The following is a 72,089-nucleotide window of genomic DNA, read 5'->3' on the forward strand; positions in this document are numbered from 1 at the left end:
GGACCATAGCACAAGGTCGTACTAGTGCTCAATGCCTTATACGATGGCAAAAACAGAAACGATATATAGCTTGACGAAATGCCCTATTATGAAGCAAACCCACGGATGCCCAGTGTGGCTGAGATACCTTGAGGCCACTAAGGTACACAATGAGTTCTCAAAGGATTGGGGTGAGGAGTTGAGTAAGATATTGGTGGAGGAAAGACACAAGGAGAAAGTCGTCCTTCAAGAGCTAGAAACACCCAAGCTTACAAAAGCTGGGCGCCAAAAATGCAAATAAAGCCTTGGCAGAAGCAGAACGTGAGGCTAGAAAGATCATGGCTAAAACCAAAAGTGAAAATGAGGACAAACCAAACTTGATCTCAGTACCTGACCACTTCAAAACCTATATTGTTGGCGACGGAAAGTGGTCCACGACGACGACTGACGGCAACAAGGGTGAAGGAGGATGGGTTGTCTACATCATACGATGGCCCGACAGAAGTCAAGGAAGTGGATATTGTGGGACCAGGGGAGGAAGCTTGACACATATACATTGCTAAGGACTTGACTTCGGCTGAAGAAGATGAGCTCATTGCTCTCCTTAAGGAATTTAAGGATTGTTTCGCCTGGAATTACAAAGATGAAGGGGATACCACCTGAGATAGTACAGCATACGATTCCAATCATGGAAGGGTCAAGACCAACCAGGCAAAAACCATACCAGATGAATCCTAAGTATGCGGCAATTGTAAAGGAGGAAATAGACAAGCTCATTGCTATGGATTTCATCTATGAAATCAAACATACGGATTGGTTGTCACCAATCGTGATAGTGCCAAAAAATAATGGAAAACTTAGGGTATCTGTTGATCTTAAAAAGGTCAATCCAGCCACTAGGAAAAAGGTCAATCCAACCACTAGGGTATCTGTTGATCTTAAAAAGGTCAATCCAGCTACTAGGAAAGACCATTATCCCCACTACCTTATACAGAACATGTTTTGGAAAGAGTGGCTAGGAAAGAAGCTTACAGCTTCTTGGATAGATTTTTCGATTACAATCAGGTGTCCATAGTACCAGAGGACCAACACAAGACAACTTTCAATACAATGTGGGGGACATTTGCATACAAGGTTATACCGTTCCGCCTCACCAACGCCCCAGCAACCTTTGTGTACAGCCTTCAAGGGCTACTTACAAAAGTGGTTGGAGGTATTCATTAATAATCTGTGTGCACACTCTTGATGGGCAAACCATCTATCCTGCTTGAGGAAAGTGTTCGAGCGATGTCGATTATATCATATATCCCTGAACCCTTTGAAGTGTCAGTTTTGGATCAATCATGGTGTGATATTGGGACACATTATCTCAAAGAATGGTATATCCACGAATGATAGCAAGGTCAAGCTGATATTGGAGCTACCACCGCCTACCAACTACAAGGGTGTGCAAAGATTTATGGACCATGTGGGGTATTATCACCGCTTCATAATTTTCTATGCTGAAATAGTCAGACCCTTGTACAAGCTCCTCATTGTCTTTGAATGGACTGAGGAATGCCAAGAAGCATATGATCAACTAAAGCAAGCATTGACTAGCGCGCCAATTCTACGACCCCCCAATTGGGACCTAATATTTCACATGCATATCGATGCATCAAATTTTGCTATTGGTTGTGTACTATCCCAGCCTGGTGAGTTCAAATTGGACTATCCAGTCTGCTTCGCTAGTTGTCAGCTAAATGATACTACGGAGGTGAACTACACCACCGCAAAGAGGGAAGGATTGGCATGGTTTACACCATCAAGAAATATCGACATTACCTCTTGGCCAACAAATTCATATTTTTCGTGGACCATCAAGCCTTATTATACCTAGTGAATAAACCTTGCACCACGGGGAGAATCACATGATGGTTGCTATTATTGTTGGAATTCAACTTTACAATCACGGTAAGAAAGGGAACACAGCATGTGTTAGCTGATCACAACCAGCAACTGGTGTTGATGATGATCTCCATGCTTGTTTGTTCAAGTTGGACATGATGGTACCCGAATGGAGTGAGGAAATCTCCGATTATCTAGCTTATGGTTTCCCGCAGGAAATACATTTGAACAAAGATAAAATGTGGTGGCTTATCAAGCTTGCTACACCTTATCAATTGATTGCGTGAGAACTATATAAACTAGGAAAAGATAATGTGCTCAAAAGATGCGTTAGAGAAGATGAGTTCGTCCTCACCATATTGGAAGAGACTCATTCAGGGATAGCAGGCGGGCATTTTGCTGGAGAAATCATAGCTCAAAAAGTGCTTCAAGCAAGACATTGGTGCCCTACATTATTCGGAGACACCATAGAATTTGTCAAAAGATGCGAAGAATGTCAACGTTTTGCTATTCCACAACAAAAGGACAAGATGCTGCTCACCCCTATTATTGTAAGACAACCATTCGAGAAATGGGGGATAGATTTTTTGGGACCTATTAGTCCAGCGACACATCCATCCCAAGCCCGATACGTGATCATGGCCACGGACTATTTCACAAAATGGGCAGAAGCCAAAGCCTCAAAGAGAGCTGATGCACAAACAACAGCAAAATTTTTATATAAGCAAATTATCTCGAGGTTCGGCTGCCCATTAGAATTAGTTAGTGATCGTGGCTCACATTTTATTACTGAGGTGATTGATCATTTACTTGCGGGATTCTTAGTAGTCCATCGAAAATCATCACCTTATTACCCACAGGTCAATGGTCAAGCAGAGAGTACAAACAAAATTTTGTATACTATCTTGAAAAAAACCTTGGAAGCAAGTCGAACAGGCTGGGAACATAAGCTGACAGCAGCCTTATGGGCGTATCGAACATCATATAAGATAGCGATGGGATACACTCCCTTCCATCTAACTTATGGTGTTGAAGCAGTTATGCCCATGGAATACTTAGTCCCAAGCTTAAGGATTGTGGTACAAGAATATCTAACGGAGAATGCATTAGCTGAAAGGCTAATCAACTTAGAGAAGCTTGATGAGACCAACTTGATAGCATCACATGGACTCATGGTCAAAAAACTACACAGGAAACATTGGTTCGACAAAAACCTTAAGCAAAAAGAATTGGAAACAGGGGACCTTGTCCTCATGTATGGTGTCGGAAGCACCAAGAAAAAGAAACTCAAATACGGAGGCCTGGGACCATTCCGAGTATCGAAGATCACACCTCAGGGGTCTGTTCGAATCGAGACAATTGAAGGCATCCAGATAGAGGGTTATGTCAATGGAAGTAAACTTAAAAAATATTTTGGACCACTGACTAAGAGATGCTCTTGCAAGAACATCTCTTAAAACAACAAAAACAGCTTGCAAAGGAAAAAAATCCAGCAGGCTCAAGAAGAAGCTAAGGCTAGGGAGGCCAAAGCCAGAGGCCGAAGCCAAACAATTACTGCACAATAGACTGATACATGTCAACATGGCTTCTGTGACTCTCTTGGATGAAGAGGAACTAAACATTGAGCTACCACGACTCAAGGTTGGACTTACTACAGCTAAAGGCCATGCAACAAGCATTGCATTAATGGATACGGGGTCAAGTCATAACTTGATCTCATATGAAACCTGGATAGCATTAGATAGACCACACCTTGAACCCACTGATGCGCAAGTACGTAGTGTTCACTTGATAACCATAAAAGCCAAGGAATTTTTAAATATTAACATTTTCATCAAAAATAATTTCTTGGTCGGGAAGGTGTTTGTCATGCCTACAGGTTCCATGGAAGAAGAAATTATTCTAGGACGATCCTGGATATGTGTAAGTAAATGCACATATCCAATGGGAAGAACGAATAGCATTGTTAAGCACAGGCAACAAGGTCATGTCCATACCCTTATGGAACTCAACAAACAGAGAGAAACACATCATAAATGATGAACAGACAACGAGTTCAGTGGCAACACCACAGAAAATAGAACCAGCATCCGTCTTACGAAGCTTGCACACACAATACCCAACATCTAAGGGTACACAGATTCAACTTAAAGATCAACCAGACAAAAAGGACACCATGAAGTGGGTGCCCAAGATTCAACTTAAAGACTGATACCTTCTCATTTTTTCTGTGGTACACAGAAGTGGGTGCCCAAGATTCAACTTAAAGATCAACCAGACAAAAAGGACACCATGAATGAGAAGGGGACCACAAGAAGAATCTATAAAAAATTCAAAAGTCAGACCTTGCTAACACAAACCGATTGGCAGGACCCCAAGCATCCCAAAGGACTTCAAAGGTTCCATAAGCAATGGATCTGAAAGGACTTGCTTTCATTAGGGCAGCCGCCTTGTCCGACGGCTGCATTATAAAATCAAATTTCTTTCCTTTTTTTGTCATTTTGCATCATGTGCCTTGTATGATCGATTGTGCATCGCTTCCGAGTGCATCTCTCGAACCCACCATCTCATTTCTACCTTTTCGACTATCTCTTTCGAGGTGGGAGCTTGATCCTCTTCTTTTCGTTTTCTTTTTGTTTTTGTATTTTTTCCAAAGATTCATTACATCTTGTGTATAAACACTATAATTAGTATAAACAATGACTTCGTAGCATCTTCACATGTGCATCTTTCAATCACTAACCTCATAAACAAAAAATCATAATCAACGATTCACACTACATCCTGCAGTTTCACGAAAACCCAGGTTTGTGTTTCACGGAACTGTAGTTTCACAGAAACTCGACTTTTCATGTTTGCATTTTCACATAAGACTTTTCACGTCTGCGTTTTCACGTAAGACTTTTCACGTCTTGCCTTTTCACATAAGACTTTCACGACTAACCTTTTCACGTAAACCTTTTCACATCTTGCCTTTTCATGGGCAGACTTTTCACGTCTGTATTTTCACGGGCAAAATTTTCACATCTACGTTTTCACGTAAGATTTTTCACGTCTTGCCTTTTCACGTAAGACATTTCACGACTAACCTTTTCACGTAAACCTTTTCACGTCTTGCCTTTTCACGTGTAAACTTTTCACATCTGCATTTTCACGGGCAAACTTTTCACGTCTGTGTTTTCACATAAGACTTTTCACGTCTTGCCTTTTCACGTAAGACTTTTCATGTAAACATTTTCCCATCTACCTTTTCACGGCCATACTTTTCACGTCTGCTTTTTCACGCCTAACTTTTTCACGACCTCACTCTACCCATGCACCTCCATGCCATTGCTCCTACACTAACAAGCTTCTCAATCCAAGTAACCTATTACCCATTAAAATTTTAAAAAAGAAAAGAAAAGATGATATCAACCCCACCAGCGATAGACTGATCCGAGGTGTATGTACAAATGTCAGCCATGATGTCAGAAGCACTCGAGACCCCAGTGGCAACTCAAGCCAGCAACGCCACTGGATCCCCAGCAAGTCACAGAAAGAGTCTAGCACAGCGCGCGAAGATGAACTTTTTGGGCCCTTATGCCCAAACCTTCCATGGGGCCATCATCAGCAAAGAAAGTATGTGAAGAAAGGGTTTATATGCCCGAGTTCTTTGCCATGAGCTTCGCTCATTCTTTTGGTAGAAAATAAAGACAGGTTTGCGAATGTGTGTAGATATCATGCTCTTAATCATATAACAATTAAGAACAAGTATACGATGCTCCACCATTGACGAGTTATTTGATCAACTCAATGATGCAAAGTATTTTTCTAAGATTGATCTTAGATCAAGGTATCATCAGGTCAAGATTAGGAAAATGGATATTTCCAAGACATGTTTTGGACATTGCGAGATCCTAGTCATGTCGTTTGGCTTGACGAATGCTCCAGCAACATTTATGATGCTTATGGACAAGGTTCTACATCCATATTTGAAAAATTTGTAATAGTTTTTCTTGTTATATACTTATATATAGTAAGTCGAAAGACACTTAGAGAATTTGTGCTCAATGTTCAAACTCCTATGGAAAATAAGCTATTTGGAAAGAATTCCAAGTGTAAATGTTTTACTAATAAGGAGATCCACTATTTAAGCCATATTGTCTTCAATCACACGGGGATGGTATGCGGATGGATCCTAACAAGATGGATGCCATTGTCAAATGGAATGAACCTAGAAGTCTCGAAGAACTATAGATTTTTCTAAGCATATCATCGCGGTTCTATCGACATTATGTTAAGGAATATGCAAAGATCGCATTCCCCTTAACCGATGAGTTGAGGAAAAATGATAAAACTATTCATTGTGGGAGGATCCTCAATAAAGAAGTTTTGAGAACCTCGAGGTGGCCATTGCAAAAAACGGCACCAAAATTGAGCATTGTGGACCCCAATGAACCATTTGTTTTAGAGACAGACGCTAGTGTGAGGAAGTTTTATTGCAAAGGGGATGCCTTGTTGCATTTGAAAGCAAGAAGCTTGAGTGTGCCCAACATAACTACTCAGCTTACAAGCAAGAGTTACTTTCTATTATTCATGCTCTAAAAAGTGGCAAAATTATTTGTATGGTGCTATGTTTGAGGTCTGGATCGATCATGAAAGTCTCCAATGACTTTCAAGTCATAGTGAGTTAAATGGTAGAAAAGCTCGGTGGTTGGGCAGAGATCCTATAGGAGTTTGACCTTACACTCCATTACCAAAGAGATAAATGGTAGAAAAGCTCGGTGGTTGGGCAGAGATCCTATGGGAGTTTGACCTTACACTCCATTACCAAAGAGATAAATTTAACGTAGTAGTGGATGCACTGAGCCACATGATGCGGATGGTGAACGAGTTGAGTTTCACCACCTTTAAGAGTGACCTCTTGGAGTCACTATGTGGATTATGTGAGCATGATTCATCTTTTTCAGAGGTATGACATGTACACGGCTGCACTTATATATAGTAGTAGCCACCTCCCTCATCAGAAAGGATTACTAGTCCAGAGAGATTAGTCAAGGTTTCCTACAGGAAAAGGAGCGAGTGTTAGTCTGAAGCGACTAGACGAGTTTCTTGGGTTGTGAAGTTAGAGACTTTAAAGGCAGGAAAGTGTGAAAAGATTTCACCTAGATACTATGGACCCTTTAAAATCCTTAAGAAGGTTGGTGGATTAGCATACAAACTTGAGTTGCCGAAGAGCTCTTGAGTTCATCCTGTTTTTCATGTCAGTAGACTACAAAAAACCATTAACCATAAGGAGAAAGTAGTTTCTTCAAGCGTTTTGGTGGAGTTGATAGAACCACCATCTATTCCACATGAACTTGAGAGGATTCTAAAATTTAGAGATCAAGACACGAGGCAAGCTGTGTACCAAGAGGCACTTGTTAAGTGGAAATATCATGAACGATGAAGCATCCTCGTGGGAGCGCTTGAGTACCCTAACCAAGAGTTCGTTCTTGCAAACGAAAACTCTTCTTAAGGGGGGAGTAATGTTACGTAGCTCATAGTAGCTCGACCAGCCTCCGAGACCATCCACTGGAGTGTGGCTGGCAAGCAAGCCAAGGTTTAGGGGAGAGGTCACCTAGGCGTAGCCCCACGAGCGGTCGGACATGTGTGGGTAGGAGGCAGGCCATTATATATGTTCGGCGATAGAATCCCTATCCTCATTCCCTCTATGGCTGGGTGGTGAATAAGATCTCCTTCTCCTCTGTGCTTGACACGTCGTTGCTATGCTAGTGTAACATTTTCTTTTCTATCCATGCATTCTTGCAGGGTGCCACCATTGGTTTTCCTGGCTCTTCCCTTTCTATGCATGCTAAAATTACATGTACATCAATGGTTTCTAAATTTCGATTTTGTGCTTCTCCTTTTTTGCTGTTTCTAGAATCCTATCCCCATCCTGATTTTGGATCATGATTGGGTGTGGATTCTATTTCCTAGATCCTTTTTGGTTCCTGATGTGCTTGTCCTAGTTGTGTTCTTTCCCATTCTGACACCCTTCCATGATATAGCTTTAGCCTGTATTCATTCACCAACCTTTTTCATTTCACTCCATCGAGGCTTGCTAATTCAAAAGTTCCTATCCCCATTTTCTTGATGATCTTGTATGGGCCTGTCCATCTCATTTTGAGTTTTCTTGGGTGAATTGCTTTCAGGATCTTCTTCATGGATTCTGCTTGTCCATTGGCATGTGGGTAATAGACTGTTGATTTTTTTATGTATTACCATGTGCTGCTCTGTTAGCCTCTTAATTACCTCATTCAAGAAATGGCTTCCTTAGTCATCATCACTGATTATCTCAATTGGGCATTTGAATCTTGTCATGATTGTTTTGTATGGAAATTTTACTACTGATAATGCCTTACAGTCTTTTAGAGCTTTTTCTTCCACCCACTTTGTGCAATAATCTGTGGAAACCAATTTGTACTTGTTTCCTATCCTTTGAGCTGTTGGCTTTTTCTTCCACCCACTTTGTGCAATAATCTGTGGAAACCAATTTGTACTTGTTTCCTATCCTTTGAGCTGTTGGCTTTTTCTTCCACCCACTTTGTGCAATAATCTGTGGAAACCAATTTGTACTTGTTTCCTATCCTTTGAGCTGCTGGCTTAAACGAGCCTACAAATCCAGAGCCCATTTTTAGAATGGCTCGAATGGTGGTATAGGGTTGTGAGTCATTTTGTCTGAATCATTTGGTTTCCCCAATCTTTTGGCACATGTCACACTCTTTTGCAAATGTGTGGCCATCTTTTAATGTTGTTGACCACCATAGTCCTTCTTGGAACACTTTCCTTCTTGTGATTTCTTTGGAAAAAAAGCCTCCATTGATTCCTTGATGTGCCTCTGCCAACACAGCTTACTGTTCATGTTCAGAAATGCATCTTCTCATAATCTGGTCTATGCCCGTTTTATATGCTTCGGTCATGCTGTGGTGGCAGGGAACCCAAGAAGTGGCTAAGCTATCTGCACCTAGTCGGGCTCGCTTACAATGCTTCTCATCACCGAAGTATCGGGATGAGCCCTATCTTGCCACCACCACGAATGACTTGCTCCAAAGAATCGTTTTTTCTCTGATCTCTTGACATGTACTCCAGAAAAGACAAGTCGGAGGGAAATTGCAGCATCTCAACATACCAACTTGGTTTTTCCCCATCTATGATGAATATCTGGAAAATCATCATCATCATCTATTGGCCACTGTGGATGTATGGGGTAAATGGGGAATAACTTGTGTTAAAGCAAATGGAACACCATTACCACAAGATACTCCCCTGCATATGTTTTTTGTTGTTAACCCCATGGAGGTATCTAATCTTCAAGAAGAACTGATAGGGTATACTTTTGCGCTATCGAGCTTGGAAAATGAAAGCAAACAAGAAATGATTCAGGGAATACAAGAACAAAACAACCATCTACCATACACCAATGAAAAAACATACGATGTGTTCACTTGTGAGACTGATGAGATCATAAGTCCCCACCCTTGAGATCACAAATTGAATTAACAAGTACGAGGGGTCGAGTATTATACAATGCTCTGCTAGACACCAAGGCTGGCCATAATCTCCTATCTTTTAGTGCATGGAATCAATTGGGGAGGCCTACTCTAACCCGGTCTAATCTCAAGATAAAAGGGGTAAACATGCAGATGTCCTACAATATTGGTGTTTTGACAACTATTATCTATTATGCTAATGGTCATATGGATGGCTCCTTTTGGGTAATTCCTGTGCAGGAGAACTTTCTAAGAATGTCATACTAGGCCGGACATGGATGATAGCAACATAATGCAAGATCGATTGGGCAACAAATAGCGTAACAACGGTAACCCCTTCTTGCTCTACATCTTCTCACTACACGCACTATCCACTGTAGACGCTCACCCTCTTGGAGGTCCCCACGGAGTTAGCCTCTCAACAGCCACATTCCAAACTAACTCCTAACTCAATAACATTTAACCCCTTGCACACACACAAGCCAGGGCAAACACCTTCAACGAAAACTATTTGGCAACCACGCCAAAAAACGGTGCTCCAAAGGGTTCCCAAAAACCACGCCGAAACACAGGAAAAACCCTCGTAGCAACAAACGGCCAAAAAGATATAAATCTTCAAGCCATTGGGTTCCCAAGAATCTTCTTCAGGCACAAGAATATTATGAAGGCAATTGCTGGATATGGATTCCGAAAAGTACATTGCCAAACACCCAAGTGCCAAGAGCAAAGCAAGCAGCAGCAGTGCAAGGGAAAACTACAAGAAAATCTTCAAGCCACTGGGTACCCCAAAAACTTCTTCAAGCAAAAGGTTATTATAAAGGTAACCCTTGGATATGGCTCCCAAAGAATTCCTTGCATAAACCCCAAAACACAACAGCAATTCAAGGGCCAGTCATCCTCCCACAAGAGAAAGACAAACAGGTTGTTCATGAGACCCCTCCCACTCCTACCACCTCAACAACCCTTTTCGCCCCTTCTACCTATGAATGCGGGGAATCTTCTTGCAAATCTGTGGCAATATTAGGCCAGTCCTCGACTACTATCTCCACCAGGTCTTCATATGCAAAGATCTTAACCCCACAAGAATCTAATGATAAGATGACAGATATAATCTCAAGTGTTTTGCCAATAGACAAAATCAACAAACCCGTCGGGGACGTGGAGACTGTGCCTAGCTCTGAGGAATTTGACGTAGTGTTCCAGCAAGTAAATCAAGCAAAAGACTTCCTCGAGCGCAAAATCAAAGCGTCTGCAAATTGGTTCACTAGTTGGACATCACCTGCGCTTCAAAACCTCCAACACTCTCAACAACTTATGGAAGTCTAAGAGACTATGCCAATGCGAGAGTCAAGGGAAGATTTCATTAGCGTATGCTCAACAAAAAATAACTTGACCCTATGAGCATACATGGATCCCAAGACATACGCCAATGAAAGCAGCAAAAGAAGAGCAAGAATCGTCAAGCAAATTCAACAGTTGTCATCTTCTTCAACTCATCAAATCGACTAAGGAATCTAACCAAATCAACAACCCCTACCATCAAGAAAAGTTCTCTCAAGCTACAAGTGGAGTTGTTTGGTGAGAATTCAATAGTCTAAGTCGCCTCACCAACCAAAATGTGTTGGGGGCATAAGAGTCAAGAGTCGGGTATCTAAGCCATGAAATGAGCTTATGATTAAGTCCCAGTGCTTCATGTCTATTAAACTTTGTGTTATGAGTCGTAGCTAATAGAACCTTATGCTCAAGCTGGAGAGTTGAGTCTACCTAAATGTGTCGCTCATGCTGGATAAGATGGGCATAAGAGTCGAAGTCTACATATGTTAAGGTCGGCGGAGTGGCGAAGAGTCCTTCACTCACGCACAATTGCATTGTAAGGAGAGTGGAGAAACCTCGACATCAAAAGCCCTTTTCGAAGTAATGGCAGCTATTGGACCATTTTTGGTGATCTATATGCTACATTTACTTCGAAGAGAACCCATCATAGCTCTTCTTTTGCACAGCATGCTGTTTATCAATGATGCATATGCATATTAGGGTGTCCCACCCTTGGACACATGCAATAGGCACTACCTTTTGTTCAACGCATGCACACACAAGCCTTCTCCAATTCATCAGAGATCAAGCTACACTCTAACATTAGACCCTCATCATCCACTCATATATTGGCTGCACTAACTTGATAAATCTATAGCCATAAACATATATATATGAGAATAAGAGCAAAGTCAAAGGCACTTTTTTCCCACAAGGTTTTTCCCCTTTGACAAATCCAGGTTTAAGACCTCCAAATCCAATAATACATCGTAATTGTTTTATCTTTTATACTATTTCTATCTCTTCAATAAAGCAGGACACTCAAAATCATGTAATATCTGGCTATCATATGAGCCCCATCACTCTCACTGATCCTAGCCCCACTCTTCCAAATCAATTCAACAGGATCATTATCCACTACAGGAACCCATTCACCACAAGGAGGCAATTTGGAAACCAACAATGATACAACACTTCAAGATCGACATAACATTGACCTTGAACAATCTCCAGCCATATCACACACACTTATCTAAACTACACTATTCAGCATCAAATCAACAGGATCCCTATCATCTCCAGCATAAAAGAAAGATTTAACCCAATAACAAGTCGTGTTTATATCTTCTTCCTAAATCGATGATGGCACAAGAGAAACGATGGATGCGAAAAATAAGTTTTGCAGCGGATTACCCAAGCTTTGACGTCAGCCGGCTACACCACATCAACGCCCCAATCCCAACACTTCAATACCGACATGGCGTGATACCGAGGACGGCATCACAAATAGGAAGGGGGCAATGTTAACCACTCCAATCACCGGCAAGTCTCCAACCAGAATTAAAAGGGAAAGCGGTAAAATTATGCAACAAATGCTCCCATGTATATATTTTCATTTGATTCCCCGAATCCGCCATAATTTTTGGTCGGCAATTGTAATAACTTTTCCCGTCATGGGAACACTGCCAAATGTATGTTAGGCATGTTCACTGCATTCCGAGGCCAATATAGCAAGCCGTGAGTGCCAGAAAGTGCCCAGCTCCATAGTATGGGCACCTGGGCCAATTTTCATGGCCACTATAAAGCCTACTTTGTAATGTGGAAGCTAATAATTTGTGGATTTAGCCAAAAAAACGTGAGAGCTTTTCTGGGTAATCTGCTTGTGTGTGTGTGTGTGTGTGTGTGTGTGAGAGAGGGGGAGGTGAGAGGTGTGTTGAAGGATTACAAAGGAGCTCTCCTTCGTGTATTGGCTTGCCGACAGCTTCTTCTACGCACACGGCAATCACTACACTCGTGGGCGAAGAGGTGAGTGACACGCCTTTAGCCTTCCTGCATAAGGGGGTGAAGCAAGAAGGAGAGAAGGTTAACATATCTCCCGCATCCGCTCCGCCTGCATAAGGGGAGAGGGGAGGGAGATGGGTTAACAAGTGGAGAGGCAGTATTTGAAATTAAGCAGGGAGGAAGTCGTTAGCGCGGCAGGGCAGCCAAACCCGGCAAGAGAGAGAGAGAGAGAGAGAGAGAGAGAGAGAGAGAGGGGGGGTGGGGGGGGAGAGGAGAGGGAGGCTAGCAAGCCTGAACCAAAACAAATCATACTGGTGAAGAGAGAGAGAGAGAGAGAGAGAGAGAGAGAGAGAGAGAACTATCCAGCAAGACAAATCAAGGGGAGAGAACTCGCAAGGCAGAAACGCAGGCAGAGAGAGAGAGAGAGAGAGAGAGAGAGAGATTCTTATAATAACTTAGCAACAAATTAAAAAACCGAGTGTGTGTGTGTGTGTGAGAGAGAGAGAGAGAGAGAGAGAGAGGATATACACTAGAGAGAGAGAGAGAGAGAGAGAGAGAGAGGGGGGGCTGCCACCTGAGTAAGGCATCCTAGGCTAATAGTGGGGATGCAGCACCATGTATTTTGTAGCTTGAATGTCAAAGTGCATATTGAGAGTAGGTACGCAGCTAATTCAACAGACATACAGGTACCATGCGAGAAACCTAACAAGAAGTTAATGAGCCGAGAGGTAATTAGAGGCCTGCTTGGAAGTGGGTACTTCAGAGAATGGGAGCTAACCAAAATGGTTACACTGATAGTACACCATCATGAGCAAAATGTGATGGTAGCAGGAAAGTCGGCTGGAATAAGCAAACCAGAGGGAGGTTGCAAACCTTGTGAAGCAAGTCGATGACAATAATCAAGCTACATTCAACAGAGTTTAGGAAGCAAGTAAAGCCGGTTAGAATAAGCAAATGTGTGAAGGAGCTCACGTATGGATAGCTAAAATTGGCGAGCAAAACCACCCAGCTATGGGCATACCAAAAAGGCACAAAGGGCTTGGAAGTTGGCAGTTATTTAGATGACGCCTACGTGGCAACGATGGTATTTCTTAGTCAACAGGTTGACGGTCAACGGCTAATCGGGGAGGTAAAAATGCGAGCCGAAAGATAAATATGTTCACCAGAAAAGCCCATCGGAATATTCCTTCCTGTCGAAATATTCCCACCACAAAAAGTGGCAGGTCGGAGGCCGGATGGTGGACGGTAGTAAATAAACGAGCGGCCGGCTGTCAATGGTCACTGGTCGGCGGCCGCCGCGACGGTCAACGATCGGTGGCCGGCTGTCAATGGTCAGTGGTCGGCGGTCAATAAGCAGCGGCGGTCATTGCCACATGGGGCGGTAGCCGAAATCTGAGGCGGCCACATGGGGTGGTAGCCGGCGGGCGGTGGGCAGCCATGTGGGCTGCCACTCAATACACATGGGACAGCCAATCACCCACATGTGGCCCATGATTTAGCCACACCTTGAGCACGTATATAAAGGGGTGCTCTCTCCAAGCTTTAGACACGCAAAAAAAACACAATCACCCTTCAGCACGCCGCACGGGGAGGAGAAGGAGCAACGCCATCTATTTGAAAGTTTTTGAAGCTATATATTGCATTATTTATTTTCTTTTTGTCTTGAGCAACATCTCTTGTCTTGTGTATCCTCATAATCCACCACGCTTTCATTTTCACATTTGGGCAGACATTCTTCAAAAAATAAGACAATTACAGGAAATGGGCTAAGATTTATAGAGCCACTCTTACGAGCCCATATTTCTCCTTGACATTACATTGCACTTTGGCTTGGGCCTCATCCTATTCACGTTAATTATTCCCGCACATGCTTCGTTTGTTGTTAAATTCTCCATTAGTAGCTCATACATCTGATCGATGAGGTTGAGTGCTTGAATCGAAGATAAAGATTTTATCTTTGCAATGAATGAACCCACATGTTGATCGGGCTCCATTTGTACCATTTTTGGAGAATAAGTAATAGAGGTCTGTTTTAACAGTTTCACCTGTTTAGGTCTGTGGCAATATTGCTTGTTCAATCTTGCACTAAACAGGACTGTCTAAAGCCTAAGGTATACTCTACTCCCCAGGTGAAGCTTTAGCTTCCTTACGAGACTGGTTGGCTTCAACTTCCATTGCTTGAGATTGAGTGTTCTCTATGGCTATTGAGCTCTGTTGTTTAGCTGAGGGACAATTGCTAGCAAAGTGTCCATAAGCATTGCACTTGAAACATGCCCCAAAGAATGTCCCAATTCTCAGTGGAATCACACCTTTAATCCTGCTCCCACATTGATAACCATATTATCTGGTGGGGGATTTGTGTTATCATAATATATGCAGACTTTATTGGAAGCTTTATCTAAGATCCTATTCGTTGGTACAAACATAGGGGTGCCCAATCTACAAGCAAGATCTCTGGGGCTTAGGCCACAACCAAAACAGGGAGGTTAACAAACTCAACCCAAATAGGAGTGAATTGTTTTAACAATTTCTACAGAATCAAAAGTAGGGCCCCAAGGTTGAAGACAAACTGGAGAGTTATAAAACTTCAAGGGGGCTTTGGAGTTGCTTTTAGGGATCATAGTGAGATCATTAAATCTAATAGTAAAGAAACTCTTAGCAAGATAATGCATATAGTCCATAGACCCAGAAGCTCAAAATACAACAGGGCACTAAAGCTAGTTAACAAGCTCAGGTTTAGTAGAAATTCTACCCATAAACCCAAAGACAAGTGAAGAAATAGCAAGCTCAATAAGTTGTTTCTTGAGTAAAACAGGGGGGAACTGAAAAGTACATGCATTAGCAACATCCACAGATTGAGGTAAACATTCCTTTGATGAGGAAAATGCTTGATCACCAATAGTAGGGTCTACTATAGAACCAGCTATACAAGAGTTTGAATAAAAAACCTTTTAGAAGGCTATGGTTTAGTTCTGGCAAGCTCTTAACTCTCCTGTGCAAGTTCCTTCTCCAATGTTGCCTTCCTTTCCCTTAGCTTCATTGCTCAGCTCCTTGGCCAATTGTATTGCCTCCATTGGGTGGTGCACATCGCTCTTTTACTTGCACATATGAAATTTTCTAATATTAATTAGAATACCTAAGTGGGCTAAATATTATATATTTCTAAAATCTATGCAACATGGCATCCTTAATTCTTTCTTGTAAGAGAACTTTGGGAATGTTAGCTTCTTATGCTGAAAAGAAGGCCGACTTGGTTTTAGATTAGTTTTATAGCTCTACCTCTTTTGGTAGAGTTACAACAAAGGAGCTCATGTTTTCTTGATGTCATAAAAGAACTATCCTCAACTTGACCTTTCATGGAAAAGTACTCTGAGAATTCAACCCCACATGTCTTACATAGGCGCCTATAAGGTTGCTTTGGAAAGTAGTGGAGCTTCCCATATCACACAAAACTCCCCATAGAAAATCAACAACATTTCTATGTGGAGGTCGGGGTGGTGTCCTCCATATTGATAGAAACTCTCCAAACCAGGTGTGCATGTTGCTTAGCTTACACACCACCTCCACATAGATTTCTTTAAATGGGAAAAAGTCAAGAAAGAGAAATTTGAAAAACACTACTCGATTAAAAACAGATTGCAAATGGTAAGGGGTTTGATATGGAACCCCACCAAACTTGTTGGCTATGGGGTTGCCATCTAATCTCTTGTAGTAGTGTTCTATTACAAACTTATTTCAATTCCCTCAATGATCAACCACATTTTTTAGAGCATTTTGTCATGATTGTCTTGGAGTGTGTGCGGTCCTTGATTTTGCTTAGAGTCTGACCACATACTCCTACATGCAAAGTTGAAGGAGGGGAATGAGCATGGGAAGGGGGTGGCCCTATAGCTTTTTCTTGGAAGGAGGACCACTTAATGCTCAAGATCCACCATCGCTGGGGGGGAGGGGGGGCACTCATCAAGGAAGCTACCACCCTTGAATGTACTTTTCCACAACAAACTATTGTAAAGGGGTATTACATTCCATCATGGTCGCCATGTGTAAAGGGCTATTACACACACACACCCTTTAATTATGAAGAAACACACACAGAGACACACACACATAGAAATATAGGGAGAGAGAGAAAGAGATAGAAAGACACACAGAGCCATACATCCCAAGTCATTGATTGTTTATATTAATTGAACACACATAGAAATATAGACAGAGATAGCAAGAGATGGAAAGACACACAGAGCCATACATCCCAAGTCAATGATTGTATATATTAATTGAACACTTGTTGAGTACAATGCTTGGAGCCTCCTCTTTTATAGGAGAAACTCACACCCCTTCATATCTCGTGCATGCCCACCCTATGGGTCAAAGTGTGGCACACTTTGTCTGCCACATGTATCCAATGGTAAAAACCATGTAATCTATGTAACTAAGCAGCGAAGTGTTTCTTTGTGGCATCGCCGGTTAGGATATATGTCTAAAAAGGGAATGGAAATATTGTCTCATTTTGGTTATGTTCCTGGATTTAGTTTTTCAGATTTTGATGTGTGTGAACATTGTCTTTATGGAAAACAGACTCAATCACCACACAAAAAGGGTAGTACTTGTAAAAGTGAGCCTCTTCCACTATTACATAATGATGTGCATGGACCTATGCCTACATTGTCTTTGGGTGGTGCTAGCTATTTTGTCACTTTCATAGATGACTACTCATGGAGGGTGTGGGTGTATCCTCTCAATAGAAAGGATGATGTTCTTTATGTGTTTTAGAAATTTGTGACAGTAGTGGAAAATTAGTTTGGCAAGAAGGTCAAGTGCTTGTGTTCAGACAACGGTGGGGAGTATGTGTCAAAATCCTTTTGAGAATTTTGTGATTCTAAAGGTATTAAAAGAGAGTTGACTGTTCCATATAACCCTCCACATAATGGTGTTGTTGAGAGGATGAATCATATTACAATTCAAGAAAAAGTACGAAGCATGTTGTCTAATGTTGGTTTGTCTAATCAATTTTGGATAGAACCAATTACTATGGCTGTCCATTTGATCGTTCTCCAAATAAGGCAATAGAAGAGAAGGTACCTGAAGTGCTTTGGTCAAGAAAGCCACCTTCGTACTGGCATCTAAAAGTCTTTGGTTGTGAGGCATTCTACCATGTCCCTGAGGAGTTTAGGGACAAGTTGGCTCCCAAGTCAAAGAAATGCATTTTTCTTGGCTATAATGATTCTAGGGAGATGGGATATCGTTTGTGGGGTCCTGAAGCCATAAAGATTGCTCATAGCAATGACATATACTTCAATGAAGAGAAGATGCATAAGAGCCCTTTGCATGATATGGAGATCAAGAAGGTTATCATTAAGGAGGATGGACATGTACATGAGGGTGCTAATGCACAGCATGGACAACAAGCATCTATTGTTCAAGGACAAAATCAACCCATGGTTGATGGAAATGGAAAGGAACAACAGGCTATCAAGGTTTAGCTAATTTTGAGGAGGTCTACAAGGGCTTCTAAACCTCTTGATTGTTATGTTCCATCTCTAAATTATGTCAGGTTGACAAATTGTGAGGAGTCGTCTTGCTATAAGGAAACTATGTTGAGAGATGACAAGCTTAAGTGGGAATGAGCTATGCAATCAGAAATGGACTCGCTGCATAAGAATGCTACTTGGGATGCCAAAGAGTAAGCAAGCGCTACCTTGCAAATGGGTATACAAGATGAAGATCATGCTAAGTGATGGCAAGCCAAAGTATAAATCATGGTTGGTTGCTAAGGGATTTAAGTAACAGCAAGGTGTTGACTTTGATGAAATATTCTCTCCAGTTGTCAAGATGACCACTTTGCAGTGTCTACTTGGGTTGGTTGCCAAGAAGGACATGGATCTTATCCAAATGGATGTCAAGACAACGTTCTTGCATGGTGATCTTCATGAAGATATTTATATGCAGCAACCAAAAGGGTTTGTGGATAAAGGCAAGGAGCACTTGGTGTGTAATCTAAAGAAAAGCCTTTATGGTCTTAAACAAGCACCAAGGGAGTGGTATCACAAGTTCCATGCTTTTATGCTCTCTCAAGGTTATTGTAGGAGCGATGTTGACAATTGACTCTATACCAAGCAAGCAATGATGAAATTTCAGCCCTGAAGTTAAAGTTGAGTGAGAGCTTTGACATGAAGGATTTGGGGGAAGCAAGCCATATTCTTGGTATCGTATTGTTTGAGATAGGAGTAAGCAATTGCTTTATTTGTCTAAAACAAAGTACATTCAGAAAGTGCTCAAAAGGTTCAATATGGAGAGAGGGAAAGCATTGACTACTCCATTGCCTCCATATATGAAGTTGAGCTTGAATGACTAACCTAAATTTGATGAAATGGAGAAGGCTGAAATGGCAAAAGTGCCCTATTCATCTGCTATGGGGAGTTTGATGTATGCAATTATTTCTATGCGCCCAGATATTGCTTTTGTAGTGGGACTTCTTAGTAGATTCATGTCAAACTCTCGCAAGAAGCATTGGGAGGCAATCAAAGGGGTCATGAGCCACTTGAATGGTACAAAGGACATGTGCATATGCTTTGGAAGGCAAGAAACAAGTGTAGTTGACTACACAAATGTAGATTATGTGGGTGATATGGACAAGAGAAAGTTCACATCAGGCTACGTCTTCATTTTCACTGGTGGTGCAGTTTCATGGAGATCTTGATTGCAAGATTGCACAGTAACTGTTGAGATGCCATTGTTACACTGTGACAGTCAGAGTGTTATTCAGTTAGCCAAGAACCCAGTGTTTCATGCGAAGACAAAGCACATTGTTGTAAAATTTCACTTCATTCAAGAGGTGCATGAGGATAAGCGCATGCAGCTTGTCAAGGTCACACAGATGATAACCTTGGTAATCTACTAATAAAGGACCTACCATCGGAGCACTTTGCACATTGTCATGCACTTATGGGTGTGGGATAGATGGTTTTGTCTATTTCATAGATGTATGTACATATATACATAGGCATCTCAGACTTAAAGACACATTGTCCTTTAAGTGAGAGTTTGTGGGGGTGTAAAGCCCAATGTGCTAGTCCAGCCATACGAGGTGGCTGGACACTAACACTGACCTATTTGTTGTGCTATATAATAATGACTCACAAACCCTAGCCAACATTGTGGCAAGGAGTCCATACATCTTATGTCTCTCTTCTCCTTCTTCATCTCCATCTTTGTGCACACACACACACGCTCTATGGTCCTTACCAAAATCTAAGCTATTGTTTTCAGCATAGGTCAAACTTAATTTCTGTGGTGTAAAGCAATGCCCGGATGTAAAGGCTAACGCATCATGATTTGCATATGAGGGACAAGCAACCCAACCTGTGAATACCCTTGATGAAGAGCCTAGCAACTTCCCTTTTGCCCTGAACACGGTCCTTAAGGCATTTCCACACCTAACGATGGATTGTCGAAAGAGGGGCTACCATCGTTCGGCTGCTGCTGCAGCTTCTTTGGAATCATAAGACTGGTCGATCTTTTTGAAAGCTTGAACAAGCTGCAGAATCTTCTCTTGCCGCTTGTGGAGAAATCATCCAGGCAAGCCCGCTCCAGCAAGCAAGGCTCGTGAGAAGGAAGAAGCTTTGGTATAGGACCCAAACACTTACCCTGAACATGAAGACATTGAAGCAATTGAAGATCGTGGACAATCTCCTATGTGCTAGGGTTTATGACAACAGACTCCATGGATGCAGAGATTTTGGAGAGAAGAGAGACACGCAGAAGAGAAGAGAGAGACGATGCTACACAGGTTTCGAGAGAAGAGAGACACACAGGAAAGAAGAGAGAGAGAGAGAGAGAGAGAGACGATGCTACACAGTTTTCGAGAGAAGGGAGACACACAAGAAAGAAGAGAGCTTGAAAAGCACCTGAGCTTGAAAAGCGCCGTTTTATTTGATAAGCATCTTAAATTTATGCTTTTAAAAAACTAGTGTAGCCTTGAGGAGAGAGAGAGAGAGAGAGAGAGAGAGAGAGAGAGAACATATCGTCATCCATTAGGCGTCGCGACCGCCTCTCATGGGAGCCATTGATCCCATCCCTTGCACCCTGTGGGAGATAAAGGGGAGGATCGTCATCGATATCTCAAAGATGATGATTCTGTCAATTTCTTTGATCAATCATCTGTGTACAGAACGTGGGTATTATTGATTCTTTGTAGGTATTTTGGATTGGTAGTGTACGATTGTGGTGACACTGCTCATATGGCCCCTATGGATGTAGTTAATATGATACTCTTGTTGTCTTTGGATGAAACGACATGTCAATTATTTTATGAGAAAGCTCTTTCCACTACCAGGTGTGCCTGTAATAATGTGCAGTCTGTTTTGTTGTCTTATTAGATGGTTGTAAATGGTTAATTGTTCAGGTGTTAATTCATAATTTTGGACCTCATATAACTCTTGTAGTATTATGATCTTTGTTGACCGAGGATTTGTTTGTAGTTGTTGTGAGTGGGTTCTCACAAGTCAATAAAACTTTTTGTCGGATCAGGTTTACCATGTAACCCATGTCGTCTTGTGTGTACTCTATTACATACATTTCAAGGTCCTCATCATTTGCTATCAGATCTTGTAGTTGACTCTCCACAAAGTATGACTATAATGTGTTTTCTATTGAGAGTAGCTCTGATTCGCTTCTAAACTTTGTTGTTCGCAGCAGCAGCATGTTGAATAAGAATCATCTATGACTTGATTTACTCGCTAAGTTTAACCATCTGATTGAGGACACACATGTTTGCCAAGCGTAAGCAACCCAAGAATCACCCCTATATACAAACCAACTGAAACAAACATTGGAGACCCCAAGCATACGTCAATATCCACCAAACGTATTAATATTTATAATGGCATCACCCATGATATTAACATAATTTGGCATGACGCAAAGATAACCCAAGTGTCCCCGAAATATCTAATAGGATAGAATAATATTTTTAAGTGGGCTTAAAATATATTCCCATAATAACATCCCCTCTTGCTTGAGTTTGCAATTATCCTCAATTGCCAGTTTGTTGAAAAGAACAGAGGATCTCACGAAAAGCACGAAAATATTTCTCAGGCACCCATCTTGCATCTTCACGAGGATGATTTTTTAAAGTTATTAAATATTTGCTATATTGGTTTCTTGTTCGAGTTGGTGTATTTTGATGGTCAATGATAGTATCTAGGAGTAAAATTTCTTGGTCTCTTTCAATAAGAGGTGGTTCTTCATATACTGGATGAGTGGGAAGTGGTCCTTTGAAATGTTTTAATAAGTTAACATGAAATGAATTATGAATCTGCCGATGAAAAGGTAATTTAAGTTTATATGCAACATCATTAATTTTGTGGATCACTCTAAAAGGTTCATAAAATCTTGGTGTAAGCTTAACAGTTGGGAATTTTTCAACACTTTTAAGTCGGCGCTTTTCAATTTTCAAAAGTACATAGTCTCCAAGTTCAAAAGATATAGCTTTACGTTTATGATTTACTTGTTTAACATACTTTTCTTGAGAGCATGAGCAATAGAATGTTTTACATCATTCAGAATGGTAGTAAAATCAATGGTGAATTGATCAGCAGCTTTGATTTTGTGAGAAAGTCTAGTTGTGCTGGAATAGGCAAAAGTTTTCCATACACAGTTTTGAAAGGTGCTCGACTAGTAGCTAACTAAGGAGTATTATTGTAAGCAAATTGGAGAAGATGAATGTACTTATCCCATGAGTTAGGTTATTGGGCAACATAGGCTCTGAGTAGATCCAAGATAGTACTATTAATAACTTCAGTTTTAGTCCAAATTTCAGTAAAATTTGGGTCTATATCATAGGATTCTCTCATAGGGCTTAATGGTTGACTTTGAATAACAAAAATGTTGTGAATACTAGGACGTCTACTTAAGGCATTGGCCACAACATTTTCTTTGCCTGGTTGATATTGAATCATGGGTTGGAAACTTTGGATAAATGAAGCCCATTTGATATGCCGATCAAAGATCAATGGTTGGGTCAACAAAATGACGAATGCTTTGTTGGTCTGTCTTAATTAAAAATTCAGATCCCGTTAAATAATGTTTCCAAAGTCTTAAGTATGGACAACCGCCACTAATTCTTTGTCATATGTACTATAATTTCTTTTTGTTGTTTTAAGCTTACCACTTTCATAAGTAATTGGATGTCCATCTTACATAAGAACAGCACCAAAGCCTTGCCCACTAGCATTAGTAACTAAAACAAAGAATGGTCGTTGAAAATTTGGTAATGTAAGAACTGGTGCATGGGTCAATGCTTTCTTCAGTGAAGGAATGATCCTGTCTAGTAGTCCAATCAAAATGTCTAGCTTTCTTAAGAAGTTCAATCAAAGGATGTGCAATATAAGCAAAATTTCTAACGAACTTCATGTAGTAGCTACATAATCCAAGAAAAGATCGGAGTTCGTGAATATCACATGGTCTAGCCCAATTAGTCATTCTTTCGATCTTTTTGGGATCTACTCAAATACCATCAGCAGAGACAATGTGTCCTAGATATTCAATTTCTTCTTGAAAGAATCTACTCTCTTCAAGATTGACATAGAGTTGATTCTCTTGAAGAAGTGAGAATACTTTTTCTAAATGTTGTTCATGCTCTTGACGATTCTTACTGAAAACTAAGATATCATCGAAAAACACTACAACAAAATTTTGATATTTCAAGAATATCCTATTCATCATTCTGTTGAAAGTAGCCGGAGCATTAGTCAAATTGAATGGCATAACTAAAAACTCATAATAGTTAGTTTGGGTCTTGAAGGTAGTTTTGAAGATATCTCCATTGTCCATTCGAAGATATCTCCTTTGTCCATTCGAATCTGATGATAATCGGACTTTAGGTCAATCTTGCTAAAGACTTGGGCTCCTTTAAGCTTATCTAGCAAGTCATCCACTCAAGGTATCGGATATCGATTCTTAACAGTAATTTTGTTTAGTGCACAATAATTGATACACAATCCGATATATGTACCATTCTTCTTTTTAAAGAGAAGAACTGGAGCACCAAATGGAGAACTACTAGGTCCAATCAATTCTTTATCTAATAGTTCTTCAACTTGCCTTTGGAACTCCTTTTGCTCAAGCATGTTAACTTTATAAGGAGCTTTACATGGCGGTGAACTACCAAGAATTATTTCAATTTTATGGTCTTATGGACGAGATCTTGGTAAGCCAGGTAATAAATCGTCTATGAAGCAATTAGAGAATTTAGAGACGAAAGGGTCATGAGACATATTTGATTTGGAGTCATACTGGGCAGTAAGCTGGTTGACAAAAATCAAAATGTCTTCTCCTTTTCCCGTACAGCTCTTTTTGCTTGAGTATGAGTCAAAAATGAGCCTAATTCACCCTTGTTTTGGCATTGAAGACAAATTTCTTGGTCATCTTTTATTAACCATATGGTATGGGTGTCATAGTCAATATGGGGGTTATGATGTGCCAAGTAATAAATTTGTGCAACTTCTCTTCAATCCTCGGAATCCTCTTCACCTATAAAATAACCAACAATAAATTGGTGAAATAAATATTCCATAATCATACAAACCATCATCACACACATGTTTGCTAGGCGTAAGTAACCCGAGAATCACCCCTACATATGAACCAACTAAAACAAACATTGGAGACCCCAAGCATACGTCAATATCCACCAAACGTATTAATATTTATAATGGCATCACCCATGACATTAACATAATTTGGCATGACGCAAAGTTTAATCCAAGCTTCCTCGTATTATCTAAGAGGGTAGAATAAATTTTTTTAAGAGGGCTTAAAGTATATTCCCATAACATCCTCCTAGATATTTTCTTGATGGATGGGGATCCTTCATGCTTTGGGTTTGTGGAATTGTTTGGGACCCGACAACAAAAGTGGTAGACTTTGACATCACTTCCATGGCTTGAAATACCTCCCTAGATGCCTTATCTAGACTTCAGATTTTGTTTTTCTTTAACATGGTCATAGAAATACGACTCCACATCCTAAAGACCAAAGAAGAATTTCTGATTGTAGCCATTACCCTTCTCATATTTTTTTTTTCTCGCCATCTCTTCAAACTGTATGAGTGTGGCGTATGGCATCCTTGGCCATAAACAAAACTTCTAAGTGCATTTCCCTCGTTAGAAAATTATACTACTCTATAGCTTCATGTACTTTTTATATATTTTGTACTACCTCTATTTTCAAACCAATTAATTACTACAAGTTTAAATTTACTAATTTGGAATCATAATTCAACATCAACTGATGTCAATTCAATTTTAAATACAAGGTTCCACTCATTTAATACCGTTTCAATTTTACACCACATAATCTTGTTAAACATTATTCTTTTACTAATTATTAACACTTATTATACTTTGATTCATGTAAGGTACATTTTCATTCTATCTAAAGTTAAGCTTCATTTTAAACACATCTATTTCATCCCAGTATTTAACTATTAGTCTAGACGAATATTCTTTTCAAACTGCCACTTCATGATACGACGTTAACACTGTTGATCATTCTTTATTAGTCACTTTCATTGTGCTGTTAACTTGATGTATCTAGATTCCTTGTCAACAAGAGAGTCATGGGTCATCAAGGCATCAACCATCTTCAAAAATTTATAACGAATGACCACGGTACTTTCCTTTATAATATTGTTTATAATTTATAGAAATATTTATAATTGTTTATAAATATTTCTATAATATTCGCTTCCTGATATATATATATATATAAATTTGGGTGATAAATTTTATTTGAGACCAAAAGGATTAAACTCTAGTAAATTCAAATTGAGAATAGTTATGATAATTTAATGACTAATATGTATTCTCTACAAGCAGAAATAAATATATATTTAATCATTAACTATCATGACTCCAAACAATTGAGTTTGAAATATGAATAAACAATGATCTATACATGCTAGACATTGTTATTTTATATTGAAATTATAGAGTATTTTGCTAACTCTCTTAAGGAATTTGACACATTTCAAAGCTTAATTTTATATTTATTGAATACATTTTCATTACTTTGTTTCTTCTCTCGAAGTTTTATAAACAAAACAATAACCCCATTTAGTGAAATGATATTACTTCAAATCTTCTTAGTTTCATGGGAAGAGATTTTATGCATCAAAGTAGATCTTCTTGAGGGAACTAGGCCTTCCATCTTGAACTTCACTTTATAAAATTTTCACCCTATGAATTAGTCTCCGTGGTATGGAACATGAGAACAAATCCTAGGTGAGAAATCTTGATGCATACATATCTCTAGCCTTATTCCTGTGATAGACATACTTATGTGCAATATTTTATGGTGGTATGGGACAATAGAGATTACTACACGTAGAATTTCTTCATTGAATATCTCTATGTTACTTATTATTAGTGATTTTTATTCTTTTTGATTGATTGCATGTAACTTAACAGATTTATTTCCTAATGAGTATAGGTGATGAGTACCAAGGTACCAAATGAGGTGTCGTACTCGTGCGTGGATCACCGATTGAGGTGTCACACATACCATATGAGGGTGCCGATTGAGGTGTTGTACCGAATTATTTAGATTCCATGATCATACGAGCCTCTGAGCCATGCCTGATCAACCTCAAAGCTATATCATTAGATATATGAAGTATTCCATGTCCATAGAGCCTCTGAGCTATGCCTAATTAGCCTCTGAGCCATGCTTCATTATTGGACCTCTGAGTATACTTCATGGAACATTTCTTTTTATATACAACTAAGGGTAGTTGCTCTTCAAAACGGGAGGACTATTATGAAGTTCAAATTCTTTACACAATTGAGGACTATTATGAAGTTCAAATTCTTTACACAATTGAGTTGCTCTTTAAACAGGAGGACTATTATTACGGGTATGAAATTTACTATATTTTGATGCTCAATATTTTAGAAAGAATATATGCTCAAGTAATATATGTGCAGGAACCAACTCCTTAAAATGAATGTGGGAGCATATTATTTAAAGATTGCATAAGGGGAAAGTGGTAAATACGTGCATAAGGAGCACTTTAGTTTGATTAGTTTATTTAAAGGTTACACAAGGTGCACTTTATTTAGGTAATGAGTGATGTGAGTGTGTCGCACGTGGGGGATCCTATTTTGTGTCAACTAGAATTATTATTTCATATGGTTATTTTATGGCAGTGCGCCATGATCTTGATGTATATATTTCATCCGCCACTTTTGTGTATGGCCGTGGACACTTAAATTGTATGTACATGTCAATAAAGTTTATGGTGGAAGGCACATAGGTGTAAATAGGATAAGTGCCACGCGAGGGTTCGGGGTTTTGTTGTCGGAAGTGTTAAAACCCTAAGATCTCTCTAGATAATTGTTATGCATAAACATGCATAAATCAGGCATAAACTCAACCACCCAACCACCCCCGAGCCCAAGGGATGCACACATGAATAATAAATGAAATACAGCATACCTCTACCTTGATGTCCCATACCATCAAGAGGTATAACTCCAATCCAATAGCATGTAGCTAAAGTGTGAAATGGTAGATGAGTAGATATGGACCTCTACACAAGAGACCATAGCATAGCCTTGGCCTCATAAGCCCAAGCCTCCAAGCTCCCTTGAGTGTGCCCCATGCCCCTATTATATAGGAGGGTGTTAACCTATGATGGACATTGAGACGTACTATGTTTTACGTCATGTAATTCATTTAAGTATTCTGAGTCATGGGCCGGGCTTGTCGGCACCATAGGTAAAGGATAAAGGGATTGGGTGATTGCCGATGAGAGGCGCACCTTGAATATCAGCAGGATAAGGGTTAGGATCGGCCGGCCATGTATGTGCGCCCATGTGTGAACGGCTAAGTCACCTATAAGAGTCAAATGTAACCCTAAAACTCTTATTCTCATGTGTTGAATACAAGAGTGCTCTTGCTTTATCCTCTTGGTTTCCTTCTCCTGCGTGTGTGTGTGAGAGAGAGAGAGAGAGAGTGAGAGAGCGATCGAGCGGCACTGTGTAGCGGCACGGCGGCAGAGAGGCGGTAGAGCGGCGACGGTGGCTCCTCCTTCACTGCTGCGACGCGAGAATCCTTCACGGCGGCGGTTAGAGCGGTGAGTGACACACCTTTGCATTCTGTTTGAGCTTGCTTTCCTGGTTGTATGCTTACAGCCATTTGTGGCTCGCATACAGTGTTCGACAAGTCCCCAGCTACGACCTGTGCGGCAAAAGCGCACATTTTTGGCGCCGCTGTCGGGGAGATGCCCTGCACCAAGCTCCAGTTTACAACTCGAGCTGCTGCGTGAAGTGAAATTTACACTGTAGGAAAGGCGATTGTGTGTTTGTTGTTGAGGTGTTTCCGTGTTCTGCAATCTGTTTCTACAATTTGTCTTCTGTAATTCTGCTTCTGTTGTTATTTTTTCGCTCCGCGTGTGGGCGTGCGTTCTGTTCTCTGGTTTTTTACGTGAGGGGGGATTTCTGAATCTCCAGGCCTGCGCTGTGTGCGAACTGCACCGCGGCACAGAAAGAAACCCTAAAAAACTTATCCAAAATAAAAAACAAAAAAATAATTTAAAAAAATAAAATAAAAAAATTAATTTTTTTAAGAAAAAAAACCAAACGTGTGGAGTGGAGAGGAAAGATTTTTTATTTGGAGAAAAAATTTTTGAAAAGAAAAACCCCCGATTGACCCCGACCCTCGCCTCGATCTTTTGATATATATATATAGGAGAGTGAGCCTCCATAGCTTTCTTTCAAGTGAGAGCTTATGGGAAGTTGAGCCCTATATGTAGCCCACCTCTCCCAAGGAGTGAAGTGAGCATGTGGGATAAAGCCCTATATGTAGCCCACCTCCCAAGGAGTGAAGTGAGCATGTGGGATAAAGCCCTCACTCTTTCCTCCACAAGCAAATAGGCCTTCGCCCCTTCCCCCACAGGGAAACGGACTGTTTTGAGGACCACAAGAGCTCTGGATAGGCGAACACAGTGCTGTAAAGCATGCTAGGACCCTTTGAACGATACGCTCGTTTCGAGCTATCACACACCCTAGTCTAAGTTCGACCGTAAGTAAGGGGGTCAAAAACGGGTTAAAAACAATCTAAAAATAAGTAAAAACGGGGTGCGAAATACCCAAGAAACCACTTGTGTGGGCTTCAAGGGTAGTTACCAACGCACGTGGGTATGTGTGGGCTTCAAGGGTAGTTACCAACGCACGTAGGGTACCCACGTCACATGCATCTACGCTCTGGTCGGGTGCTAGAGTCTAAGCCACTAGAAAGCGTTTCAGTTTATGCAGGCTCACACCATCCCTCCACGTTAGCATCTTGGCCTTCCGCTGGAACCCAAGGAAGTGCAACCCAAGATCCACGAATAGCGGCTAGTGACTCGTCCTCTGACTCAGAAGCCATGGAAGGGTACCCTACCAACAAGAACCCTGAGGAAACAAGCCAAAACATGCCAGTTTGGGCCCCACAACCCGGATCTAGCATGTTTAGTCGTCTAATAGAGACCTTTAGTAGAGCTACACGCTCTGAACATGCGACAAGCGAAGTAAATGAAGAAGGAGGGGTAGTGGATTCGCCATTCACATCTCATGTAGACCCTACCCTCCCAAAGAGTGTCCATGTGGATATTCTACCCACTTCGTTTAATGAGGGCCCTACTGAACTACCACCTTTCGACCCGCTTCCTAAAGTAGAGGTCCCTAGAAGTCAATCCATAAGAAGTGACATTGCGTCCACTTCAAGAGAACCGTTTGGCACACCAAGTCTGGATGGGATATTTCTCAATGAAAATTGGGAATATGATCTACACACAGAGACTCTAACTGACCTATACATGGGTTACACATACCATGTAGGTTGGTTAGAAGTCATACGATCTACATCTAGCGCCACTAATCTAGAGGAGCAATAACACATGATATGTGAGGTTATTCATAGAATTATCCAATTTGAGAGGCAAAATAGGGGAGTGAACCTAGTTTCCACTGGCCCTATGAGGTTTTTGGATACTAGCAAGGCCAAACAACCAACCCTATCACAATTGGAGACTCCCTCGGTGAGTCCCATAGACCCTTCGTATGTTGTTTCGCCTGGAGTCTCAATGCAAGTTGAGCCCACGAGCAGTAACTTTAGCTTTCCAACCTTGGCTCAACTTTCCATTAGGGAATCCACAATGCCTACCCCAATGATGAGCATGACGGAAGGCGCACCTGTTACCACTGTAGTAAGTACGACACCGCTACCTAGTGGAACAGTACCTACAACAGTGCGTGCCAGTGCCTATCGACCTTATGTACCTATCGCTACTCATGCTCATGTAGCTCCTACGCCTCTTGGTATGCCAATGGCGTATGCTCCACGACCACCTTATCACAACCCTTACCCAAGAGGGGCTAGGCCTAGTCACATATCATATCCTACGTCAGCTGCCTACATACCCAGACCAACACCAACTCCTATCAAAACCAGACTATCCTAGAAGTGCCTCCACCAGCTATGCCTGCTCACCTAGGTGATCTCGCAGCGTTTGCTCAGACGATCAGACGATCTATTGTGAAAAACATGCGAGGCATGCGTGAGAGAGAACCCAGAAGCAAGGTGGTACAAGTGGCTAAGCTCACTCAAAACTTCAGTGGTAACGAAGATGTCAGGAAGCACATTGAAGTTTTTGAACACGTGTGTGATTCCTTGGAAGAGCACAATGAGCTACATAAATGCAAAGCCTTAGGCTTAACCTTAAGTGGAAAGGCCGGAGATTGGTATCGAACCTTAAGGGTTAAAGAGCATACACACTACCCCACTCTCAAGAGATTGTTCTTGAAAGAATACATATGTGAGGGTGTGCTTTGGGGAGTAGCATCTCAACTCCAAAAAGCTGAACGCGAGGAAGGGGAGTCAGTGAGAGACTTTATTAGTCGATTGAAGCATCTAAATTCTCGCTACACCCCCGATGAGCGCTTCAATAACAACCAACTGCTCGATAGATTCATCCGAGGATTGCGCCACGAGGACATATACAATGGCCTAGTCATTAGAGGTCTTACAACATGGGAAGCAGTCACTGCCAATGCAATCCAGTTAGAAGACAACTTGATGATTGCAGGTAAAAAGGTGTCTTCGGAGACAAAATCCGTTAGTTCGCAAGTATCTGGGCATGAGCCAATGACGGTGAAACCTATTGCCAAGGAGCCCAAGATATCTGAAATGTCTGTGATAACCGACCTTACTAAGGCTCTCCAAGAATACTTTAGGGGTAGTCGAGCTCCTCAGAATAGCCACATGTACCCAAGGAGAGAGCAACAATGGTGTTCGGTTTGCTTAGGACCACATAGCACTAGTGAATGTCCCACATTCAGAGTCAAATTCAATGGGAATTACAATGCATGTGGTAAGTATGGCCATCAATCTAAGGATTGCCTAGTACTTAAGCGTATGTTAGCAAATCAGGCACCCCTAGCCTAGTCAAATACACCTCAAGTACCCGCGCTGATGCCTGTACCACCGGTTGAGCAACCATCACAGCACATAGTTCCAAGGAACCCGAATGTAGTTCAGTCTGTGCCGTTACCACCGCCAGTGCTGCTAGGACCACAACCTCCACATCCAAGGATTACCCCTATAAACCAGATGGGTTGTGAGTCACATAGTGCGTGTGGGGATTATGAAGAGAAGATAGACCCCACTGCTCCATATGGGATTGGTACGTTTGAAATGATTCCCCAGTACTACATGGAGGATCATTTCGGGCAAGTCAAGCCTGTATATCAAGCGGCTGCTCTCGCCACAAGAGGGCAAAACCGTAATACCATGGCAAGGAGACCACCTCTTCAATGCTACGATTGTGGTGGACCGCATCGTGTAGCGGAGTGCCCAAATAGGCTACAGAAGATCGCTACTCAGTTGCAACCAAATCAAGGGAGCACATCGGGAATGCCGGTACTTACATGTAATCGTTGTAGCATAGATCATTTGATTGCTCAATGTCCACATAATCCTAATGCACCCAAGATTACACCATTGAATTTAGTTGAAGTCACCAACCAGACACGAGGAACCATACCTGTTGTACCCGCGAATGTAGTTACACGGTCAATGCTTCAAATCAAAACTACATTCTCGAAGAGAGAGATACTGTATCAATTGCTCGAGCAAAGAAAAAGAAAACGCGACGGAAGAGATCGCTTAATGCCACGAGCTCCAAGCCTAGTTCAAAGACTAACATAGGAACAGGAGACGACCCCATGTATACGAATGATCCTGAGGATGATTCTGATTCAATAGAAACCATGGGGACCAAAGCCACTACCTTAAGGGAGGAACCCACTCGGGAGCTCAACGAGGGAGAATCAAGCGAGTACATAAATAAGGGGAAACAAAAGAAAACTTCCTCGGCCCCACAACCAAGTCAGTTAATGCCCTCTCGACCACCCAAACTGATTGAGACTCCCCAAGACAAGCCACGTGGGCCAAAGACCCTCAAGAAAAAGATTGGAACTTATCCGAACCCAGTTGTGTTGAGGAAATTGAACAAGTGCAACACTTGAGGGGTTTGGTGGAAGAAACACAAAGAGAACTGGAGCCAAACCCTAGAAAAATCCAAATTCCAGACAGTGTTTCCTACGCAAGTTCAGCCTCACAGGAACCATAAACCGTTAGCTATACCTAGTATCATTCGGGAAGAAAGTGAGGATAGGACATCAGGAAGTGGGAAAACACCCTTCTTGCTGGAAAGAATGTTTAGTGAAGGAATGCCTGACCCCATCGAAGAGGAAGTAATTCCATCTTCACCAGTCCCTAGTCAAGGGGCGATGTCTCGAAAAGTACCATTGAATGTGTCTAAGCTAATGGATTTCATGTCCTCTGAGATCAGAACCACGATCATATCCGAATTATACGGAGATCCTGAGCTATTCTTAGCTCTTCGGGCATTTCTCAATGGAGAACTAAAGGTGGGGTTACCCCAATTTGCAAATATGGATAGACCCGACACGCTTCAAGATGAAGGGAAACATTGGGATCTACAACCCAACCTACATGAAAACTCGGTCGTGGAAATACCTGTTAACAAGTTGGGACAGTACTTTGAAGGGGACGAATCTAATGCAACCCTCCCCATTACTACCAAGGGATTAACTCTAAAGGGAATCCTTGATGGTGGTGCTGGAGTGAGCATTGTGACTGGGAATCCATGGGAAGACCTCACCTCGAAGTCACAAACATAGTGGTTAAGATGGCAAATGGAACTATTGCTAAACCTATTGGAATGTTAAGGGACCTTAAGATCAAGGTTCTAGGGTACAAGGTCAGACATACCTTCATTGTAATGGATTTCTCCAAGCATCCTATGTCATATCAAATGATCTTAGGACGTCCTTTCATGAGGGAAGCACAAATGGTGCATGACTGGTCGAAAAACCATGTCTACCTACAATTCCAGGACTCTGTCATTCGAGTTGATCTTGACAATGGTCGTGCGCATCCTTTAGGAAGCAAGGTTATTATCGGATACCACTGTTCACTCTGCCCCATTAAGGTATTGCTATACATGCAAAAAAGAGACTGATGATGGGAAAGATTCTCCTTATATATGGATGTCCTACCGGGTATGACTGAGTCGGATAACGTGGATTGGGTACACCTAGCGGCAACCATAGACACATGGGGAAATAGAGGCACAAGCTAGGTAACACCTGAGGGGCAAGATATGTCACCGTTAGTGCCAATAAACATGATAGGTGTTATACACTTGACTCCTGATGGCGAGAAAGTGGCAAACTCCCTTGAAAATGACAATAGCGAAGACTCTGACCAATGCAACTTTGAGTATGAATCTCAAGAAGAAACTGACTCTGAGCCTGATGGGAGGGATGAATCAAATATTCACCCAAATGGGGAAGCAATGTGCTCAAGGCCTAGGACGGTGACCTCCTGCAGTTCATCCGAAAGTGAGGGGGACCCAAGTGAAGATCGACCAAGTGAGTCCGAATCTGATAGAAACAAAAATCAAAAACTTGGTAAGAAGAAAACGAGACACAAGCGCCAACGCTATCGAGCTAATGTACGAACTGCAATAAACAAGGAGAGATCCACTGCAGAATGGCTTAGTTATGTAGGAGCTATTGACGCTCATCGAAAGTTAGTGAATAATTGGGGACAATACCTCCAAAGTGTCATGTGGTGTATTCCGCAACCTCATGATGTCGCCCAATTAGAAATCGAAGAGAGGCCAAAACTAAGTCGTACTGCCAGAAGGCGGCAAAACCAAGAGTTAGCTTAGCAACAAAAGGAGGCGAAATTGAAAGAAAAAAGCCTGGCACAACAAGAACCAGTAGACTTACACCCCGCACCCGAGCATTTCAAATCATTCACCACAGGGGAACGTAAAGTGGTCTACACAAAAGCCCAACGAACGCCTACCAATGGGAGTAGCGGTGTCTACGATGGCCTTGTGGGGCGGCGGTAGTTAAGGAGATAGACTTAGCAGATCCAGGTGAGGAGTCTAAACTAGTTTTTATTACTAAGACCTCACCCAGACAGAGGAAGCTACACTTAAGAAGCTTCTTAAGGAATTCAAAGACATATTTGCTTGGACATATCATGATATGAAGGGTGTTCCACCCTCGGTGGTGCAACACACGATTCCAATGATTAGCACTGCTAAACCAATCCAGCAACGTCCCTACCCAATGAATCCTAAGTATGCAAAGATTGTACAAGAGGAAATTGAAAAGCTTGTAAAATGTGGATTCATTTACCCTATTGAGCACTCAGAATGGGTTTCTTCGATAGTCATCGTACCAAAAAAGAATGGGAAACTCAGAGTGTGCGTTGATCTCAAAAAGGTTAATGCAGCGACCAGAAGGGATCATTACCCCTTGCCGTATTCTGAACATGTGCTTAAAAGGGTGGCATGCAAGGAGGCATATAGCTTTTTAGATGGGTACTCTGGTTACAATCAGATCAGAATTGCGATAGAGGACCAAGCTAAAACAGCATTTATCACGGAGTTTGGAGTGTTTGCCTTTCGCGTCATGGCTTTTGGCTTGATTAATGCACCTGCAACATTCCAATGATTGATAACCACAGCCTTTAAGGAATATCTAAGGGACTTTGTGAAGCCTTCTTAGATGATCTTTGTGTTCATTCCTCTTGGAACGAGCACTTGATGTGTTTACGAAAAATATTTGAAAGGTGTAGATTATATCGCATCTCATTGAATCCTTTTCAAATGCCAATTTTGGGTTAAACACAGAGTCATTCTAGGGCATATAGTGTCCAAAAATGGGATTTCCACGGACGAGAGTAAAATCAAGGTCATTCTGGAATTGCCCCTACCCACCAACTAAAAGGGAGTCCAACGCTTTATGGACCATGTTGGTTATTATCGAAGGTTTATTCTATTCTTCGTCGAGATAGCTCGACCATTGTATAAGCTTCTCATCGAGTTTATTTAGACCGAAGAATGCGACCGTGCCTATGAGCTATTAAAGAAGGCCTTGGCGAGTGCTCTAATCTTACGAATGCCTAACTGGGATTTAATCTTCCATGTGCATATTGATGCATCAAACTTTGCTATTGTTGGGTGTGTGTTAACTCAACCTGGAGAACCCAAACTAGACTACCCCATTAGCTTTGCCAGTCTCGCGCCAGTTGAACAATGCTGAGATGAACTACACCACTACGGAACGAGAAGGGTTGGCAATGATATATGCAGTAAGGAAATTTCGTTATTACCTTCTTGCCACCAAGTTTGTTTTCTATGTGGATCATCAAGCATTGTTGTATCTGGTAAACAAACCATGCTCCACAGGAAGAATCACACGATGGCTATTGATTCTTCTTGAGTTTGATTTCACTGTTGTTGTGAGACCTAGCAAAAAACATGTTATGGCTGATCATTTATCTCGCATACCTAATGGTGAGGCTCCTACGGGAGTTGATGATGACTTACCTGACACTTCCCTGTTCATGGTAGAGACAATGCCTGAATGGAGTGAGAAGATTGTTAACTTTTTGGTTAATGGCTTCCTACCCAAGGAGCTTCGTAAAGATCTAGCGCGGAAGCTGATCAAGGAATGTGAACCCTATTGCCTGATAGCCGGGACTCTTTATAAAAGAGGAAAGGATGATGTTCTTAGGCGTTGTGCCCGAGACGATGAGTATCTATACATTTTGCAAGAGGCGCATATGGGCGTAGCCGGTGGTCACTTCTCAGGAGACTTAACTGCGCGAAAGATCTTACAATCAGGGTATTGGTGGCCCACTATGTTCCAAGATGCATCACTCTTTGTGAAGGGTTGCGATGAATGCCAATGATACAAGAAACCCCAGCGGAAAGATCAGATGCCCCTACATCCGATCAAAGTAAACCAACCATTTGAAAAGTGGGGTTTAGACTTTGTAGGTCCAATTAGCCCAGCGGCTCACAACACACAATCTCGCTATATTATTGTGGCCACTGACTATATGACCAAATGGGCTGAAGCGAAAGGGACACGTAAGGCAGATGCGAGGACAACAGCCAAGTTACTCTTTGAAAATATAATCACACGCTTCGGTTGTCCTTTTGAACTTGTGAGCGACAATGGTACGCATTTTATAAATGAAGTGATTAAGGAGCTCACAACAAATTTCATGATATCCCATCATAAATCTACTCCTCAAAGCGAATGGCCAAGCTGAGAGTACCAACAAGACTTTAATCTCTGTTTTGACAAAGACAGTTGAAGCTCATCGCACGGATTGGGATCTAAAGCTTACGACAGCTTTATGGGCCTATCGTACTGCGTACAAAGTGGCTATTAATTGCACACCATTCAAAATGGTATATGGCCAAGAAGCAGTCATGCCGTGGGAAGTTGTCATTCCTAGTCTTCGTGTCGCTACTCAAGAGGGTTGGGATGGTAATCCCTTAGTAGAGCGTCTGTATATCCTTGAGTGGCTAAACGAGGAAAGACAATTGGCTGTGTACAATGCACTTGTGGAGAAGGATAGAAGGAAAAAATGGTTTGATCGCCACCTAAAGGACAAGGACATCAAGGTTGGGGATAAAGTCCTGATGTATGGAGTGCGAAACGAAAAGAAGAAACTCAAATATGCTGGTAAGGGACCGTATAGAGTATGTGAAATTACCCCGCAAGGTACCATCAGAGTGGAGACTCTTGACGGAGTTGAAACCATTGGATTCCTTAAGGGGAGTAAATTCAAAAGATACTATGACCCCCTGAGCCAAGAGGAGTTACATGCAATCCATCAAAAAAAGGCAGCTAAAGAACAAGCTGAGCTTAAGAAGATACAAGCGAGAGTTGAAGCCAAAGAACGTCAACAGCGTGCTAGGCGACAACGAGAAGCCAACTTGGGAATTACGCAAGTATTTTTCGAGGAAGTAGAAGAGGATTCACTAGAATCTGACCCGCCTCTAAGATACCCAATTGAGTTACAGAGTCCTTATTACGGGGAGGTGCTGTATAATGCATTATTGGATATAGGAGCTCAACACAATTTGCTATCATATGGCGTGTGGTGTCAACTAGGAAAACCACCTTTATCCAAGAGTGCTGTCCAAATTAAAGGTATCAACAAGAAGAAAACCCCTGTCTCAGGAATTCTGCACACTCCGGTTGCCTATGACAAGGGGACCGTAATTCAAAGCTTTTTGGTTAGGCCTGCTGGTACCATGGAAGGGACTGTAAACTTAGGGCGCAAATGGATGTTGGCCACCAAGTGTAATATCGATTGGGCAACCAGACGAGTCACAACACAAGAACCAACACTCAGTCTGACCGCTCAAAATCCTGCACCTAAGTCATCAACTCAAATGCTAGATAATGAAAAATCACAAAGTCCAATGGCAAAACCATCTTTGATTGTTCGCCACCCCTCTAACGCTTCAACACCAAGAGTGGAAACAGGCAGTGTGGTCTCTAAGGCTCCGCTTACTATGCCAAAGAGTACATACCAATGGGTCCCAAAAGCTTCGTTAACAGCTACTTCCCCTGCTCAATCTCGTTCAGACAAGAAGCCTCGTAGAAGGAAAGCAGCTACCCACCCGAGAAAGGGCAATGTAACATCACGATGGATCCCTAAAAAATTATTAGTAGCCCAAGGGTACTACGAGGGGAATGACCAGATTTGGGTCCCTAAACATAAGCTGAATCCCTCTACATCACCTGTAAAACCTTGCAAACCAAATGTTGCCACCCCGACGACAATTCAAGACCGGTAAGGGAAAGGTAACAGAGTGCTCCGCACCACTTCTTCCAGAGTTAGTTTGGATTCCCAAGCGATATCGATCAATACCACCTAGCTCGGGAAGGGGGGAGCCACATGAAGCTTCTAGCTCCTCATGCCAAACACACGTTGATATAGAAGTTTCTTCATGCTCTACACCTACTCTTGTCAACACCCAACAAGAGACCAATGAGTCTATGTCTCCCTTTGTAAAATTATCGTCGAAAACCATTTCCTCCATTCGTCAATGGGAGCGTACACTACCATCTCTGCAATTGGATGTGGCCACAAGGGTCATAAAAAGCTATCTGCCCACATCACAACCTATGACCCGCTGGACAAATTGGTTCCAAGAGGCTGCAACATCATTGCATAAAATATGATCTACCCAAGGAAAGGGGGAGCATGTACTCACGCTCGACATTCTATTGCTTCCTCCCTAACCTTCTCCCCTGACCATGTAATTGCCAAATTCAAGGGGATGTATATATATAGCTTCATACATAGAAAAGAAAAGAAAAGAAAAACAAAAAATAGTAAAAAGAGCAAGAGCACAAAAAGAGGAGAAATATCCGTATATAATCAAGAACTAGATTGACCTGTCATAAACCTACTGATGCTATATCTATGTTTGCAGATATGGCAAATGCAAGGGCATCACACACTTCATCCACCTTTGGTGAGAGGTATCATCTGTACCTTTCTCAGATATTTCACATGTGCTATCCTGTAATTGAAACTGAATGGGATCATATAGAGGTACTAGCCAGAGAGGAAAATGTTGAGGAATTAGAATGGCTAATTTGCCTATTGACCATGACTGACCCCTACTCCGTAGAGGACATATCCCCGATAGCCCAATGCTTTCCTTTCCCACAAGATGACTATCCTCGCATGGTTACATTCTTGATGAGTTCATGTGGATGGGAAAACAAAAACAATATATCTAACGATGATGAATGGACGGATGAAACTCATGGCACTACTGAGGCTGACTTTATTTATTTGGATGATGCGGATAGAGGCCTAGCCTTAGGGCTAGCGCCAGGACTCTATAACATCCTCTTACCATATCCTCGATAGTAGTATGGTGACTGGTAGGTAGGTTAGTGTTTTCAAGTTGTTTCTAGTTTGGAGTCCTTAAACGAGTCTTGAATTTTTCACACTGATGTGCCTCTCAAGGTATAGTGCTTGTTAGTTGATTGTACAGGTTAAAAAGTTTGAGGTGGGTTCGCTTTCAAGTCCTGAGACTGCCGCAACGTTCATCAAAATATATCTACATCAAATTGCAAGCTGTCTCGTCAAATCAAGGAGATCTCCAATTTCAGGTGTAATTCTCCCATGCCCACTCTCTTTAATTTTTTACTGTTCGATTAATTACATGAACTATAATGCATGACCACATGGAAATTGTCAATACTACTTAGTTTTTGAAGTTGCTTGATGTGATAGTGTAAATCATTAATGAGTTTAACCTTATTGGATATATTCCTGAGAATGCATGAAGTCTTTAGTTAGCCTGAAATATGGTTGTCTTAAGTCTAGGGTTATAACCATCTTAATGTTTGAACACCTGGCTGTGTGTGTGTTGACCTCTAGGACATAGCTTTTACCCCTTGTCGAAAGGATGTAAGAACACATTTTAGTTCAGGAGCGAAGATTAAAAAAAATTAATTAAAAAAAAAGCCTACAATAAATGGCAATGCAAGTCTATTATGTGCTCTAATGTTGGCCTATCGCCTTATTGACACTTGGTAGGCGAGGAGTATTCTACTCCAGACCGATGCCTCGGTTGGTAGGGAGTAGCCTTGCCTAAGGTGAACTAATAGATTCCTGGATAATGCTTTGTGTTAAACCTGGTACCAGGATCGATGTTAGTTTTGCCTTAGGGAGGTCGCCATTGTGTGTAAAAATTGTCACGTGTATAAAGAGAGAGATATAAAAAAGGCAAAACACTCCTGTAACTCTGATGTTTCTTGTGTCCCTCCTCGTGGTATTAACTTGTTCTTAGAGTAGACACATTGTGGTCATTTGTTTATTTATTAAGCTTGGTTATTTCCCTTGACTTAGGCCACTTATAAACCTTGATTAACCTTTGGCACCTTGTTAACTCTTGATTTATTTTCAATAATTTAAACTCCAGTTAATTTGCTACACTAGAACATTCATGTGACCCATCAAACTAAGTTTTCATAGTAACATCCATTGTGGTCTAACATGCTAGAATTTATTACACTTTATATTTTTTGAATTCCAGCATACTTTCACTCTACTTCCCTGTTTTGCAGACGGTCTACCACAACAACCCTATAGAGCTTACCATACCATAGATTTCGAGGACGGAATCTACATCAGAAAAGGGGGCATGTTAACCTATGTGACGGACATTGAGACGTACTATGTTTTACGTCATGTAATTCATTTAAGTATTCTGAGTCATGGACCGAGCTTGTCGGCACCATAGGTAAAGGATAAAGGGATTGGGTGATCGCCGATGAGAGGTGCACCTTGAATATCAGCACAGCAGGATAAGGGTTAGGATCGGCCGGCCATGTATGTGCGCCCATGTGTGAACGGCTAAGTCACCTATAAGAGTCAAATGTAACCCTAAAACTCTTATTCTCATGTGTTGAATACAAGAGTGCTCTTGCCTTATCCTCTTGGTTTCCTTCTCCTGCGTGTGTGTGTGAGAGAGAGAGAGAGAGAGAGAGAGAGAGAGAGTGAGAGAGCGATCGAGCACTGTGTAGCGGCACGGCGGCAGAGAGGCGGTAGAGCGACGACGGCAGCTCCTTCACTGGCGACGCGGGAATCCTTCACGACGGCGACGAATCCCTGGTTTCTGCTGTTATAATGCCATGTTTTCCTACTTTATTCTGAATGGTTTACAACAAGGAAGTTACTTTGAATGTGAATTGCTCTGATCATCCACAGTAGTCTGATGGTGGGTAAACAGAGTGTATGAATCAGGTTATAGTGTATATGCTTCGTGCATATGTCTCTAGAAAATCATCATATTGGAAAAAATATATTCCAATGATGAAATTTGCCTATAACAGTTCTAAATTTACGGCTATTATTTTTAGTCTGTGCATACTTATGTATGGATATCAACTTAGGACACCTATTGATGTCGGTCTTAAGGACATCGAGCTTGATGCATCGAGGGATTTCTTGCATGATATGTAGGAAATGCTGACCAAAGCTTGGGATTCTATCAGGAGTGCTCATGATAGGGCACGGTTTTATGCTGATAGGAGACGCTCATCTCGATCTTTTGAACCAGGAGCGTTGGTTTATTTTAATGTTCTTAAAGATTCTCAGACTTTGTCAATGGGAAAATGCTCGAATTTATCTCCTAGATATTGTGGTCCATTTCGAGTTATACATCGGATTGACACGGTTACGTATGAACTAAAACTATCTCCAATTGTTAGAGTTCATCCAGTCTTTTATATCCATAGATTGAAAGGGAAACTGGGAGGTGAGGATAACACAGTTACTCCTCAAGAACTCGTTGAAGTCGATGAATTATTCTATGTTCCACATGAACCTGATAAGGTACTTGAATTCAGGGAAAGGAAACTTTCTAGTTGACTAATCCCTGAGGTTAAAATTAGGTGGAAAGATAGGGAAATTGAGGATTCGACTTGGGAATTGGTTGAGATTGTTCAGCGCAGTTCTCCTTCTTTTCATTGCAAGAGTGCAATGTTTTGAGAGAGGGGAAGTATGTTATATGTACATTATGTGTGCTATGTTATATACACATTATGTGTGCATATACTAGGAGGCTAACCCACATTAGGCTTGTGAGCATGGGAGCATGGGAGCATGGGAACAAGCTCTAGTGGAGCATGGGTTAGGACTAACCTTAAGGGTTAAGGTTAGGGTCAGGCATCCAAGGGTCACACATGAGAAATGGAAAGTCAAGAGTCACTTGAGGGCCCTCTGTGCGCTTTTGCCGCACGAGTCATAGCTGGGGACTTGTCGAGCACCGTACGCGAGCCACGAATGGCTGCAAGCGTACAACCAAGAAAGCAAGCTCAAACAGAATGCAAAGGTGTGTCACTCACCGCTCTACCCGACATACCCACATCTGCATATGGAATAATCGACGTCTCGAGTTACCCATATCAACATAGAGAGTCATCAACGTCTCAATGAGTTACATATGTCCATCCGTTAAACAATCAGGTTGACTATATAAATCACCTAAAGTACGGAACTAGAGAAAGAAATGCCAACAAAGGAAGAATCCAAATTTCCTTATCCGAACACAACAAGATAAACTTGTTTGAACTCTAAAGAAAGAGATTTCAACAAGTGAAAATGCCGATGAGATTACCCTCATCAAAACATGCAGGTTATAGATAAAAGAAGTTTATCTAGAGAATGCCCACAGTATAACTTCTAGTGAATTTAGAAAATAAGATTGTCTTTGAATATTGAGGTCAACATGCTAAGTGATGTAAGCAAAGCAACAATCTTGAGCCCAAATTATCTCATAAGATAATATATGTGAGGGATCACTAGCATCCCATACCACCATGATACCACTCATACATATCTTAACAATTTGAAACTCCCTAGTATGCCATCTAGGAAAAAAATGAATAAAATCCTGTATAAAAGGAATAAGATGGCCTTATCCAGACTTTCACATACTAAACCTGTCTCTATATACCTGAGACTACATCAAGGAATAACTCCTTCTCTGAGTACATCATTAGAAAAGAAATTGAATTATTGGCGTCTTTCTAATGATAACTACCAAAAACACAATAAAGTTAGGGTAGAAAAATAACTCACCTAGATATATAAGCAACTAGGTATCCGAGTTGGAATATGTACAAGAGTACAAGAAATATACTCCAAAATTACGTGCAAAAAAACAAAGGCAAATGCTACCTTCACAGCACATGTAATTATTCAAAAGATCAAAAGATCCTTATAAAACCATGGATAAAAGCATAGAAGCTCCTTAAATCCATAAAAACCATAGTTGATCATAAAAATCAATGCATACCGTCTAATAGACATTAATCATGCCAAAAGAAGCATTAAAATTGGTGGCCAACTCATCAATCCCCAGAGTATATGAACATTGTATCGTTCAAGCAAAACTCCAAAGTAAGCAAGTGAAACACATGTGTGTAGCACTCAATAAAAAACCTGATGAGTGATCTAGGCAGAACCTGATGAGTCCATATAAAACTTGGAAAACATCCAATAAAAATCCACCAAAACAAACCGATCAACTAACCCATGATAGAATTTGTCTTAGGCTTAAGAAATTAAGCACAATCCACACTTAAATAAGTGCAAAATAAATTATCATGGAAAAGTGTCAAAGGTGAAACACACTTTGAATGCAAATTATAGCCATCAAAATAAATTAAGGAACATGTCCAAAAAGAATGGCTAAACAATGGTAAAAAATCATGAATACATCGTTTAGAATTAATCCAAACATAAATATCCATTAATACGAGGTATAACCGTATTAATAATATGCGAATAACCCGTATCTATCTAATATCAGCATGAGAAAACGTACTTCAACATTAAATAACCCTCGAAAATATTAAATTCTCGAGAAAAAGAATTATCATGATTTTTTCTTAATTTTTTCTAATTTTATAGGGCCTCAAAATATAATAATTTTGAATTCCACCAAACCTATCTTATGGCATTCCAAACCTATATTTTTCTAGAAAATTTTTAGCAATTTAATGTGCCAAAATACCATTGATATTTTAAAATACCAATTTTTAGGATTTTTAAAAATAATTTCAGAATATTCCTAATTTTTTCTGAGAATCCCATCGTTCACAAAATTTCCAATTCTGCCCGACAATTCTCAAATCCAATGAAAATTTACAATTTTAATGGATTTTTCTAATTTTATGGGTCAAAAAATATATTTTTAAAGGAATTTGAATGGTCACGAGCGCCCGAATAGACACACCACATGCCAAACACTAACCCCACATTTTCTCAAAATTTAAAATAGCTTTTGTCTAATTTTTCACTAATTTTCAGGAATTTTTTTAAATTTTTAAATTACCCCGAACGCATTTAGAATACGAACGGTCAAAAAACTTCGGAATTCCAACGGTTTTCCCGGAATACGGAAAGCCAAAAGTTTTGGGAAAATGAAAAGACAAAAAAAATCGGAATGTGAAAGGTCAAAAGTTTTTCCAGAATTCGAAAAGCCAAAATGTTTCAGGAAAACGGAAAGTCAAAGGTTTTCCGGAAGATGAAAAGCCAAAAATTTACAAGAAGAAATTTCCAGAAATTTTTCAGAGATTTTTAAATCTCAAATTCCAAATTTTCTGAAATTTTCAGGCTTTTTCTAAGCTTTTTTCTGAAATATTATCAAAAAGCTTTTTTTAATAAAAAACTTATTTTTTTAAAAAATAAAAAAAAAGCTTTATTAGCTTATATAGGATTTTGATTTTTTTCCGCCGGCTGTACGCAGCCCCCCCTTCCCGCGCTTGCGCGTAGGACTGTGAGAGAGAGAGGGACACTCTCTTCTCCCCTCTCTCCTCCCTTTCCTCTCCATTTCAATCCTTCACCTCCAATCTCTTCTCTCTCTCTCTCTCTCTCTCTCTCTCAATCAGAGAGATTAACTTAATCCATGATTAAGTTTTTAATTAAACTTTTTTAATCATAATTATCATTAATTATGATTAATGTTTAAAAAATCATTTTAAAGAGATTTTCTCCCGGAAAAAAGAAGAAAAAATCAGATTTGAGAGGCGGAGAGAGTCCCACGCACACGGGAGAGTATCTCATGCATCAACACGCTGTCCCCTACTGAATTTCAGTAGAAATTGACAGAAATTTGATCGCATTCCCGCGGAAAAAACTCGCAAAAATGTATAAAAATACATTTTAAATCAAAAAAATGCTCAAAAAAATCCTAAAAAATTAGAAAAAAATTCTAAAAATTCTAGAAATTCAGGGAATCCATTCTAACAAAAATATCCACCATAAACTCTATGGTATTTTTGTAAAAAAATTCTATTAATGCTCGATTTTAACCATAAAAAATAGGAAAAATAGCATTAACTCACGGAATTCCCCCGCAACATCGATTCGTCCATTGAATTGAAGTAACACACATTCCAATCACCATATTGATGATCCATGTGTAATTCATCAACATAAATCAATAAAATAATATTTTTATTAGTAAATATTAAAATTTACTAAAAAAAATCAACAACAATTAAATAGAGATTGCTCTAATACCACTGTTAAAACCCTAAGATCTCTCTAGATAATTGTTATGCATAAACATGCATAAATCAGGCATAAACTCAACCACCCAACCACCCCCGTGCCCAAGGCATGCACACATGAATAATAAATGAAATACATCATACCTCTACCTTGATGTCCCATACCATCAAGAGGTATAACTCCAATCCAATAGCATGTAGCTAAAGTGTGAAATGGTAGATGAGTAGATATGGACCTCTACACAAAAGACCATAGCATAGCCTTGGCCTCATAAGCCCAAGCCTCCAAGCTCCCTTGAGTGTGCCCCATGCCCCTATTATATAGGAGGGCCCTCAAGTGACTCTTGACTTTCCATTTCTCATGTGTGACCCTTGGATGCCTGACCCTAACCTTAACCCTTAAGGTTAGTCCTAACCCATGCTCCACTAGATCTTGTTCCCATGCTCCCATACTCACAAGCCTAATGTGGGTTAGCCTCCTAGTATATGCACACATAATGTGTATATAACATAGCACACATAATGTACATATAGCAGGAAGTTTCAGGGTTCATGGCTATGGCGAAAGCTCAGAGTTTAGAGCTCAGGAGTGAAAGGCATGCTGCACAGAGGGCGAAGCATGTAGCTGGGAGCCGTTGGAGAAGCTCAAAAAAGTCACAGATTGGCTATGGCGGGCGAGTAACAGAGTCAAATTTCGAGATTAGGGTTTCTAGTGAATGAAGCATGATGCAGTTTTGTCGAATAGTTAGGTTATAATTACTTACTAGTTGGGAACCCATGCTTCGCATGTCTTTTAAGGCTTCCAAAATCAAATTCTACCCAAACCTCCTCGAACCTCCTCCTCTTCCCCGAACCTCCAAAATATTGCCACGTGACAGCTTTGTGAAACTCTTCCTTAAGATAATATAGAGAAGAAGCCCAATCTTGTATGTGCACTCTATTATTGTCTCAAGGCTAAATTTTGAAACATGACTAAAATACCCATGTCGTGGAGAGAGCCTCACACATGGGGGGGAGATTGAACCCAATCTGGTGTCGTATTCTTATGGTTTTTCTATCTCTCTTATTTGCATATGTGTTTTTAATTATCTGTCATATGATATGGCAATTGGTAGTTGAAAGGTATTTGTTGAATTAAATTATATTAATTTGTACTTGGAGACAATATCCGTTTCATGGCATCATCCTAGAAATCATACATTGGGATCTGTTTATTTGTTGTTGGTGTATAACAAGATAAGATCTCCTTGTTGAAGAACTCTGGCAACAATGTATATGGGGACTGGCCTTTTGGTGTCAACGCACATGCAAAAAGGTGACTTTTCAAGTGGGGCATAGTAGTATGCAATGTACATCAACCTCAAGCCAAAGCTTGGCTAAATGCATCCACATAAGTCGGGCCTAATCATCCCGTTTAATCATCGTGAGCATCCTATGCATATGAAGCCGAAACAAGCATGCTACTCCTCCCAAACCGTGCACCCCCCAGTCCTGGCTAAATTCATCCACATAAACCAGGCCTAACCATCCCGTTTAGTTACCGCCGTGAGCATCCTGCAAATATGAAGCCAAAACATGCATGCTACTCCTCCCAAACCATGCACCTCCCTAGTGGTGCATGTTTAAAGACTAACTCCCAAGCATATCCATACACCTTAGGTAGCCCTCTCTCAGGGCTTTGGTGAGTGTCTGTGTAAAAGAAGAGGGTATCTCTCCCTGTGAATGTCTCTACAAAACATTCTGGTAGCCTCTCTTAGGGCTTTGGTGAGTCTCTATGTAAAAGAAGATGGTATCTCTCCCTATGAACGTCTCTACAAAACCACTCGGGCCATGTAAATTTTGTCTTTGGTCTCATAGAGCCCGCGTCATCATGTGAGGCCTTTGTCTATGATTACCCTACCTTGCAGAGTAAACCGCCCACTTCCTTGCCCATGACTTGGACCATTCCTGCTTTTCTGTGCTTCACTTGCAAGGGTGTGAGGTTAGTATATCGTGGTAGCTTTGAGAGCTACTCTTTTTTTTTTTCCTAGAAAAACAGCCCATGATTCAGAGTCTTTGAACTTAAGGATGAGGGGTTGTTCCTTCATCGACAAGTCGTTTTCCAACTCGCCATGCATCTACAAAGGGAGTTCCTACATAAAGCCACCCCATCTTCTTGAGGTGTTGGCGTTTTTCCTCGTCCAATGTTGTTGTCCCCAACGTGGATTGGAAAGAAGAGAGAGAAGAGAGAGAGAGAGAGAGTGTTTTGAACTCGCCCTTTGAACCTTCTTAGAAGTTAGAAATTGAATAATTCAAATGATTTTTATTACTGTATGACGACCCGATAATTAGGGTTTTTGCTTGAGGATCACGCGCTTTCGTCTGTTGGCGTTGTGTCAAGCAGCTCCCCATCCGTTCTGTTAGCTGTCTCTGCTATCTCCTGCTTTCCCGGGGCCGCCATCTCCAGGTAAGTTCTCTCGAAAGTCCTGTTTCCGTTGAAGCTTTTGTGACCTCAAATCCTTTCTTTTCCCTGCATTCTGCGAGAAAACCTGCGTTTCTGTGACAGACAGTGAAATAACCCTAAAAACCTTGCAAGTCATGGTGGATTAGTTTAGCTTTACAGCTTGCAAACTGTTGTAGAGGAAACAAACTGTGTGCTTACAAGATGTTCTTCCATGGGTTACAACCATCAATGGTGTTAACTTCGTTTTTTTTTTTTGGGCACTTTTAGCTTTGGCAATGGAAGATGGTTGTGGGCTTGCTTCTAGGGCTAAGGACCTTTCTGTTGATGGGAGTGGATGTGTGCAAAAGGCAAAGTATTCAAAGAGAGTGATAATCAAATCAATTCTAGGGCGTGAGGATGGTGGTGTTGGCCTGATAAATCAGAGTATGATTGTCGGAGGGTGGGTCAAAACCGGACGCGAGCAAGGCAAGGGAACCTTCGCTTTTCTGGAGGTCAATGATGGATCATGCTTTGCCAATCTCCAGGTTAGTGGTTGCTTCACAACTTTTTTTGGTTGCTATGGTCCTATAACGTGAAGGGAGGGAAGTATTTATGGCCCTGGCCTTCCGATGCACAAGTCCAAGGTTCGAATGATGGCATCTTACAAGTATTGAATAAAGACCATTATTTGACTAGACATTAGTTCCTCGGCTGAGCATGGTTTCTAAGATTTCCTTCAGGAGGTCCAGAAATTTTGATCAAAATGGCCGGATCTCTTGAAATCTTCCATTTTTCATCATCATAACACTTCGATAAATTCTTGTCAATTCTACTACTTCCAATATTCTGAAGAAGAGTGCTGGGTTTTGTGTGTGCGTGTGCATGTGCGTGCGGGTGCATCAGTATTCAACAGACCTCAGGAATCTGGATAGTAACATCAGGTGGACTTGTGTGCACTGTATGCATATGTGCTTGTATGTATGTATGTATGCATTCGTGTAGGTACATTCGCACATGCGTATACACATGTATATAAATATATAGCATAGTGTATCACTTTCTCTTTCTCTGAGACCCATAAAAAGGAAGAAAGCAACTTTGCTTTTAGTCAGCCTTCCTCCTTACTTGACACACTCCTTTGATGACATTTTTTTTAGTACCATGACTACCATTTATCCAATCTTGTAATAAACCTATCTTATAAAGGCATGTCTTTTTACATCCATTGATGTACTACAATACCGTACCACATGTCGGTATTGAGGGAGGGTGTTAAAATTATACGTCAGTGTGACTGGATGGTTCGATCTCTCCATATTGGATAAGGATTTTGTAGCCATGGTTGCCCTATTTAATAGGGTGGTGCCTTTGTGTATTGTATGGTATTGTACACAAGGAGAGAGAGAGAGAGAGAGATCTTACTGCTCATATCATGTACCATGCAGGTTCTTGTCGAAGCAAGTGTGGGTTCACTTAACCAGCTTACCCCCACAGGAACATGCATTTTAGTTGAGGGAGAGTTGAAAAAGCCTCCTGAAGGAACAAAGCAAAAGGTGGAATTCAAAGTGGCCAAGGTTTTGGAGATAGGGACTTGCAATTCTTCAACATATCCTATTGCAAAGACAAGGCTTCCTTTGGAGTATCTCCGGAACTATTTGCATCTGCGTGCTCGCACAAACACAGTAAGAGCATGGGGCATGTGAATTATATCTCATCAATGTGAAAAGCACCCAAATTGGGCTTCTGAAGAGCTGTTTGGCTGTATGTGCAGATTGCAGCAGTTGCTCGAATTCGCAATGCGCTTGCATATGCAATCCATACTTTTTTTCAGCAGAATGGCTTTTTGTATGTGCATACACCTATCATCACCACAAGTGACTGTGAAGGTGCCGGAGAGATGTTCCAGGTCACAACATTATTTAGCGAGGCAGAAAGGAGGGATAAGGAGGCTAAGGTTAATCCTCCACCCTCAGATGCTGAGCTTGAAGCAATCAAACATGAAGTCGCTCTGAGAGGCGAGGCCCTAAAGGAAGTGAAGAAAAGCAGCAACAGGGATGCTATCGCAGCGGGTGTACAAGAGCTCAACCAAGCAAAAGACCGGTTGGCACAGTTGGAAGCCCGGAGCAAGTTCCAACCAGGCATGCCAAAGAAGGATGGAGCCATAGATTACTCGGCAGATTTTTTTGCCAGACAAGCTTATTTGACAGTATCTGGGCAGCTTCAGGTGGAGACGTACGCATGCGGGCTCAGCAGTGTGTACACATTTGGCCCTACTTTCAGGGCTGAGAATTCTCATACAACTCGCCACTTGGCAGAATTTTGGATGATTGAGCCGGAAATTGCTTTTGCTGATCTAGAGGTAATTCATAGTGGCTGCTTGTGGCCTAGTATGGGTGAGGGAAATGATTTCATAAGGCCATGGTATACGGAGAAAGGGTGAAGGGGAGCAGCAAATGCTTTGGTGGAGGAATAGTGGACATGGCAAGGATAGCTAAGCAGGGGAAGAGATGTGCCAGACAGAGCTTGTGAAGCCATTGATAAGATATTAATCTCATGTAGGCTTCTTGTAGGCAAGCTAGCCGCATGTTAAAGAGGGTGACAATTTCCTCTTAAGCATGATATTGTGGTTAAGACATTAAACATACTGTTAATTCTGCATTTGTGGTCTAATCTTGCTTGTCTGTTTGGCTATGGTGTGCCTGGTCTCATCAAATATATTTGTGGGTGGTCCTGCAGGATGATATGAATTGTGCAGAGGACTGCGTGAAGTTCCTGTGCAAGTGGCTGCTCGAGAACTGTGCAGATGACATGGAGTTCATGTCTAACATGTTTGACAAAACAGCCCTTGATCGTCTTCGTCTTGTGGCAACATCCCCTTTTGCACGAATCTCATACACTCAGGCAATTGAAATTCTTGAGAAGGTTTGGAACTCCCTGATTGAACTCCACTATTCTTTTTACCTGAGCCCATACATTGTCTCAAATAGGCCATATAGCTAGGGAAAATGCCTATGTTGACACACCTTGGCTCCTCACAAAGAGCCACATGAAGCTATGGAATACCATGATCACAATGCACATGCCTGAGCTAGGACACCACACTATTCATTGGGAGCCAAGACTTAGGAGCACCCCACCATGGAGGAGGTCTTGCGCCTGTGAATTTCTATGCCCGATGATGATGATGATGATGACAGCATGGATGCACGAAGAGGAAATAAAAACCAAGACAATACAACAGCCTTTATCCGTGCTCCTGTGCAAAGATATGAGCCTATTCTCGAAAGAAGTGATCCTGGCCAAATATAGTTTCAGGCCCTGTTCCTAACTCTCATCACTGTCTTGCTAATTGAAGTTCTTTGTGGTCATCGGTTCCTCCTTGTTCCAGATTGTGGGATGGCTTTGGTAACAATTTGATGAACATTAAATGTATAGGGTGCAGGCTATTGGACAGGAAATAGTGGCTAGCTGGTTATGTTGAGGAAGTCTTCACTGTGTGCTTCAAACTCCAATAACTGGGTTTGTGAGAGGGATGCTGGTTGTTGGCTTCTTGAAATGCTTGCTTCTTTGGTCATTTTGAGAGAGAGAGGAAAGAAAAGTAATATTAAAGTCTTCAAAAAACCCGAAGGGCCTATGAGACCATGAGTGATACAATGATACCATGGATATACTGAGCCTTGGAAAAATTAACTCGGAGAGAGAGAGAGAGAGAGAGAGAGAGAGAGAGAGAGAGAGAGATTTCTAAACCTGTATCGGCTTATGGTATGATGATAGGTGACGGATAAGAAGTTTGAGAACGAGGTCAAATGGGGTATAGACTTAGCATCTGAACATGAAAGGTAAACTGTGATACGTTGTAGCAGTTGTACTGGGTTTGTCGTCATCAAGTCTTTTGGGGATGCTGCTAGCAGGAATCTTCCCTTCCTTCCTAGGTTTGCTACACTTGACAAGTCATAGTGTGACATTGTGGCTAGTGACACACATGGGTAAGAATATTATAAGTTTTTCTCACTAGACATGGTGAGAAGTGCATCAGAGAGATCCTTTTAACCTTTCGCTTGACTATTAATAGAGGTAAGGGTGAGGAAGGGAGCTGTTAATGTCTCAAGAAAGGGCAAAACAGTTTTTCATATGCATGACTTCTTTACATGCACGTGGACATGACTATGGACTAGGGCTTAGATAGGTCAAGATCATGTGAGCTATTTTTAAGGAAGAAAAGTGGGTCACATATTGAGTACTTATTTGGGGTTGTTTCACATGGCACGCCACCACTGAAGGCAACGAACCCACGGCAAATAGCTTCATTATGTAGGAGGTTGATGCTTATAGCTTCCCCTCAAGTAACTCAGCAACAAAGTAACATTTTTGTAAAAAATTTCTCTACCTCTTCAATGAGGCCACCTAGTGCCATCTAGCGTCCTCTAGAGTTTATCTTAATCCGCTCTAAGGAAACTTTCAAGATTTTTAACCTTAGGTAATTTCTGCAAGGACTGCACATAGATGTTAGAATCATGCTTATCTTTTTTAGGTGAAGGTCTTTTCAGTGGTTTTTAGGGTAACGGGCGTGGGACTGAAGTCTTTCTGAACTAATGTCTTTTGCAAAGGAGTTCATGTGCCGTTGGCAATATACAAACATTCCTATTGTTTTATGGCAGGTACCTGACTGAAGAGGTATACAAAAAGCCTGTTATAGTATACAATTATCCAAAGGAGATCAAAGCTTTCTATATGCGTCTCAATGATGATGGTAAAACAGTTGCTGCAATGGATGTGCTTGTGCCCAAGGTTTGTTTTCTAGCCATGGCAACAGGTCTTTGGAGGGTGCGTCCAGGGTAAATGCAAAGTCACCCTTAGTATGTTAGGTGAGGGTATTATAGAGATGGTCTTGGGATAAAGATTACCAAGGAAATGAAACACTTAATCTACGAGGATTAAAGCAGTAATGATGCAATTATTTTGGGTCTTAACACACGATCCTTGATCATAAATCCTTTTTTTTTTTGTGGTGCTGGGGGGGGGGTGATGCAATTGTAGTCCCTGCCTGTCATAAAGTTGACAAATTCTACAATGGATGGGGGTTGGCAGGTGATGCAATTATCTAGTGTTTCCACACACCATCACCTGCCTATCAAAAGGCTGACAAATTGGTGATAGCCTTTTCATTGCCCACCAAAAAGCGTGGCATGTGCAAAGACCCTTGGCTTGCAATTTTATTTCTTTTTGGTGTTGTGCAGGTGGGAGAATTGGTGGGTGGAAGTCAGAGGGAGGAACGCTTGGAAGTGTTGGAGAAAAGGTACACAGAAAAGAAGCGTTTCAGTGTTCGTTTTCATGTGTGTGATCTAACTGCTGCATGCCAACTGCTTTTGCATTTAAATTTTTGATACTTCGCAGACTGGCAGAAATGGGACTGCCTCAAGAGCCTTACGATTGGTATCTTGAGCTGCGCAAGTATGGGTCTGTCAAACATGCAGGCTTTGGTCTTGGATTCGAGAGGATGATCCTCTTTGCAACAGGGTTAGAGAACATCCGAGACAGCATTCCGTTTCCCAGATATCCTGGCAAAGCTGATTTCTAGATCATCAAGATCCTAGGGGGTAGGGGGAACCCTTAAAATTTTGATCATACTAGTGCAGTAAGAGCCGCCAAATTGGAAGTTCTTATTGGCCCTGCTTATTGCTAGAGCCATATGTAAAATTTTGCACTTAAAGTTAAGCGGGACTGTACTGTCTTATAGCTCTATTTTGGGCAAAAAGTGAGAAGGGTTCAGGTGTCCATCACTATGGACAAGTTAACCTGATGAATATTGAGGAGTCAAAATGGAGATCGTATTTTCATGATCGACCAATGAATCCTCTAGAAAGCAGCTGCAATGGTCGATACATCTTTGTTTGAGCATAATTTTTGGGTGATCATCACAATGAGTGGCAGTTTTGGTGGTCTTAACCATCTTGTCAGTGGAGATTAGTATCTCTATGATTGATCAACCTCTCCTGTAGGAAGTGGTTGCTATTGTTTATACTTCTTGATTTGTTCATAATTTTGAAGGGTGATCAATAAATAGCAGTTTTTTGGTGGTGATATTAACCGTAGGTTCATGATGAAATTTTCAATGACTGTGTTCTACATTCAGTGGATGCACTAGAGTTTTAACATGTGAATGAAGGTATGATATAAACTGTACAATTTTGACAACTGTCCTTTTTTGTACTACTGATCTCCCTTTTGATCGTCCTTAGAGAAAGTAGTTTTTGCCTCAAAGACAGCTCCCTTTGCCCCCCGCTAATAGAAGTTTTTACACGGAGTTGACCATGAAATGAAATTGACAGAGGATAGAATGTTGATTCCAGGTGTTATCTTCTTGGGAATACTGCTTATAAAACAATGGTGGATCATGACAAGCAAGGAGAATTTCTGGTGTCTGGGGCCATCATACGTGTGTCATGATCAAGACGTTTGAGGCATTTTATGATAACGGGCAGCTATGTCAGAGCGCACAGCTACATATAGATCCACATTTACACATGGCTGTTCCAAGCTTTTCAAAGGATCTTTAGCCTATTGTGCACCTTCTATAATAACCCATCACATATCCTCTTTGCAGTCTCTAACTACAGAATGCCTATTTTCCCCACTGTGTATTATCTTTATCGAGTGTTCTGGATTGTGGAGATCTTCTGTACAGTAGTGGATGCACCCTTTCGAGATCTTGCAATATTAGTGAACGAATGGTCCCTTTAGAGATGATGCTATAGATTATTCTTTATGTTGCTAATGCCATAGAAGTTATTCTGGTAGCATCTTTTTATTATGTACTACATTTGAATATTGAATGAAGATATGTAAAGAAGGATCTCCCATGTCTTTTGGACATGCCATTTGATTGTAGAAGCATATGAACTCCACATACTAGGTCATATGCATGCATCCTTCTTGCTTTAGTTTGTTGCATAGGTGTAGTCAAAGAAACGTTTGGCCACAAACAGGACATCCAAATAGTTAAGGGTTTTCACAAATCATCTGTTAAGATCCACACAAAAGCATTGAAGGTATGGCAACTACAGATGATATGCATTTGACAAGAGGCTGCTTAATTATTGATGGTGATAAGTTATGGAAAAAGTTACTATTGCAGGGAAGGTTGTTAAGTGACCTCAACAGAACTTTCAGAGCAATCCACTACTCTCACTAGATGGATCACAGAGCCAGGTGTGATCTCATGTACATCACATCTCTCCATCCACCATCTGGACTAAACGTGCTTGAAGGAACATGCTTGTCCCAAGAAAAAAACCCTAACCACAAGTGATGATACTCATACAAATGATCCAATGCTCCATCAATCTATGATCCTTCGGAGTCTCCCTTTGAGATGTTTGGTAGATGCCTCTCTTTGATTTTCTAACGCTTAAAATTCTTCCAATCAAGCGCTATCACTACACTTTTCTCCCCTGTAATGCTACAGCGATCTCATTCCCAGTTTCATACTGAAGAGCCTAGCATCCCCATGACATTTACCATGTGGTAATGCTTGAATCGCATGTCTAAGCTTAGGGGCATCAAGTAATGCATTCATGTCATCTGAAATTAGCCTAGGCAGGGACTTTCAAACCTTCTAATGTGCCTTATCCCTTTGAGGGGAGTGAGTTTGCAGATAATAAGTAGCACTAAAAATCAAAGGCAATCATCTTGATTGTGTTGAACTTTGAGTGGAGCACTCCTTGCGAGTCTTGCGCAGTCCTTGTTGTTATGGGAGAGGCCATGGTTAACAAAGAAATGCCTCTTACATTAACCTCCCATCCAAATCCAAAACAACTACTATGCATACTACTCAAGAGTGTCATGCAACTCAATTCAACGGTGTATACTACTCAAAAGACTCATGTAACTCAATCCTAATGGTGCATTATGCATTTGAAGTCCACTAGGCATTAGGGTGTTTCTCAAGTTCCCTCTGCAAAGCACACAATCTATGCCTAATGGCTCTCTATCAAAGATCTCTTGCTTGGGCCACATTGTGATAAAGATCCTTGACAAAAGGGTGCGACTCTTGAATGGATACTTATGTCCTTTGGACATAGAGATGTGTCCTTTGATCAATAGATGTCTCTCTTTGAAGAGTTGTGTCCTTTAGTGATGACGTATGTGACAGGGCGACCCTTTATTGGTGTCCTTTCGATGTTTGAAGGTTAATCAAGAGTAGTTAGAGAGATCACAAGTAAGACCTCGATGTTTGAGAATTCGGATTCAGATCTTGAACATGCTTAGCCGTAATGAATGGCGGTAGCAAGGACGACAAGGTTATACTTTTATACATTGATACGAAGTCGGGGGTTGAAACCTTTAATTAAGGCATGAAGCTTGTCAGTTGGGGACATAGAATTGATCTCGGGTATCAAATTAGTGAGCTGGAAGATATAGTAAACTAGAGAACCGGTTTGGTCGAAGTGGCGTAAAAGAGTTCGGGCTTGAAAATCCACATTGGCAAGAATGAATTGCTTACAAATGACCCACTCAACATTTTCCCATGTCATCACCATTTTTCCAACATGTTGTCGTTGTTGCCACCAAAGTTAGGCAATATCCTTAAGTAAGGACACGACAAATGTAATCTTGTTGGCATCGGTAGGGACCATTGAGTCAAATACATGCGAAGTTTGTAAAGCCATTGTTCAAGTGTACGCTTCTTGCTTTGCCCTCAACAAGGACTTAGAGGATTTATTTTTCATTTTTTTTTGTTTTAATAACTTGCAAAAGACAATAAATAGTCTTAAAATCAACATTTTCCACTTTAGGAGAAATGTTGTCTTCATTGTCTGGTACTGATGTTGTAGTGTTAACTGTTGGTACAGAACTGGTATGAGAATGGCGATCTGTCCACAATTGCTCGACCTAAGAAGCTAGTGACCATGGACTCTTGAAGTTATGGTTGGAATTGTTCCTGCAAAGCTTGTTGCCAATCAACAGAAGTCGGACTAAGTTGGTGGGTTTGGTCCTCCATAGTAGTATGCTAAGATGAAGACTTTGAAAGTTGAGGCTCCGAGGAGGGGCGGTGTGGTTGTTGATGCCTTTGGGCCCTAGTGAGAACCATCAGCATGTTGGTGAGACAGAGGTATAATGTGAACTGAAAAGAGTAGGTTGTAGGTTGGGGAGGTTATTGACCACCTAAATAGGTAAGAGGATTAGTTGGAACTGAGAGTCCTGGGACTCATTGTCGATGAAGAGGGAGCACAGGGGGTTTTAATTCTTTTAACCATAAATGTTGATTTGCACACCTGAAGTGTGTTACCCATATGATGATGAATTGTGGATTTCTTGAACATCAAAGTGCCACATTGTTTTGGTTGTTATCTGTGTTGTATTTGTTTTTTTGTTTTTTGTTTAACAATTTACCCACCAAATTTTAATAGAAAGAGCACACTTGGTGAGCCCTGAAAGGCGTTGGTGCTTGTGCAAATCGGCTATGGAAGAGTTCTGCACCCAAGATCCAAGCACGTGTATTGCAAAGAGAGAGAGTACGGGTTGAATTATTGTTGATTTGCAGGTTGTGGGCCACCATGAAGGAATTGTTTTTCTCAATGTTGATTTTGTGTGTGTGTGTGTGTGTGTGTTTCATAGGTGGTGTGGGTTGGTCGTTTGCATTACATGAGCAAAAATGTTTTTTCTTCTTCTTTTTCTCTGGGCTGGTCGTGTTTGCATATGTGAAGGGATGATTGTTTTTTTTCTTTTGTGTATAGTTGGCCAGTTGCAACGCTAGTTATGGGCTGCCAAGGACATTGCTATTCTTTGTTTTTTTTTGTTGTTCTAAAAAAAAATGTAGCCTACCACATTACTAGCCTTTTATTAATGTTATAACGCTAAAAGCCTTAATGTTTTAAAACATTCACTCAGTGTGTTTTATTACTTCAAGCTTTTCCAAACGAATCTAGGAAGATGAAGATTCAAAAGGGAGAGGGCGATTTGTAGTACCACTCAATGCCTGGGAGGGGTAGAGAGGGAGCCAATGTTTGCTTGGCAAAGCCAGGGTACCCGTATGACCTGAAAGTCTTCTATCGTTTTTTTTTTGTGTATAGAAAAAGCTACTGCATATTTGGAAAAAAGAAAAATCAAGAAAAATTGGACAAACAGGTAAAAATTGGTAGGGGTATTCTCTCTCGTTCTTCAATACAATCCTTGCTAGGGTGGTTGATTTTTAGGGTTAGGGTTTTATGATTTCTTAGGGTTAGGGTTTGGTTGCGAGAGCATCCTACAGGTTGGAGTTTGTTTGCTCTGATACTACTGTTAAACGTTTAGCTTATTTAAACATAATTAAAAAGCTTAATACTTAAATACTTGAGTAAATATGAGCTAAAGAGTGGAAAGTAGCCTTTAGCTTGCTGGTGATCGCTCGCTTAAAGACCCATATATATATATATATACACACACACATATATATATATGTATATGTATATATATATACGTGTATATATATATATATATATACACACACACACACATATATGTGTGTGTATATATATACATATATACATATATACATATATATATATATATATATATATATATATATATATATATATATATATATATATATAACTCTCATAAGTATTACTCTAGAACTTGTATCTTGAATTTTGAAGTGAATATAAGAGATCTATTTTTCAAAAAAATTATATATATATATATATATATATATATATAGAGAGAGAGAGAGAGAGAGAGAGAGATTTTGAGAGAGAGTTCGTGTGAGGGTGTGTGTGTGTGTGGGAATGGGTGAGGGTGTGTGGAAAGGGGGGCAAAATGGTCCTCCCTATAAAAACCTAAAAAAAAGTTTTTTTGTTTTTTTAAAAATACTAAAAACAAAAAAAAAACTATTCTCTATCGCAGAGAGCGGAGAAAGAAGAGGGAGGAGTGTGTGTATGTGTGGGGGGGGGGGAGGCACCCACATCTCCCACATAGTAGTCAAGTGCTTTCTTGCCGTGCGCTGGCCATTTCATGCGCAGAAGAGTCACCTCTGAGAGGGCATCCCCCATAGCTGCCAGCTACGCCAATGACGCATCACCCCACCCCCACCTGCCATGGGTGCATGCCCAAGGCCCTCGCTCCTAGGGGAGCATGCCCCTTGACCAGCAATCCCGTCATGGTTTTGTTTTCTTTACTCAAAGTAGCGGCATAGCCGCAAAGGCTGAGAGAGAGAGGGAGAGAGAGAAGCTCTGTCTAAGAGAGGGAGAAAACTTCCAAGCTTAGGGCCAGCTAGCCCTAACGCTTGCCTTGCAAGCACGTCATGGACTTGTTTTCCTTTTGGAGCATGAGGGAGAGGAGTGAGGTGTCAAAGAGGTAAAAACGTGGGCCCATATGGCCACAGATTTCTATGTGCACACGAGAAAGAGGGGTGGGTTTGATTAGGCCCTTGCCACTAGCTTCGAGCAAGGAGAGGGAGAGAAAGAGACGGTTCTGTCGGCTCAATGGAAAATGGAGGTGGAAAATAACATTTTTTTATTTTTTATTTTTTATTTTTTTTGCAGGGCTTAACACTAGTCTTGTATTTGAGCCACATAAGTGGCTTGAGCCACAAAAGTGGTTGAAGGTCTGGTACACCATTTTGCCACATGGCTTGAGCCACAAAAGTGGTTGAAGGTCCGGTACACCATTTTGTCATTTAACCATTCTTAAAAATGGAAACTTTTTAAATAGGAAATATAAACAATCTCATCTTGCATACACAAACATTTGTATACCCATTTGAATCCCAAAAAGTTAATATTAAAAAACTTTCACTTTTTAAAAACAGTAAAAATCCATAAAAATGGCTTTTATTTTGAATAAATTACTCACTTGCAAGCCCCTTTAAAAGTTGATAGTCTTAATTTAAAAAAGGTTTTGATTATAGAAACTCATTGTATGCATTGCAAAGTATTTTTCCTAGCATTTTCATCCTACTTAAAATATTTTTGAGTGGGTTTTGATGGAATAATAGAAAAATTATCTGCATTTTAACAAGATATGGGTAAAAAATGGATCTCATAAAATAGCTCTTTTGTGTAGATAAGTTTGTCCTTATTTTTTTCTACTACTTATATGTATTGGGCATAGATCCCTAAAAGGAATTTGCTCAAAATGTTATAGTATAAGAATAATTGAGTTTATACCAAACCCTACCAATAGCCACAAAAGTGGCTTTCTTTCTATGGGACTAGTGTTAAAGAGGAGGGCCCCAAGGTGGGGTTCCCACCCTCTAATCAAAGACCCTTCTCTTATTTTCTTTGTGTGTGTGTGGTACTTGATGTGCCCTTGAGATAACGCCACACTGGCATGCATGTCCACTTGAACACTACCCATCACAATGAATGTGTAGGTCACTGCATCTGATGCCTTCACACTACATGTTTTGCCAATTTTGACAAAATGGCAGGTTGCTGCTACCTTTGTGTATGTCAAGGATCTTTGCCTTCTTAAAAAAATCACCACTTCTAGCAAGATCTTCGAGTTGGGTACGAGCCCTGAATGAGGGCCCAAAAATATCTTTGATGTGATGGCAAGGGTCTGCGCTACCGGAGCTTGTGAGCTCTTAAAAAACCCAAAATCGAGTAGCCCAGCAAATGCTACACTAACTCACCTTGTCAACCACTGCGTAAGTCCCTCTGCCATGAGAACATGAGCTAGCCAATCACCCATATACATGTTGCGTATCGATTTGCGTACTTATGAGCGGGAAAACTTCTACCTGGTTTCCCTATACCTGTTGTTTTTTATTTTCTTTTTTTTTAAGATAAATAAGTATATATGTAAATACGTAGATATATATAGGTGTGCACACTATCTTATATAGTAAGGATAATGAGCCATTGTCCCCTACGTGTGCACACACGATGACAAAAATGTACTTGATATATAGTAGGGTACTAGATGGAAAAATGGGTGCATACTTACACACATAGAGCTGTAGATTAGGGTCGGTTGTGGTGTACATGCTGGTGTGCTATTGGATACGGGTGCCCACATGAGTTAGTAAGCCATCCAAATGCCAAAAGTGATGATCAAAAGGCCTAAATATAAGGCTGGTGCATAGGTAAAGTGCATTAAAAGAAAAATATAGTTCCTTATAGTGAAAAAAGATTTCCGGTAACATGAAGCATCCAGCAACTCATAACCTCCAAGAGCTGCAAGCTTCATCCTCACTTCCATCGGAGAAGAAAAGGGTACACACTCCTGCACAACAGAGAAAACAAGAAGCACTGTCCGCTTCTGGGATATGGCAATCCCCCTATGAACCTGCCAACTGTCTGGACCAAGACAAGATAGGAGACCCCTGTAATCAATCTGAAGCTCCGAATGTACTGACTGTGTAGTCTTCCTGATGTCCCTACATCCAACATCAGTGCCGATAAGATCATCCACGATGGCCATCGAACGGCCAACAATCCCCCTGTGAATGTAGAATTGCAGATCTCGAGCGAATCGGTGAAATGTCTTCCAGGCTCTGGAAGCCTGTGCCCAACTAGCCTGTACAAGCCAGTAGTCCATGCTAAGGACACCAAGAGGCTGAAAACATAGGTACAATCCCTAAGGGCCAAAGTCCGCCGCCACAAGTTCCTCCTACTGCTTCCTTTCAAGCCTTCTGTCCACCCACCTCAGTAGGCTCTTTGTCCATCACAGAATGTGCCATCAACCCATGGTTGACATGCAAGTATTCTTGCAACCATTCACCTATAACAGATCCCTGATCCTCCGCAATCTCTCCCTCATCCGGAACATGCTGATCATGCTCCATAGGATCTGCATAAAAAACTGGAGACTGAAGGTCTGAAGCCAGAGCCCCGGTGTCCCGCAACTTGTACACCCCTTGCTCCGCAACACCTTCACAAACCAGTTTCTTTGTCCATCTATCCCTGATCCAGAACTGTTCTTCGGAAAACTCAGCTAGAAGGCCAAGCCTGCAAAGCTCCTTCACAGATCACAAGTGATAACCGGATTCTGGAACATAAAGTACATCCAAGGTATACAAATCTCCCTGACTGTCCGGGATAAAATGAAGCTCACCAATGCCGCAAATGGAAACAGTAGAATCATCCCCAAGAAAGACCTTCCCCTTCACTGTCTGAAGATTCTGAAGACCTTCCTTCCATGGAGTCATGTGCTTTGAAGCACCACTGTCCACAATCCACTCCCTTGCTATACCTACTAGAAGGCCCGCCTCGTCACAAGGACTCCCCCCTCTCAAGTAGGTCCAAGTGCAGAAATGCACTGGGTCGAGCAATAGCACCTGTCTCAGACGAAGTACCATCCTCCTTTGCTGGGTCTTTGGAATTCTCCGGGCAATCCTTCCGAAAGTGACCTGTCTTACCACACTTGTGGCAAGTCTTCTCCTTCCAAGAAGCGTCCTGCTCCCCACCGGGCCTTACCTTTGCCCTGAAAATTCTTCTTTCTTTGGTTCCTGGATGTCTGTCTAATGAGGGCTCTGTCAGAATACGCAGCGGAGATGATGACCAGATCTGGGAACACGAGAGCAAAAAACGCATGCAGAAAAACAGCACAAGAGAGAGAGAGATGTAGGCGTGTAACTCTGCTCTGATATACACAAGATCCCGAATATGATACACTGAGTGGTATGGGGGTGGGGGCCTATTTATATGCCCCCACATGTGCAGTCGGCCTGCTGAAAAAGGCTCCACGACTGCATATGCAGTCGGCCAGCAGCATGCATCCAGTCGGCCAGCTCTGAGGGTCCACGACTGCATCAGGTACAGTCGACCAGCTCCAATACACACATCTGATGTAGTCGGCCAGCAAATGAATCCTCCTGCCAACTCAGGGTTGCCTCCCAAGCCACAGAAAAATGGGAAAAATAGGAAAAAAATACGGAGAGTGGGGAAAAATGATAAAACACCTCATAAGGGCGGGCACACCCACAACAAAGGCCCTGGTGTATAAAACTGGACAGGAGATGACTTCTAACACCCCCTCTCAGCTCCTGGTTGTGTAACCAACCACAGGGAGCTGGGGTGCCGCATGAGCAAATCCTGAGATAGCGACTTCGTGAAGAGGTCCACCGTACTGTCCTCTGTCGCGAACAGAACTCCAGCAAGATGTCATCAGCAATGATCTGTTCACGAACAAAGTGCCTCTGGATGACCATGGGTTCCTCCAGTGGAAGCCCAAACCTGCAATGCAACCTCTGCATCCTCACCACCTCACAAGCACAATCACAAACAGCTCGGTACTCTGCCTCTGTTCTCGACAAGGCAAAAGATGACTATCTCCAACTGCTCCGTAAAACTGCTCCTGGGCCTGAAGTAGATCTCCTCGTGTCCGGATCCCATCCCCAAACCGAGTCACTCCAACCGTGGAGTCGGACTCCATCCAATAATCCCCCTCCTGTGTACAAGAGTCCATGATCCTTCGCATGCCGCAGAAACCACAGGAAACGCAATCCTGCCTCCCAAAGAGACATCTGCAACCATGAGCTCAACTGCCTCATCAGGAAGCTCCCGTCCAATCTGGTGTCCATCAACCAGATCAATGAACCATTCTGCAACAGTGAGAGTTGTGATAGCAGTGGCTGCGTCAAAGCAATGGTCTTTACATCAGATGGATGTAAAGAATGCATTCTTGCATGGGGATTTGCAAGAAGAGGTGTATATGTTGCAGCCACCTGGATACGAGGATGTGAGTCACCCCGAGTATGTTTGCAGGTTGAAGAAAGCCTTGTATGGCTTAAAACAAGCACCAAGAGCATGGTCTGACAAGATTTCTGAATATCTTGTCACTATTGGCTTTCATGTAGCCAATGCAGATTTCTCGCTGTATGTGAAACATGGTGATAGAGGGGTTGTGCTTGTTGTCATCTATGTAGATGACTTGATCATTACGGGGGACCATGATGCAGAGATCTTTGATGTAAAGATCTTGCTTAGACAGAAGTTCGAGATGAAGGATCTAGGGGAGCTCAGATATTTCTTGGGCATTGAGGTGATTAGGTCACCACATGGTATTGGATTACTGCAGAGACAGTATGGCTTGGACATGTTGTCCAAGTATGGTATGACAAGCTGTAAGCCTATTTCCGTGCCATTGGATCAGAATGGCAAGTTGAGTGCAGATTCAGGAGAGATCTTGGAGGATCCTACTATGTATAGGCGCATAGTAGGAAGCTTGATCTACATGACGATCACCAGACCAAATTTGAGCTATGCTGTTGGGTTGGTGAGTCAGTTTATGCAAGTTCCACGGAAACCGCATTTGGATGCATTGACACGCATACTGAGGTATGTGAGGTCTACTTTGCATTGTGGACTATTCTATGAGACTGGGACAGAGATATGTGTACATGGGTACACAGATGTTGATTGGGCTGGTAGTATCTCAGATAGAAGATCTACCAGTGGATTCATGTTTTCTTTGGGGAGTGCTGCTGTGACTTGGAGCAGTAAGAAGCAGCCTACGGTTGCTCTATCCAGTGCAGAGGCCGAGTACAGAGGAGCTGCTATGGCAGCATGTGAGGTAGCTTGGTTGAGAAAGCTACTTGCAGATTTGGGTCTATCAGTGGATAGACAAGTTGTCATTTTTTGTGACAACATTAGCAGTATACAGTTGGCCAGGAACCCAGTTTTTCATGCTCGTACGAAGCATATAGAGGTCCACTACCACTTCGTCAGAGAGAAGGTCTTGGCAGGAGACCTTGACCTTGTTTATGTCAGCACAGAGGATCAGGTAGCTGACATCTTCACCAAAGCATTGGGTACAGAGAAGCTCCGCAGATTCAGGGCTTCGCTTGGTGTACATGAGATGGAGTTGAGCTCGAGGGAGAGTGTTGAGATATCGAGCTCATCCAGTGAGGCGGTGGACACTGATGACCCGCCTGGGGGATAGGCCCCACACTTACACCACTGGCATGGTTGGTGAGATCTTGGGTGATATGCGGCCAGTGGGATGACAGGCTCTATGACAGCCATTCTACAGACTGGCATAGTTATAGCGCCAGTTCATTTTAGTTGGGTTCACACTATAGAGAACCCGTGTATGTATTGGTTAAGTACCTTTCATATTATGTGTACTCTTATCTTGTATATGGTGTGTTGAGTGTTGAGTAAAGAAGAAGAAGATTATCAGCCTCTCACCTTGTGTGTTCTCTATTAGGGTTTTGTGAGTGTGTGTGTGTGCTTGCAAGAGCTCAAGCTCTCTTCCCCACTGCATCTTTTCATTGTCAGTATTCCACCTTACACGATGAGCCAAGCTGAGGAAGATGAGTTGGCTAAACAACTCGAAGATTATTTGAGGATGGGCCAGATCCGTCCAAGTAAATCACCTTGGAGTGCACCTGTGTTGCTTAGGAGAAAGAAGGACAATACTTGGAGAATGTGTATAGATTACAAGAGATTGAACAAGCTGACCATTAAGAACCGTTATCCTCTCCCTAGATCAGATGACCTGATTGACCGGTTAGCAGGAGCGAAATATTTCACGAAGATACATTTACGTACTGGCTATCACCAGATACGTATTCATGAAAGACATGTCGAAAGAACCGCCTTTCAGACTAGGTATGGCCATTACGAGTTTCTCGTATTACCTTTTGGGTTAACCAATGCTCTAGCCACTTTCCAGCAAATGATGAACGATCTTTTTCGTGAACATTTGGGGGAATTTGTGGTGGTGTTCCTGGATGATATTTTGATATATAGTCGTACTCTTGAGGATCATGTCAGACACCTCACGATTGTCTTATCTATTTTAAGACAGAATCGACTATATGCTAAGTTAAGTAAATGTGAGTTCTTTATGACCGACATCATTTACTTGGGACACAAGATCACTAGAGATGGATTGAGCATTGACTATGACCGAGTTCAGAAGGTTCTGGACTGGCCTATACCACGAACAGTGAAACAACTTCGTTCTTTTCTCGGTTTTGTGGTTTTTCTTCGAAAATCTGTACGGGAGTACTCTCAGCTCACACTACCGATGACCGACTTATTGAAAGGTCGTGGAGCTCGTTGGACGGAGTTAATGCAAGTTTTTGATTTTGAGATCCATTATCGGAAAGGGTCCATGAATAGTATTGCAGATGCGCTTAGTCGGATTAGAGAGGTGAATACTTTGTCGTTCACCGAGATTTCTACTGACTTATTTCAGTCATTGAGAGAGCTTTGCAGGACTGATAGTTATTTTGGTCCATTTTGGCAGAAGATCCAAGACGGGAGCTCATTGATTGACCAAGACTCTCGATGACTGAGCAGTCTACCATTCAAGCTGCAGGAGACCAGTGGATGATTCGGAATGGTTTACTATTCCGTAATGACAAAATTTGTGTACCACAGATCCCGGACATTAGGTCTAAGATTCTTAAGGAGTGTCACGACGCCCCTTCTGCTGGACACCCTGGGCCCAGTACACAGGACACTATCGTTAGTGAAACACACTTTTTATTGGCCGAAGATGAAAGGGTATGTAGAAGATTATGTTCTCAAGTGTCAAATTTGTCAGGCAAATAAAACTGAACGCTTTAGACAAGCTGGGTTGTTGCATCCTTTGCAAATCCCAGGTAATAAATGGGAAAGTATTTCCATGGATTTTATTACCGGATTGCCAAGAACACATCAAGACCACGACTCTATTTGGGTTGTGGTAGCTCGCTTGACAAAAATGGCTAGATTTTTACCGACCCGGAAGACTATTGCAGCTACGCAATTAGCACGGCAGTTTATCGAGCAATTGTTTAGACTGTACGGGTTACCGGAGGACATAGTCAATGATAGGGACTCTAAGTTTACGAGTGATTTTTGGAAACTTGTTTTTGAGAAGTTGAAAACAACTTTGAATTTGAGTTCCTCTGATCATCCTCAATCTGATGGCCAGACTGAAAGAGTGAATCATATTTTGGGAGATATGCTTCGAGCATATGTATCCAAAAGACAGAGTTCATGGGAGGATTATCTTCCTATGTTAGAATTTGCATATAACAGTACTAAGCATACGAGTACAGGGTTTAGTCCTTTCATGCTTATGTATGGTTTTCAACCTAGATCACCTGTTACAGTAGGATTCTCAGGACTTCAGCATGATACAGCACGTAATTTTTTGCAAGATATGCAGGAAATGTTACAAGTTGCAAAGGAATCTATTAGAAGTGCTCAAGACCGAGACAGGTTTTATTCTAATAGACATCGTTCACCGAGAGAGTTCTCTGAAGGAACGATGGTGTATTTGCGAGTTCCGAAAGATTCCGAGACTTTACGGACAAGTAGATCTCCGAAATTATCCCCTAGATACTGTGGACCATTTCGTGTTACACGACGGATTGGTTCAGTTGCATATGAATTGGATTTGCCTTCTCATGTGAAAGTTCATCCTGTATTTCATGTCAGTAGCCTTAAGGAAGTACTGGGTGGAGCAGATCAGTTAGTTACTCAGGTAGGGCAGCACGGATCCCCAGAGCAGAGAGGATATGCAGACTATGCCAAGAGGAGGTTGAGAGTGAGGAACATTATGTATGCAGATGCAGAGCATATAGTGTCATTAGAGAGAGAGACACCACCATCTTCAGTGGACATCCCTCACTCCGCCAGATCATGGAGTCCGCAAACCAGCGCAGATTTGGCCAGTTCTTGCTAGAGAGATAGCGCCACAGAGAGACACTGCTACGGACTCATACCACAGGGAGAGGTGGGCGACAGCTCCAGCTCACTGATTTCTTCCAGAGATCTATCCCAGTGCCTATCCTGACACAAGAGGGGGTTACACTTCAACGCGCTGCGGACCTCTGAGCCAAACGAAGACCGAGAGCACCAGGCTACCAGACTCCCAAACTACATCAGAGGGAGATCACAGAGATACGGGCTCGACATCAGCACCATATCCAAGAGTGGCTAGCTCACTTACACTCACACTCGGAGATCATGCTCCGAGGTATTTTTGCCTCGCTATCGCCTATGTATCACATATTACACCCCCATTATGGTACTGGTTGGAGCTAGACAGATCTACATTGCATTCTTGTATACCCTGCGCATATAGGTTGCATACTGAGCCTCTAGCAGTAGTGCTCCATCCATCACACCCCCCCACTAGCTCAGTACTTTCATAGTTTATTTCATGTTCATTTTGTCCCTTTTTTTTTTCTGTGGACATCCTGAAGACATTGAGAGTTGTACATTGATTTGTCTCATAGGTCGAGTTCGGCCTCTAGTAGACATTAATACAGCTTTCTTTCTTTCTTTCTTGCTCTCTCTCATCCATGGCACCATTGTATCACTTTCTGGACATCCTGAAGACAATTGAGAGTTTTGTACATTGAGAGTTGTACATTGATTTGTCTCATAGGTCGAGCTCGGCCTCTAGTAGACATTAATACAGCTTTCTTTCTTTCTTTCTTGCTCTCTCTCATCCATGGCACCATTGTATCACTTTTGGTCTCATAGACCCTTGGGGACTTTCCTCTCTCTCTCTCTCTCTCAAAGAATCCTTTCAAGTTATTTCCTTCTATGTACTACTGCAGTCGGCACCAAAATCAAGAAGGTAGATTGTACCTGGCAAGAAGGATTGTATACAAAACTCCAATGATTTGGAGAGTTTCTGGAAGCAAGGGAGAATGGATTCCAGGAGGTAGAGGCCCCCAGCGATGAGTCCACCATAGATGGCCAATTGAGCAACGGCCATTTTCTCAATGGCCTCACTGAAGAGGTCATCATCCTTCAATGGCACCATGGTTGCTGCTGCTGGCTTGACCTCTGTGTCATTAAATTGTTTTGCTTCTGATGATGGTGATGGTGATGACTGGCTTGCTAAAGGGAGGGTTAGTTCGGAGGGTGTAAAAGGGGGCGAGGTCTGCTTCACCGTCTGATACTCTTCCTTGTATGAGCATCGCACCACGCCTCGCTTCACAGAGCCACAGGGCAGGCCTCTCCTGTTGTTGTTGAAGAAGAAAACTCCCTTGAAAGACTGGCTCAATGCAGAGGCTAACATTGCAGCCACCGAAGATGGTAGAGGACTCCACTGCTTAATAAGAGCTAATAAAGAATTAAACCTTAGCTTGGCTTGGCTTGCCATTGCCATTTCCATTTCCATTTCTCATCACGCATACCTATTCATCATCCATTGGCTATTCAAAGCAGTCTGTCCCCCTTTAAGCTCTCGTCACGTGGCAAAATAAGTCTGTCCTCCCTTGTACGCTCTTGTCACGTGGCAAAATAAGTCTGCCCCCTTGTACACTCTTCTCACATGGTAAAATAAGATGGCCACTGAGAGAGTGACACGTGAGTGAAACATTGTTGCAAGGGCAAGAACACTGAGAATAATAGTGTAGAGATTTAATTTTTTTCCCTTTTTGAATGTTTAAAACATTTGACTTTGAAGTTTAAGGATCAATACCTATCATATACAACACCCATGTGTGTATTGCTAATAGCTCGATGCCTGTGTACTTTGGAAAATATAGTGAATAATCTTTAAAAACAAACTAACACATTTTAAATATTGAGAAAAGAAATGTAGGCACAAGGTGAATGACATTTGGGCATTTTTCTTTTTGCTAATTTGTCAACAAATACAGCCATTATTATTTTAAACTCTAATAGGAAAGCCACATACCTTCAATGATATTGAGCCTTTTGACACTAGCTCTTTTGAAGATCATAGTTAATCACGTGTCTTTGGATCACATGTATGTATTGCTATGTATCCCTTTATAATGTAGTGCTTAGTATTAAGGTTACATTTCTGCTTTAGGGGGTCTTCCACTTTGTAGGCAACATGATTTTGTGTAGCTTAGAGGGCTATTTAAAAAAATGATACATATATGAAAATGTACCCATTGTAATGGGCCTCAACAAACATACCAAGTTCTCATGGTGTATTGAATGATCCTTTGGCTTACCTACCCTTTATCCCCTTATGTTTTATGTTCTTTTGTAAAGCATGTAACCACTTGCCCCTTGGAGTTGCATGCCATTTTTTCATGTCCACTCCATTTAAGAAAGAAACCAAGCACATGTGTTTGTTATCGTAAAGATATATGTTGCATTTCTACTTTAAAGTTAAAACTTACCCTTTGATTGTGCTTGTGACTTGCCCTTTTCTGGCTTGTTAAGCACTAGCCATTGAGAGTCAAGATTAATTAATTTGGCTGTGTTAACATCTAAATAATACTAAGCCATTTGAAATTTTTTCGTTTGTCCATAAAAAAAAACAAGTCAACTCATTTTTTACAAACAAGTAGTGTTTTATTACTTTCTTTTTCAATCTTTCTAGATTGAAAAGGCATCAAGGTTATTATCCTTACGAGGTTGAGTTATAAAGAATAGTAAGATAAGATTTACATACTAAGATAAGTAAGGTATAATGTGAGCAAATAGAATGTACCAAGCTAGTGCAACAACTCTCACAAGCTTGATATGTTGATGAAAGGTGCCTCATCATGTGTAAAATCACAATTTCAATGCAATCATGAAATGTTTATGCATGACAATAAGCATGACAGTAAGCATTTTTCAATACATTTAGAACCATTTTGTAGCAAGTTATTCACTAGTGTCTCTCTCTCTCTCTCTCTCTCTCTCTCTCTCTCTCTCTCTCTCTCTCTCTCTCTCTTCATAGTGAAATGCCACCTTTTTGAACTTTTAATCAACCACATGCACTACCAAGCCACGATCTAAATAGAGTATGACATTCATACATGGTATGTCCACCATAATGAAATTCCACCTTTTTAGAACTTTTTATCAAACACTTGCACTACCAAGACATGATCTAAATAGAGTATGGCATTCATACATCCCAAGGCTCTCGCTTCCACGATGAAACCAATTTCTCAAAATGATAGTAGATGAATTTATGTATATGGCAGAATATGTGGGAACTCACATGTGCAATCATGATTTCCATGGGATAGATTAGAGTTTCATCACGTACACTCTACATTAAGGCTGGGACACCGAGAGCATCAAGAGCCGCATGTACACAGGTTGTGTTCTTGTACATGATTGGAGTATTAAGCACTTGGCACCATGCCAAGTAGGATGCATATAAGTGTGAGTTGATTGGTCACACTCTTGGGTAGAAGGAGATCTTCTCAAGACACCTAGTCCTTAAGTTGTGAGGCCTAAGTAGCATGCATAAGACTTCCCAAGGCTTTATTGGACCAAGGTAGAAGAGCCAAGAAGAAAGACACCATCCCGATCATGATAACCTGCCCCCCACTTTAAGTTGAACATGCAACAGCCACAACCTTGCGACTTCCAATAAATGAACTTATCAAATAAATGAATCTTGCATGATATCCATGTAAGTAAATCCGTGTGTAGAACTTCCACACACGTCATTTAAATTTGCTTCCACGCAACTTAACAAGGTTGATTTTTGAGCATTAATATAAAATCCCGAGGCCAAGCCAAACAAAGATCATGCTACCATAACTCGCCTAACATTGTCCCTATTCACCCTGAGGAACATAAAAGAATCATCAGTGAGAGCTTAGCCCATGAGTTGGCTCTACCATTAGGAAGGTGCAAACCTATCACTTCTCCATTTGTAGCCAAACTATCAAATAACGATAGAATGGTATGACCTCATGATCCAAAAATGATTGATTAAAGCAAAGAGGCAATTTCCCCATAAAGCTTTTATAAGCATCAACTAGGTGAGGCAATAATTCCAAGACTAACAAAAAATGGTCTAATAAATTGAACTTCCTTTCCACCTCCATATGCATGATCTAAGGCAAAAACAAATCATGGTATGACACATACATCCTATCCAATTGGGCACTCGTGTGCTAAGGAACTATTGGGACTTATAAGGAAATCCCTTCTCCTCGGGATTGAGCCACTCCCACATATCCTGCTTCAAAGCATGCGCAGCAAACACATCCCAACATTCCCTCTTCGATAAATCCATAACCAAATGTGGTGTAGAAGCATGAGAGAAATCTGTATAAACATTAAAATCTCCCATAATAAAACTTGGCTTAGTAAGACATAGGGTCTTAAGATCATCCCACAAAGCTGCTCTTTCCATGGAACGATTTGGGGCGTAGACACCCACCACCGCAGAGGCTCATCCTCAAACATAATTTCCACACCCAAAATCTACCCATCTTGTCTCACACACAAGACAACAGTCAGCCAAGAGTGAACCATTGAGTACGTGGCTTGCATGCCACTATAGAACACCTGAAAATCCTTATGTACATGCGACTAGCAAAGTGGTGCAACTTGTGTTCCACAACATAAAGCGCATCCCACTATTCCTTAAACAAAGACCTCTACAACTTGTACATTTTCTTCTTAGAAGAAATCCCCTTAACATTCCATTGTATAATCTTCATAAGAAAGAGACTTAAAAGGCTAAGAAGGGGTGCAAGCCTTCCCTTTCCCTCTCTCTGCATCTTTTTTACGTATATTATTCATCACCATATAAGGATCAAGTTATCCAAAGATCCTGGCTCCGGCCCACCCACACGGCCCACCCACACAGGAGGACAAGGGA

General features: G+C 41.4%; 1 protein-coding gene across 2 annotated transcripts; it reads left to right on the forward strand.

Moving 5' to 3' along the window:
* Positions 1-47,355: 47,355 nt before the first annotated feature.
* LOC147625299 (asparagine--tRNA ligase, cytoplasmic 1-like) lies at positions 47,356-54,196 on the forward strand. 2 transcript variants are annotated; one of them, XM_086818627.1, is made up of 9 exons: positions 47,356-47,636; positions 47,901-48,157; positions 49,058-49,294; positions 49,384-49,971; positions 50,349-50,534; positions 51,387-51,451; positions 52,271-52,400; positions 52,850-52,908; positions 53,963-54,196. In XM_086818627.1, exons 2-9 carry the CDS (start codon positions 47,909-47,911, stop codon positions 54,057-54,059), a joined length of 1,611 nt encoding a protein of 536 aa, XP_086674753.1. In that variant the 5' UTR covers positions 47,356-47,636; positions 47,901-47,908; the 3' UTR covers positions 54,060-54,196. The 2 variants fall into 2 exon arrangements, with proteins under 2 accessions (XP_086674753.1, XP_086674752.1); XM_086818626.1 differs by lacking the exon at positions 53,963-54,196 and adding an exon at positions 53,007-53,690.
* Positions 54,197-72,089: the final 17,893 nt, after the last annotated feature.

The sequence above is a fragment of the Cibotium barometz genome, chromosome 24 (genome assembly GCF_041138505.1).
Source record: "Cibotium barometz isolate CiBa-2024 chromosome 24, ASM4113850v1, whole genome shotgun sequence".
NCBI classification, from domain to species: domain Eukaryota; kingdom Viridiplantae; phylum Streptophyta; class Polypodiopsida; order Cyatheales; family Cibotiaceae; genus Cibotium; species Cibotium barometz.

What these genes read in the sequence shown, in the direction of transcription:
- LOC147625299 (XM_086818626.1), top strand. Translation starts at nt 47,909, where the DNA reads ATGGAAGATGGTTGTGGGCTTGCTTCTAGGGCTAAGGACCTTTCTGTT. An exon ending in CATGCTTTGCCAATCTCCAG is followed by an intron (nt 48,158 to 49,057) that starts GTTAGTGGTTGC and finishes TGTACCATGCAG; the next exon opens with GTTCTTGTCGAAGCAAGTGT. An exon ending in TTGGAAGTGTTGGAGAAAAG is followed by an intron (nt 52,909 to 53,006) that starts GTACACAGAAAA and finishes GATACTTCGCAG; the next exon opens with ACTGGCAGAAATGGGACTGC.